The following is a 55,426-nucleotide window of genomic DNA, read 5'->3' on the forward strand; positions in this document are numbered from 1 at the left end:
TTTCCAGTTGTGAGGATTAGACATCTCTAAAGGACAGGTAGAAACTTTTGCGTTTATTAAAATGTTTAAATATAAGAATTAGAATTTTATTTAAATAATTTTAAAAGGAGGGAGTACAGGTTAAAACTAAGTCACACACCACATAATGACGTTTCAGTCAACCACAGACCACATACGTGCTAGTGGTCCTTCAATATTAGCACCATATAGCCCAGATGTATAGTAGGCTACACCATCTGGGACTGTGTAAGTGTAATCCACGACGTTCACATGACACTGAAATCACCTAGCAATGCATCTCTCAGAACGCATCCCTGTTACTGCTAGGGGACACACGACTGTACTGAGAAACCTTGACCTTGGGCTTGAAGTCAGGGTTTAAAGCTCAGCTCCACCCCTTCCTAGCCAGGTGACTTTAGGCAATTAACTTAACTTCCTTGAGCCTCAGTTTCCTCATCTGTAAGAAGGGGCTAATAATAGCACTAATTCATGAGTCTGCTCTGAGGATTGAATGAGACAATCCAAGTGAAGCATTTAACACGGAAAGCTCTCGCAAAGATGAGCAAACTCATCATCTACAACTTTGCTAACTCCTTGAAACCTCGACTCAGAATGGCCCCCACATATCTCATATATAATAAATGATTAAGTTCAGTTTCCCATTCATTCATTCATTCAAAAAATATTTACTACGTATCTTTTCTGGACCAGGTACCTTTCTGTGCCCTGGGATAAAGAAGTAAACAAAATACACATTATGTGAATTTTAATTCAGATTACTAAACTATGATAGGTCACTTTTTAAGTGTTCAGAGAAGTTACATGAATGGAGAGAGAGTCACAAGGGAGGGTATTTTTCATTTTGAAGACTGCAAGACACACTGGAATGAGGGTCTCGGGGCAAGAAAGCAAGTGAGGAGAGCAGGGCCCTAAAATGAGGTCTCTGGCACTCAGACCTGCTGTCTACTGAAGGCTGGTTCTGAATTCTACCAGGCTCTCTCTTCTGCCAAAGCCACACTTACTTGATGCTGTGTAGCTTTCTCGTGACTATCACTGGAAAGTCAACTTCAAAATATTTCCTTGGGAGAAGACCCTCATCCTGAGAAAAAACACAGTTATCTTTATAATTATTTTATTCAGTCATATATTCACTGATCATCCTCACAGACCAAGTACCAAGGCCCGAGGAGCAATGGGGTATTTAAGGATTTTAAATCAGGGGATGATATGGTCAGAAATGCATTTTCTAATTACTTTGGTCTCAGTATGAGGAACAGATGGCACAAAAAATTAGGAGGTTACTGTGGTCACCTAGGCAAGAAGTAATGGGCAGCCAGAACTGGGATGCATCCACTGGGATGGAGTGGGGAGGAGCAGGAGGCACTCTGGACGTAGGATGTAACAGTAAGCAGCTTGAGACCAATTAGAGAGAGTCAGGAAATCAGTGTAGTGGGTATGGACAAGAATCTTTGGATGAAATGAAATAAAATAGCAAATATCAGAAAGCATCACATGAGGTGAGGGTAAGTACTATTTTGTAATATATTTATTTTTTTCTCTTACAGTGGAGTATACTGGGGTGGTAAAGGACAGGGACTCTGCAGCCGGGTGGACAGGGTTCAAATCCCAGCTCCACCACTTGTTCACTCTGAGGCCTTGGAAAGTCACTAAACTCCCTGAGCCAAGGCTTCCTCATTTGAAAAGTAGAGAAATGATGCCACCTCGTGGGGTTGTGAGATTAATGAGGAAATACAGGAGTGAGAGAACAGGGCCTGCACCTAGTAAGCACCATGTGTGTGCCCTTATTATTTACATACATCAGTACATAGATGTGGGTGCTAGATTGGATATACATTTATTTTTTACTGTGAGCTGCAGTAAAAAAAAAAACTGTGAACACCTCACACATAGAGACACACACACACGGCCCTGCTTCCCCCTTCTGCTTTCCCTAGCTTGGTTGGTACTATACCCTTCTCCCCACAGTCACTCACTGGTCATCCTAGAATTCTCTCCATCTCCACCCTGTTTGATCAATCACTCAGCCCTGCCTGCTGACTATCCTAGAATGCATCCTCTCCTCTTCCGCTCTGTCCCCAACTGCACAGACTCTAACAACATCCCTTTCTGATCTCTTTCAACGACACACTTCATGTTGCCTGCAGCAGCTCTTCCCACCTCTAAGATTGAGCTAAGATGCTGGGTGCTCCACAACCTGGCCCACCTGCCACCTTCTGGCCTAGTACTCTTTTAACATCTCTGCTCCCATCTGTGCTTATATTCCAGAATGCAGAACTACTTATTTAAAAAGAAACTTGCTGATATCCAGAACCTGGTGGTGGTGTCAATAGAGGGTGGAATAAAGAAAAAGGAGGAATAAGGATGGCACCCTTGTTTCTGCCCTGAGCAACTGGCAGGAGAGAGAACCACTTATGTAGACAGTAGTAAGAGATGGAGAGCAGTATGGAGGGGCAGCAGACCCCCTGATGGGACAGCATGATGGGAATGGAAATCATGAGCAAGCATTTCCTAGTAGGAAGGTGACCCCTAAGGCAAGTGTCAGAAATGTGAGATCCAGCTCCCCCACCCTATGCAGACACTAGTCCTCAGTTAAAGTCCTAGGGGATCTGGAGGGGTGGGGGAGGAGGAAAGAAGAGAGGGAGGGAGGGAGAGAGGGAAGGATGGGGCAAGAGAAAGAGAGAGAGAAGAGAGGAAGGAAAGGAAGGTACGAGGGAGGCAGTGGCGGAGGGTGGGGGGAGGAATAAACAAGACAGTTTCCTGACATCAGAGGAGCTCCCGCCTATCAGCAGAGTAGGGCTATGTAATCTACTTGAAGATCCGTGGAGGATGTGTTTAGAGGATGTGTGGAAATCGCACCTCCCACCTGGCATGGTTCCCTGGCTGCACCAGCAGAGGCTTAGCTGCGAGTCAAGGCCTTCTGCTGCCACTGCTACGTGAACTTGATCTGTATGACCTCAGGGGCCCAGGACTGGAGCGTTGAGACTCCCATGTTCCGGCAGCGGGCAAGGAGAGCCAGCCGGTATTGTCATAAAGAATAAGGAGTGAGTGAAACCATTAAGGGGTTTCCTGACTTTCTCTAGGAAATTCTACGAGACCTTTCAAGAACTTTTACTCGCAGGGTATGGAAAGTTAAAGGATAGTCTAAAATTTCAGAAGACAAAGAGAGCAATTAAAAGCAAATGAATGACAGATAGCATAGAGTCCTACAACTCAAATGGGTCTTCTGACTTTGGAAAGAGCTTTCCTGCAGTAGCTCACTTGATCCTCCCAAGGATTCTGAATAAGAGGGCACTGTGGAAGGGAAGCTTCCAAAAGGCACACCTGGAGCTTTTAAGAAACAGACATCCTCTTTCTCGGCTTTCAGAAAAGGGCAAAATGGCTGTGGAAGTGATACTTTCACTTTTTAGTCTGTGATTCTCTAGGCCCTTCTGACACTCCACTCCCAAGTAGCTCACACGTCTCAAGGAGGCAGGGAAGACACCCAAGACTGACTATAAGTACCAGAGGGCAGCCAGGAGCAGCCAGGAGGAAGGGTACCACTTAGTCTCAAAGCAGATCCAACATGGCCGACTGTTTCACAGGCCAGCAAAATTGACAATCCTTCCCCTATGTACTTGACCTTTCAGTTTGTAGAAACAGAATTCAAGAGACACCAAACAACTGAGGCCCCTTAAGAGTTTCACTCACTCCTTATTCTTTGTGACAATACCGGCTCTCCCTTGCCCTATTCTTGCCCGCTGCCCGAAGATGGGAGTCTTCAACCCTCCAGTCCTGGGCCCCTGAGATCATACAGAGCAAACTCATATAGTAGTGACAGCAGAAAGCCTTGACTCACAGCTAAGCCTCTGCTGGGGCAGCCAGGGGACCATCCAAGGTGGGAGGTGCGTGAGACAACAAGACCAACAGACAAGATTTTCCTCACTCTTTTATAGGAGCACATATATTTCTAAAACAGGGATTAGCAAATTTTCTGTAAAGAGTCAAAAATAAGTATTTTAGCCTGTGAAGGCCAGACGGTCTGTCATAACTGCTGAACTCCGCGGTCACAGTGCTAAAGCAGCCACAGAGAATATGGAAATAAATGGGAGTGGCTGCATCCCATAAAACTTGATTTCTAAAAATAGGTGGCAGGCTGGATTTGGCCCATGCAACCTCGGCTCCAAAAGAGCAAACATAATAATTGTTTTTCAAAAAAGGAGGAACTTTAGATTTTAAAAAATCCCTTCAGACCAATATGATTATCAAACAAAACAAAAAACTTCCACAAAAGACTTTCAGACCCTGTGCTACTCTCCTTCCTCACTACTGACAGACAGCCTTTTCCTTGGAAGGAGCACGTAAGCCTCTGTGTACCTTGCTCAGAAATAAAAATCTCAGATTTATTAATTATTAACTCACTTGCAAGACGGGGAAAAAACCAAACCATGGGACCAGTCAAAAAGGTGTCAGGCCAAAGGAGGGATTTCTCCAGCGGCCCCTGTGAACACTGACACTGCACATTCGCTTACGCTGCATTCTCTTCCAGTTCCTTCTGCTACACCATGGTCCCCGTGTTACACAGGCACAATCAACCTACAGAAAAGAACCGCTGGAACACCCACAGGGCTGTGTGTAGAGGAAAGGGGAAGGAGTCTGCAGTTCGATGAGCTGGGCTCCAATGTTTGTTCCACATTCCAGTGCCACCAGATATCCAATTTGGGGAAAGACACAAGCTCTCGTAGCCCCACTTTCCCCATCTGTGTAAAGCTCTCCCCTCTCACAGAGGTCTCATGTTAATTCGTGAGGCCATGTATGTAAAAGCACCTCATAAATGTTAGTTATCTTATCCTAAATGAAGAATGCAGAGGCAAGCGTTTAATACTAAGACCATGTTGATGCCACCGACTTCTCCCTTGAGTAAGAGAAAGGCTGGGAGCTCTGATGACTAAAGGCCATCTTATCAGGTGAGCTGATTAGGGACAAAACAGATATGCAGGTCGGGTTATGCCCTCACACTCTAATTTATCTTGGTGTACATCTGGAGAAATCTGGGAAATGCACATACCCATTACTGCCACATGACTGACCTGATAGAAGACCCTAAAAAAATCTGTACAAACCTACAAAAAAGAAAATACGATCAGTGGAATCTTCGTAGGGCAAAGGTTTGAAGGCAAAATTCCACCCCAGGAGTCAAAGCCCAGTGCTTTAGTCCTGCTTCTGCCTGTAATGAGACCCAAGTTTCCTGTCCTGTGAATGCAATTACACCTGCTCTTGAATCCTAACAGAGCAGGTAAGGGATCAAATCACAGATTGGCTACAAAAGGGCTTTGTATCATATTATCATCGCCCAGAGAAATTTTACCTAAACGCTGCTATGCTGACAATAAAATCTTAGTTATTATCAAAATTACAAAGGCATGTGCTCTTTGTCTCAGCAATTCCACTGGCAGAATTTTCTCTCCTGATATATTTCCACACATGCAGGGGGAAATATATACAAAGATTTTTTTTATAACCCTGTTTGTAACAACAAAAGATGAGAAACAACCCACATATCCTTCACCAGGGCCCCGGTGAGATAAAGTACGGGGCTGATGGGGGTTGTGGGGGGGGTGTGCAAGCAGGTGGGGACAATGGTGGGAGACAGGCTGTCACTGCATCCCTTTTAATATAGTTTTAAAAGTTTTGAATATGGTGAAAATCTTCACAAAATCAAATTTAAACAACTGGGGAAAAAAGAGGGGGGATATTAACTTACCTTTAATGTCCAGAAGGCTGTATCCATCCCAGCCCCCAGGTTTATAATTTGGCACTGACATTCTGTCTTCTGTAGAAATGCCTTTATAAGCTGCCTGATGCCATGGACACGAGCAAAATATCCTAACAGAGAGAGACAGAAACAAGCTGTCACTCAGCGATGAGAAATAATCCCTGCAAAGCTCTCTGCAGCAGGAGAGCCAAACAGAGCACTTCTGCCCTTCCTCGGGGTCAGCGGATTATCCATGACTTTATAGGAGAAATAGCAAATTTTAAATTCTCTTCTTTTTTTTTTCAGCCGTTTGAACCAAAGTAAGTACAATCTATTTAATGGCAGAATTAACTATCCTAAGAAAAATAAAATGCACTATAATTCTACTTACGAAAGACAAGTATTTTACATGAAAACATCTGATCTAAATGTTCCTCTAGGAAGTGTGCCTTTTCATAGCTATAGTAAAAGCTACTTAGTTCTGTGGTAAAACTCGAAATTGCAAGGTCACATGGAAAATAATATTTTTAGGTCAGGATATTGGATGGATGAGTGTCGAAGCAAAGAAAGCCACACTTCTTATTGTGTTCCTGTCATCTCCACCCTGTATAGGTTAGAGCCTCGGTGTCTGTAACATGGCATCACAGATTGGGGGAGGAATGCTTGTCTAACAAATTGACTTGTTAAGCTCTGGGGTGGGGAGCTGGGCAAAGGAGATGAGAAATAAAGAAGAACAAAGGAAGATAAAGTCTGTCTGTGTTGTAAGGCTGGCTGCTCTAAGTGTGACTATTTTAAGAACAAAATTTGAGAGTGGCATTTAGAAACTTTTATTGTGGGGCTGGCCCTGTGGCTGAGTGGTTAAGTTCTCATGCTCTGCTTTGGCGGCCCAGGGTTTCACCGGTTTGGATCCTGGGTGTGGACATGGCACCACTCGTCAGGCCATGCTCAGGTGGCATCCCACGTAGCACAACCAGAGGCACAACTAGAATATACAACTAGGTACCGGGGGGCTTTGGGGAGAAGGAAAAAAAAAAGAAGACTGGCAACACATGTTAGCGCAAGGTGCCAATCTTTAAAAAAAAAAAGTTTTATTGCAATTTGACACAGGAATCTTATGCCTGTTGAATCTACTAGTAAATAATTTGGGCTTGTATTTTGCATGTCTTATTCATTTTATTTTGCTAGTAAATCATTTTTATTGTATTTTACAGAAATGTCATCCACAATGGATTGGATATTGGGGAAAAGAGATCCTCACCACACACTGTTTGGGAAGCACTCTCCTATTGGGCTGCAGGTCCCCAGTACAGAGGCAAACCCAGGCAGAGGAAGAAGGAAGGAAGGAGGGCTGACATGCTGCCCGAAGCACAGAGTCAGGCGCCATGGTGCGTCCCTCTGCAGCATTCCGAAGGAAATGTGCCTCAAGAGCACAGGAGGGAGGCTTAAGGCCTCTTTGCCAGGCCTCGCCCAATCTTACGGATGCCTGGATTCACCCTCAGCTCAAAGGAAATACCGTGTCCTTATTCTCAGGAACCTCCACTTCAAAATTTCTTTGTATTTCTGAAAGAACCTACCTCAGGATCCATCCTTAGGGCCAAGATTTCCAGCACACACAGGAATTACCTGGTCAGTTTCTCAGTCTGGCTGAGGCTACGCCACACTCCTGTCTCAAATTCTGTGACTTCTTTGATGGAAATTATTTGCAGAGCCTAATACTGTTACTAACACTTTAATACGGCAGCTAAATAGACCATTCACAGTAAAAGATATATGAATGGCTTTTAAACATATGAAAATGATCTTCAATCTTACCCGTAAATAGGAGGAATATAAAATAAAATTACTATAGCATTTTTCAAGTATCAGATTAACAGATTAAACAGTTCCATAATACACTGTGTTGGTGAGGATGTTGGGAAATTAGCACTCCGTAGACTAGTGGAGAGAGTGCACACCGGAACTCTCTAAGAATGAGTCCCTAAAACCTCAGGCCTCTCGGCTGATGAGGAGATCCTGGGAGGGAGATGGTCACTTGCCTCTGTTAATCTCAGGGGCCTTCCTCTCTTTAGACAGTCTCACAAAATGCTGGAGGTAAGGGTCATGCCAGTAGCCAATGCTTACTGCAAACCTGAAAGGGATGAAAAAGGAGGCAGATGAGTAGAGAACAGGTTCAGGCCAAGTTCCCAGGAGCCAGGTCAAGGATCCAGAGGAAAATTATCTCCCTCAAAAGGCCAATCAATGCACATAGAGTGCTCCTCTACAAATTTAAACATACTCATCCATGCATTTTTTATTCATATACATGCCCATCACGTTTCCCATAGTGGTCATTTCTTACCTCTCTCTTTCCTCATGTCGCTAATTCCTTTCTCAGAAGCCTAAACAGCAAATAACCTCCCCTCATACTTACAACTTACAACTATTTATTTACTTAGCAAGCTCCCTGGCCAGATCTAGTCACATAACTCCACTCAACCAAAAGTTCTGGGTCCAGAGAAGGGAGACCCAGAAGTATCTGGCAAACATCATTACTAACTCCCTAAGTACTTCTCCCAACTCTGTGCTAAGTGCCAGTCATTTCATGTCCCTTAAGGAGGTCATAGTGGGGAAACCAGGGGAAAGTAAACAAAACAGCTACAACCTGGCAAATGCTATGGTAGCCTAAACTCTCTCTCAGTGTACATTACAAGGAATTAAGGTTTTAGTGTTCCAAGCCTAGGAGCTGAAGCCCAGATTACCACTGGAAGTCTTCTGGCAACCATGAGTGGAACCAGCATCGGGACAACTGAGAAGTCATGGAAGGAACCTGGATCCCTAAGGCAATGCCACGCCACACCCCTGTGGACCTGGAGCCTGCTCTACCTCTCAACGGATAGTTTGTGAGATAATAAACGTCTTCACCATTTGAGTCAACTTGAGCCTGGCTTCTGTTACTTGCAGGCTGTAGCATCCTAAGTGATATCCCAAATAATACACCCATCTCCATGTTGCTTGATAAGTAAGCTGAAAATTAAGATATGGGTGTGCGCGCGCGCGCTCGCGCGCGTGTGTGTGTGTGTGTGTGTATGGGATCTCACCCAGCTGGATTCTGAGGCCCCAGAAGCAGATACTATATCTTTTCTTTCTATCTACTCACAAGGCTTGCTGCTGCCTTGACTGCAACAGGTGCTGACTTCCCTACAAACATGTCCCCCACAGTCTCTCCATCCATATTTGTACATCCATAGACACTCCTAAGGAAGCACATGTTCAGCTACTCGATGCAACAACTCAGCACAGAAACACACAAAGACTCACTAAAGGACACAATTTGCTATAAGCCCGGATGTCCAAGGAAAACAGCAGACCCACAAGTTTTACAGAGTAAACCTGCTCAGTTATCTAAAAGAGTGCTTTTCAAACAGTGAGCTGTTTTAATATGAAATCAGTTGAATACTATGCAAGTCTGCATTTAAAAAAACAAAGTAAAACGGAAAATATAAGCATGCATTACACATAGTAAGGGTTAAGACTGTTTCGTGAAGCTTTTGTTTCAAGCACATGTTGGGGGTCTAAGTGCAATGAAATGGGTTTTCTCACTTTTGGTGGCCATGTGATGAACACTGATTTCAAAGGAATCCTCTGGTGCCATCTGGCGGTAAAAGCCATACCTGCAGTTGAGGCAGGAGTGGTAGAGCAGTGATGAGAACACAAAACAAACAGGTTAAGGGTAGGAAGCGGACTTAGAAATGATCTAGTCAACTCCAATATCCAGCGCAAGAATGCTTTCAACAGCATTAAGCCACTGCTTGACTACTCCCCACAAAGAAGGCACTCACTCCACTGCTAAGCAACTGCTGAAAAGCTGGTCAATTTGCCTCCCTCTAAGCGCTCCTTCCTGGACTTATTATTGCCTCTTGGATAACAAGGAGCGGTTTCTATTCCTCTCAGTTCTGTATTATCAGTCAATTAAATACTATTGATTCAGTCAAGCAACATTTATTGAGTGTCTGCTAAGTGCGAGGCATTGGGGATACAGTGGTGACAAGACAGAGAAGGGACAGAGACAAACATAAATAAGAGATTATAACAAATGAAGGATTCAACAGTATGGAGGATAGAGGGACCTACTTTAGAGAAGGTGAAAGGGAAGGCCTCTCTGAAGAGGGGATGCTGAGTTGAGTCCTAGGGAATTGGACAAAGTCAGCTGTGCAAAAGGCATTCCAGACGGGAGGAACAGCAGATAGAAACGCTGCGGGGTGGGAATGGACTGGGAGCGTTCTAGTATCAGAAAGTAGGCATGGGGGCTGGAGAACAGTAGAAAACAGGAGAAACCAGAGAGGACTCTAGAGAGAGAAGCCAGCTGAGGTCACAGAGGGCCTGGCAGGAGCCTGGGACTGATCTCAACAGCACACTGGACGTGGTCAGTGATGCGCAGCACAAAAGGTGGGGAGATGCAACAGGACGGAACACAAGTACATCTGATCCTAGTTCCCACAATTCCTGCTTCCTGGTGTTTCTAACACGTGTTTCTTTCTGATCTTCAAATCAAGATGACTGACAGTGGTTCCCCTGTCTCGAGGAAAAAGGACCTTACTGATTTGCCTATGAGATTGGCCAAGATAAAAAGCTTTACAACACACTGTGGGAAAGAGTAAGGAAGAGAGTGCTGCTGGGCACTGCTCATGGGAGTTCTGAGGTGAATGAGCATGTTTCAGGACTTACAGGCCATCAAGTGGCGATTAGCTGAGCAAATCACAGTGCATCCACGCAATGAAATACTAACCAATCTTGAAAACATAAACTAAAAGAACTGGACATGGCAAGATGGTCAAGATACGCTTTTCAGAGAAAAAGGTAAGACCAAAAATACATGTAGCGTATGTGCCACAAATAGGTGTGTTACCGTGCCAGGCTCACTTTTGCCTGCCACCTGGAAAGCCAAATACAGAGATGACGAGATTGCAGCAGAGAGAGAGTTTAATCACAAGACAGCCACGTGAGGAAGCGAGAGCATGAGTCTCAAATCCACTTCCCCGAAAATAGGAACTCAAGGATGTTTATGGGATAGGGGGGCAAGGTGGTCTGAAATGTGGAGATAAGTGACTGGAGGCGAGGAGAGGTGAAGTAATTGATGATGTGTGCATGCATAGTCAGACTTCATGCCTCTTTAGAGGACACATGCTCACAAAATGGCAGTGTGAACATGATGTGAGGATGGGGTTTTTAGCCTCCTGACATCAAAAGGTCACCTATCAGATATCTGCGTGGGTCCAGCTGATGAGTTGGTGGTCTCAACTGGCCTGGAGTGGACAAAGGGGTTCTAATTCCTGAAAAACAGTTTAAACACCCATTACCATGGTGACCCAGGCTCCAGGGAGATGTTATCTATAGGAACCTAGAGGGAGTCAGATAGCATACTGCCTAAACAGCACAGTTAACAATGGGTAGGATAAACTGCTAAAAGCTATAATCAGTAATTGCAAAAAGGAAAAAGAATATTAGTTCCTAGCTACTTAATCATCAATGGCTAACTGGTTGCCAGTTTCATATGTGTATGTCTGTAAATACAGAAGTAGTGGAGGACTAATTGGTATCAAAATGTTAATGATTATCTCTGAGATTTCTGGGTTTTTTTAAATGTATCTATGTTTTTAAAATTTGTACACTAACAACCACATGCCATATCTCATTATATCTAAGATGCAATCAATTGTAAGACTGAAAAAAGAAAGAAAATACACTGCCGATTAGTTTTTCTTATCGCTTAGAATTTTAATTTTGTGGTTATTGAAAAAGCTCTTTTAGACTTCTTTAAACAGATTACCATCATCTCTCTCTCGTACACACACAAAAAGAAAAAGATGAGGGAAATAAGTTGATTAAGTTTTCACTTTCAGGATATCTGTGAGTTTCCACACAATAGCGACCTTCATACCATCGAGGGTGTTGGTGACGCCGCATTTCTTAAAAGACCATCATCATCTTTCTCTGAGATTTTCTTCCAAGCTGCTGCCCTTCACTCTGTAAGTTTTGATACCTTTTCTTGATCCCATCAGAAGGTATCAATGGATGGTTTTCAAACAGCAATCAGGATCTGTGCTCCTTCTTCAAATGGCCTTTAAATGGTATGGGGACAAAAGCATCCAGGGGCTGTGGTTGCAGAGGTCCAGCCCTGCCACCAGGAATAACGACCATGTCCACTTGCACAGGTAATGACAAATCTAACACAACCTGACAGTGACTGCAGGACACATCAAGAATAAATCACATCTGATTTCAAAAAAGTTAAAAGGCAAGAACACATGTGTCACAGAATCAATCAAACACAGCATTGCTTCACAAGAAGAAAACAGTAACAAACATAAAAGGCAAATATTAAACTAGGAAAAATATCTGTGACACACCACAAAGTATTAACATCCTTTCAGTATAAAGGACTAGTAAATTAGTAAGAAAAAAGCCCTAATATCCAAGAAGGAAAAAAAGGACAAAAGACAAAAAAAAGAACAATTCACAAAAGAAATCCAACTGATCAATGAACACACATATCAGCTCTATCAATAATTTTTTAAAAAGCACAATGAAAGCAAAAGCAGAGAGCAGTACTTCTCCTATCAAATTGGCAACAGAACTATTTTTTAACAGAAGCTGGCGCTGGAGAGGGCTGAGGAGGATGGCACTCAACACCACCGCCAGAACAATCAACTGGCACAGGCACGTCCAAGGCACCGTGGCAACAGGTACAGAAAGCCAGAAAAGCATGTGTACCCAATGACAGAACAACCCCACTTCTGGGATCTTATCCTAAGGAAACAAGAATGGACACAAAGATTTTTGTACAAGAATACTGAACCTGGAATTATCGCATCAGGCGAACAAAGCAGAATACAAAATTACATATACAGGATGTTCCCAATTTTGCTAGAATGAACATATACATATACATAAAGACTGTCCAAAGTAGATACCAAAAATCTAATACTACTTATCTCCATACCACGATCCTGTGCATCTTGTTTGCTGTCCATTCCCATTAGTCCTCTGTTCCCAAAACCCAGAGAACATCCCTTCTACTTGTATGTCCTAATTTCATGTTTGAAACCCAGATGCAAAGAATCAAATATCTCAGATTTAGACAGACCTCAAAGATTTTCTCAATTTCATTCAATCCACTACTACTCTAAAAATTTTCATGACATTCACATACCGCATGTTCAATTTAATATGTCTTGAAATCAACTACCTTTTTTTTAATACTCAGAAGAAGATATCTGGTAGCATATCAGACCTAACGCATTCTGTAATAAATACCTAGTTATTTAAATTTAAAATACCAGTCTGTGTACCGCCTAAAACTATCTCACATTCCTCCCGTGGGAAACACTGACCTGGCCCAACCTCTATCTATTCATCCAAGAAAGATTTACTGACTCTGTCCCATCTGCGTGGGTGTCAACTGCCACAATGGGAATTTCATGGCAAAGGTGTGAAAAAGCCTCCCATAGGCATCCCTTCATCAGAGGGTTCAGGGCACGAGAAGGTGCCCTCTCTGCTCGCTGGCTGATGAGGATCAAGGCTGGGTTGGTTCATTTTACTTCTAATCAACACTCATGAGTGCTCACTAGGCGCCAAGCATTATTCTAAACGCTTAACACATAGGAACACATAACCCTCCTAACAAGCCTACAAGGAAGGCACTGCTTTACAGACAGATGTTAAGGTAGTTTCCTCAAGATGTGCAACCTTGCAGAGAACTTCATTCTGCTGCTTTTCAAACCTACTTACCCACCTGATCTAGACCCCTCTTCCAACACTTCAGTTGTTTACGTCATGTGTATCTGTTTGTGAGTGTGCTTGTGTACCTGTTTGTATATACATACACATGTACAATAAAACACATACACGTATATACACGTGTGCATGTATACATCATCAAAAATGCGCAGTTTTGGAAAGACAGTTCACAAAAGAAGATACAGGAATGGCCAACAGGCACATAGAAAGATGTTTAACATCGTTAGTTGCCAGGGAAATGCAATTTAAAACCATAATGAAATGCTATTTCACACACACTGACAATACCGAATGTTAACAAGGATATGAAGCAATGGCAGTTTTGATATATTGCTGGTGTAAACTGATAAACCACTTTGGAAATTAGTCTGGCAATTAAAATACATACCCACCTTCTGACTAAGCAATTCCACTCCTAGACATTTATCCAAGAGAAATGAAAGACATATAAAATGTCCATTGCAGGCTATTCACAATGGCCAAAAACTGGATACAACTCATCCATAATCAGGTGAATGGATGAACTAATCAGAGTATATTCACACAACATAAAAAGGAGCAAACTACTTTACACTGACAAAGGTTCTCTCCCTGACCAAACTCTAGCCAGGCTCCCCTGAGCCCTCTTCTCGACAGGCCTCAAACTTGGTTTATTCTATAAAGACTTGAACAAACACTAAGATAGCTTCTAACAGCTCAAAGCCACACCCCTAGGATGACGCTAGTCCCCCTTGAAGTGCCCGCCTAAGAAAACTCAACGCTGGCAAAAGCATTTACTGTTTGTTCCAACCAACACTTAAAGATAGGGCCCCAGTCTTCCAGTTAGCAATTTCAGATGGTTTCACATGGACCGATCCCTCTTTCCCACTTTGTGTAATTTTTCTCTTCTCTGACTCTACTCATTATTCTCCTTACTCCCTCATTCTCCCTTTAAAATGCCCTCTGGACAAATCAAAGTTGGGTTTAGTTCACACTGGAGTCTTTTCTTTATTGCAGTAGTTATTAGTGATTAAAATCTGTCCTTACCACTTTAACTACTATCTGGCTTTGCTGATCTTTGACAGTGCACACAACATGGACGAATCTCAAAGAACACGTTGAGTGAAAGAAGACACAGAAAGAATACATATCATATGATTCCACTGACATGACATTCAAGAATAGGCGAATCTAATCAATCGTGGCTGAAATCAGAAAAGGACTGTTAAGTGGAGGTTAGAAGACTAACCAGAAAGAGATACAGGGGAAATTTCTGGAGTTTCAGAAATATTTTATATCTTGTTTCTGGTGGTGGTAACAGATATATACAGTTGTCAGCACTCATCAAACTGAACACTGACAACTTGAGCTTTTTATTATATACATTATCTTCCTCTCTCCCCCTCCCCCCACCTCCCTCTTCTTCCCCGCCCCCCACCTCCCACCCCCCAATTTCTCTTAAGAATACCTGGGGAAATTTGGGGGGAAAAAAGATAAGATGAGAAATGTAGTTGACCCTCCAAGTTCCCTTTTCAATATCCACTCACCCCTTTCTCCTTACGAAGAGGGACCCAATTTTGTTTGAGGTGTCAATCTACCCAAGTAGAAATTCTCACCTCCCCACGCATTCCTGCAGCCAGGGGTGGGGCCACATGTCCTAGTTCTGGCTAAGGAGAAGTTCATAGAAGCCTACAGGATAGGGTTTCCCGTAAAGCTATTGCTTTCCTGATGAAAAGGGACAGACTCAGACACATGTCTTTTGTTAGTACCCCTTCCTTTTCTTTCTTCCTGGAGCACAGCTGCTCAAACAGACTAAAAAATTCTGATATTCCCTGGTACAAACCTATTCTTACCCTGTGAAACAAGCTATGGGAGCTCTGAATCAATTCACAGCTAAGTAACTTTGTGAGTCAAAGTTTTCAGGCATCAAAATGAAAAAAAAGCAATTTCAACTGGAACTCAAGAATGACAAATGTATTGCTGTGTTAAAATATATATAAGAATTTAGTATATAATCCAAGTGATGTTTCAAATCAATGGGAAAATAGAGACCATTCAATAGATGGTGTAGGGACAACTGGCTAATAATTTGAGATAAAATTAAGTTAGACTGCTACTTTATAATATATAAAATAATAAAGATAGATGAATGTTCTAAGCATAAAAGTCAAAAACATAAAAGTGCTACAAGAAAATGTTAGAATGATTGAGAATATGGTCTTTCAAAGCATTACCTGAAATCCACAAGCCATAAAGTTAAGTTGTCAGATTCTGCACCGTAAAGATTCACAATTTCTGTATTATGAAATGTACAATACAAGCTAAACTGAAAGACAAGCATGAGTTTGAGAGAAAATACTGCAACAAATACAGAGGCAACAGATTACTATCCCTGACATAAAAAGTTCTTACAAATCAATAATAAAAACACAAATAACCAAACAAGTAAAAGACAACAGCCCACTAGGAAAATGATATGGAGAGAGGGCTCACATAGAAAATATCAATCATAGTGAGCAGATTAAAAATTCTGCCTCACTAGTGATTATAGTAATACAAATTAAAAAGAAGTATTATTTTCCAGCTGCCAGTTGATAAACAATTTAAGAAACTAAGAATATTCGGTGATTAGCATCTTATTCACTACAGATGGGAATGAAAACTAACATAACCTCTTTCAAGAACCATTTTACAGAAACTTCTCCCCTGAAATCCATCTCATAGGAAAACTCAAGCCACGTGCAAAAATCCAACAGAAGAGCAGTCAAGTAAATTACAACCACACTGCGAATACTGTGCAGCCATTAAAAAGAATGAAGTGGATCTGTGTGAAACTACATACAATAGGTTCATATTATGCTACTGAGGGGAAAAAGTATTCACTTTTGTAATTAATTAAAAAAAGTTTTTAAGAGAAAAAAATGATGTGATGCTAATATTCTAGATCTAAGATCATTATCTTTCACAGATATTTTCCAAAATTTAATTCCTCTTTTTAAAAAATGGGAAAAAATCCACAATTTATTTGACTTTCTTGATGGGCAACTTTGGCAGCTAATTTATCCTCAATAGAATGTTCTAGTTCTAAAGTGACATATCATCTCCAGGGAGGAAAGCAGCAGCCACTGTCGTCAAAATATTTCTGATGAAAATTTCAGCCCTGCTCTCTGGGGCACAGCTGTGAAGATATGATTAGTGTGCTGGAAAGGCCGAGGCCCCCAGGAAAAGTCCGCCTTTCCTGAGAGGTGACACTGTGGCCTGCCTGCATGTCAAGAGGGGCATTTTTCGATTCCATTGGAAAATCAAATTAAACTCTGTAATATTCACAATGGAATTTCAGATTTACAGCCCCTGGACTGGTTTCTAAAACATACAGATAACTGAAAACCAGTAAAACAGAAAACCAGAATTTTAAGACCTCATCAGGAAAGGTAATCTTGACCATCTACACTGAGTTCCTCTTCACTTCAGCCATCTGACAAATTATTATGCGTCTACAATGCACACGGCATTAAGGCAGACATGGTCCTTGCTCTGTACCACATTTACTCTAGTCAGAGAGAAAAACATGAAACACTATGTCTGAATTACAACTGGGCTGATGACCACAAAGGCGATGCAGAGAGTGTCATGAGGACATATAACAAGGGCAAGATCTTGACTGCGGGCATCAGAGAGGCCTCCTTGAGGGTTCCTCATCTGAGAGAAACCAAAAACCTTGCAGTCATCATTGACACTTGAGTCTCCCTCGACATCCAGTCTGTCAACGCATTCCATCAGCTCAATCTACCTTCAAAGTGGACCCAGAATCTGACCGACTCTCAGCACTTGCTCCACTACCATCCTGATCCAAGCCACGAGCATCTCTGACTTGGGATATTCCAGTACCACTAACTCATCTCCCTGTTCTATCCTTGTCCTCTACGGTCTGTTCTCCACAGAGAAGCTGAAGCGATCCTGTGGAAATTCAAGTCACGTCACCTTCTTCAGTTCAAAATCCTCCAGTGGCTTCCATCTCAGAGCACAAGTTAGGGCCTTACAAGAGCCTGCAGCATCTGTCCCCACGGCCTCCCAGATTCCATCTGCTACTCTTCTCCGTCTCACTCATGCTGGCCTGTGGCTCCTAGAACAGGGGAGGCCAGCTCCTGCCTCAGGGCCTCTCTGCTCTCTGTTCTGTCTACCTGGACACTGTTTCCCCAGATATCCACAGGGCTCACTCCTCACCCCCCACAAGTCTTTCCCCAGCATTGGCCTTGTCAGCAGGGCCTTCCCTGGCCATCCCATCTCCAGTGACAACTCCTTCCAACACTCCCACTACATCTACCTCCACCTGACATGCCAGGTATTTTGGCTTCCTTTCTGTTTGCCTCCTGGAAAAAAAATGCACCATAAGAGCTCCAGTTTTGTTCACTACTGTAACTGCACTAGAACAGTGTCTCCAGAAACTGAGCAGGCACTCAATAAAGAGTGTTGAATGGATGCCTCCATCTGAGAGATGATGTAGAACTACTGAGACAGGAAGGCTGGGAGAAAGCCTTGTGGGCAGAGGGAGCAGCGTGCTGAAAGGCCCCACAGAAGGCAGGAACAGGGCATATCTGAAGAACAAAGGAGACCCCAAAGGGAAGCACGGAGTGATGTGAAGTGAGGCTGGAGAAGTACGACGGAGCAGGCAGGGCTGTGGAGAACACGTAGGAATCCTTGGTCTTTTTCCCACAGCCACAAGAAGTCATTAAATGAGGGATTACATATGCCCTTTACAAACCTCTGGCTTCAGTGGGAGATATGGATTTGGGGGAGGGAAGAGTGACTTAGGGTCCTCAGTTAGCGGACTAGTGCCATAGCTCAGACCACAGGTGACCTCAGCTTGCAGTGAGATAGAAGCAGCAGAGGTGGAGAAAAAGAGTTGGTTCCAGAAATGTTCAGCACACATAATCAACAGGTCTGGGGGACTGATCGCATCGGGGTAAGTGAAAGGGCAGTTCCAAGCTGACTCCTACCTTTTGCACTTGGGAACTGAATGAACAGCCCATTCACTGGGTTTGGGGAGGTGACGAGGAGGAGAGCACATGAAGATGATCTTGAAGACAGTTTTGGAAATAATGAGTTTGAGATCATTCTGAGACCTCCAAATGGAGTTTTCCAGTCAGCGGTGGGTATCCAGGGCATGATCAGATCATGAAGGGTGTAGTGTCATGCAACGTCGTGTAGGTTTTTACCTTCTGGTTGATGGGACATCCAAAGGTTTTAAGTGACAAAGTGATAGGACAAGATTTGTGATTCCCCAAAATCACCCTGGCCACAGCATAAACACTGGGTTGGAGGAGGGGGTTAGACCAAAGCAGGTCCGACAACAAGGACGTGGTGCAATAGACCGGGTGAACGAGCAGACGTGAGCAAGGGCTACGGGAGTGGGGAAGGAAAAGAGCACAGACCTTCTCTTTGTCACCACCCCATCTCCTGCACGGCTGCTGGGGATTTTTCTACAACACACACCAGATCATGTCAGTTCTTCCACTTAAAACCCCTCAGGACCTTCTATTCACCTTGGGACTTCTACATTTCATTCTCTGACAACCTCTCTGGAGTTCTCTGGCCACCCACACCCCTACTGAAAGTCCACTTCTCCTAATACTCTGCATAATCTGCAGATAATCCTCTGCAAATAATCCTCTGCATCAATCTGCATTGCTGTTTAGGTCATGTTGTTTTCTCCTGCCTGACAAACACCTATCTTTTTAAGACTCACTTCCTCCACTGTGAAAAGAAGAAAAGCAGTGCTGACATCCAGGAGCTAGCCCGGTACCATTGATGAGGATTATTTTAGGCTGGTTACTTTTAAAAACTGCAGATGAGGAAGCTCTGAGGAGTGGAATTTGCTTGCCCTTTGATGAGAGACATTTGTATTTGTGAAGGAAGTCTCCATCTGTGGGGAGTGTCTCCCTCTCTGCACCAGGAGGAAGGGAGATGACCCTATCTCTGGAAACTTTTAATGGGGAGGCAAGGACTTAAGTCTTGTTTATTGCACTTGTCTGGTAACCTCATGGTTACCCACCACCACCAACATCCTCCTTTGTCTTTAGCTGAAGATAATATTTAAGGTGGTGGCTTCTGCCATTTACTTAATCCTGTTTGATTCTTATCTAAAAGTTATAAGACCACCCAATAACCAGACCCCACCAGCACTGATACCACTTTAACAACTTTTTTTTTACATATTCTTTCCTTTCTCTTGTAAAGAGATAACTCACATACCTATGGCTTAAATTTAGCCCTACTCTCAACCCATGTGTGCAGCAGCAGCAGCAGCTCTGACTGCCCATGGGTCCTGTCCCCATGCAGCAGCTCTTGACTGCCCATGGGTCCTGTCCCCATGTTATTCCACACTATTATCTAAATAAAAGAGCACTACTGCCAGACCTTGAGAGTCCAAGAAATCTTTCTTTTGACTCTTCGGCTTGCTGACCCCACTTCACCATGAGCCAGGCTTTCCTGTTGTTAGAAGCTGGCCTCGTGCTCACACAAACCATGCTGTTTACCTATTGGACATAAACTTCTCACAGACACCAGCACAAGGTCACGCTGCAACAGCGATGATGTGAGACAAAACAAGACCACTTCATCATTTTGCCTAAACAGACAAATAGAAGGCCGTCATGCCATCCAGAAAATACCAAACATCCCTCTCTCCTGGCTGAAGTGAGCAACTGTGGCTTCTTTATGAATTATATCGTTTGTCTCACTCTAGTCACAATTCCTTCTAGAATTGATTGATTGAGCTACACGATCACAGAATCGTCCCTGCCTCCTGTCAGCACCCAGTCCAGAGCAAATCCCTGCTTCCTTGAACCCTCCCCAAACTATCCACCCAAAGCCCAAATCCTGTAAGTTCTTTCTAACGCCCTCATCCTGATAGGCCACAGAGTTCCCTATGATGTGAGGCCTCCCTCATTACAAAGAGTAATTAAACCCAACTGGTTTACCTACTGATGTGTTTCTGGTGGTCTTTGCTGGAGGACATGGCAACTCTAACAGTAGGATAGGTTGGTTAAGTTTCTTGTAGGAAGTGAATGGAGTTCCAATCTGAAGGCTTCTATTTTCTATGTTAAGCATGCTCAAAACATCACCCATATTATCTTGAGAATGAAGGGTTGGGGGGAGTAAATCAGAAGTTTGTGGAAAACGTCTGCATTAAATATTCTGGAGCATGGGAGAGTGACTTGACAAGAGAATCATACTAGAATGGTCAGGCTCTGTGAGGGCACAGGTGAGGTGGGGTGACATGAATTCGAAATAGTACCCAGCTGCCCTGCTCTGTGAGTCCTATCACCAGTACTCAAGACAAAAATGGGTAGTTTGGTTTTGGGCTTACTGGGACTGAAGGGCAAGGGAGTTGAGGCATTGCCAAGAGAATTCCGGAACGATACATTATGAACCCCGAGCTCAACTGAGAGGTAAGAGCCTAGAGGAAGCGTCTAAAGGATAAAAAATACCATGGAGGTCCTATGGAAAAAGATGCTGAGGGCCTCAGAACAGAAATCCAGGCTATCATGGTGGGAATGGCGACAGGTGGATGAGAAGAGGTCAGCACTGCAGATGAGGCTTTGAAGAAAATGAGTGCCCTGGGTGTACACTGGGTCCTCCACATGCACACTGATGTGAACTAGGATAATGGCAAGAATTGAGGCAGAGAGGAAGGCTGTGGGCCAGGCACCCAAATCTTCAATGAAATAGGGGAGTAATCAGGCAGAAAAGAGTAATGAGGAGGAAGAGAGGGTACTCCAGCTGAGGACCATGGATCTCAAAGAAATGGGGCAGGGGACAAAGAGCAGAGAAGACACAAATCTCCAACCTGCTAATCCTGAGATCTGCAGTGTATGAGAAAACAGAAGCACCACTTGACAGGGCCTCAAGAAAAGGATATTCCTAGGGAAGGGCCAGGGTCAAGGCAAAGAGAGGGAGGGAAGGACTAAGGAGAGGCTGAGGAAATAGAGGTGGCTGGTGATTATGGAGTGGTAATTTCAGAGGACACTGGGAGGGTTTGGGGGGATCATGGGTAAACAAAAGATTAGAGAACTGACTAGGGGCACAGCACGACAGGGAAGATAAGGAGAGAGAATGGGGAGTGGGGAGAGTTAGCTATCATGGTAAGTGCTTGACAGATATCTGCTGAAACAAATGGAATTATTAGGTATAAACCTAGTATATCCAATCTGACGAGTCCTAACTATCAGATTGTAGGAGTGATAGCACGAGGCCATCATGACAACAATGATGGTGATGGTCTGATGACACCTACTGTGTGCCGAGCACTCCACATTTAATCCTCACAACAACCCATGAGACAGATGACCTCATTAGGATCCCCAGACGGGCTCTGTTCCAAAGGAGGGAGCAAGCAAAAACAGAAGTAACGGAAGTGTAGGAGCCTCGAGAGACTGACAGGCTTTTTTAAAGTTACTTTAGGGATTTTTATGGCTTAACTCATGGTGGCAGACACCAGCCTGACCCACAGCTACAACCTATTCAGTAACTTCAACCAAATACTATTCAGACTGGAGGAAAATCAAAACTAATATAATAATAACTTATGGAAGCCTTGACTTTGTGCCAGATCCTGCGCTACCTGCTTTGCATCGATTATCTCACTTAACCCTCACATCCAAAAGGTAGGTTACCACTATCATCCCCACTTTAAAGGTGAGGAGACTGAGGCAGAAAGTGGGTAACTTGCCCATGATTCACACAAGGAATCCTTATTTAATAACATGACTTTTTCACAAGATTTAAAGTTTTAATACATTACAGTAAAAATGCAGATCACAGTATCACAGAACCTGAAAGACACTGAATCTTGCAAAAGATCTTAAAACATTATATTATAGATTCTCACAATTTCTTTGCATGTTTTTTCAGATGAGGGAAAACCCCATGCAAAAAACCTTTGATGAAATGCCTCCGGATGACGAACGTGTGTGGTCTTTTCAGTTAGGACCTATCCCAGAAGATTCTGAGTCAGTGGGTCCAGCGCAGGCCCTGAGCATCTGTGCTCTTTTAAAAAGCCCCACAGACAACAGTGATGTGCAGTGTGAGTTGGGAACTACTGCCTTAGATTCCCCGCAGTTCCAAACCCAAACTTCCCCTACATGTTTAGACATCTGCAGACACAGAGGGCATTGGAAACTGAGGCAGAGAAGAGCTGAAATTATAAAAACCATCCAACAGAGAGTCAAGGAAAAACATACTCTAGTTAAACTATTTCTCTGTACATTTCTTTGTGTCTGAACTATTTTATAGCTAGTTTACTTTTAAATAAGTTTGCAAAAAATGTTACCAACAGATATTAAATAAACCAATAAAACCAATCAATATCAAATAAGCCTAACCCTAATGTGCTACTGAAAACTATTTTATTTCCCTTTGATAATTCTGACGGCACTTCAGATTTTCTTTGCAAATAGCAGTAGATACGAGAGATACTATTTCCAATTCAACAGTGCTACAGATGTGATCAGTAGCAACTGCGCTGGAGAAGAAATAAAGTTGGGTATAATCCATTTAAGTCCACACATTTCACCACTAACGGTCTCCAAGCCTTTAACACCTATGTACGTATTTATCCATTCATTTAATCAACCACTACTAACAACTACTAAATGCCAGACACTGCTCTAAGTACTTTACTAATAACGAAATATCATTCAATCTTTACACTCACCTATGAAGTACCGATTATGATCACCCCATTTTACAGATCAGGGAAGCGAGACACAGAACGGTTTAGTAACTCGCCCAAGTTCACACAGCTCCTAAGTGGCAGAGCTAGGGTCCGTCTGACACAGTCTGGCTCCAGAGTCATGTTCTGAAGCACTTTGCTTAGTCTCCAAGAACGTACAAAAAGTGCCAGCCTTTGTTTTCCCCACCCTATAGTCCCTATGCGGGCCCAGCTTCCAGGGCATTCTTTCAGTTCCTCTCCTTTCTTGCTCTCTCTGAATGCTCTCCTGCACTATTTATTTATTTTAGTTCTAACCTTAAACATCATCGTCTAAAATACGACCTCTAATGGTAAATGCTGTATTTCCCAGCACTCAACACAAAATTGTAATTATCTACTTCATGTACTTATTTGCTCCCTGTCTATCCTTTCCAACCAGGCTGTGAGGTCCACTACGTCATACACCACGTCAGTCTTGCTCATCATGTGTCCTGATCACTGAATACCCACCAACCAACCAGTAGAAAGGAAGGGCCTGGCACAGAGTGAACTCTCAATAATTTCTGTGGAAGGAAGGAATGGAGGGAGTACCCTTGAGCCTCATGCTTTCTTTTTCATGCTTTCAAGTGCAGGATACATACCTGTGCTCACAATGCTCCCCACACAGCCCCCTAACAGGTAGGCTCTTGTGCACACACTCAAGGGCTCTGGAAAGCTTTGGGCTCTGCACACAAATATTATGTGGTCTAGACAGGCCATTTTCCCCTGAACTGACCTGAGCTTCAGGTGCACAATGGGGATGATGACAACCCCAGTGGAATGTATCCTCTAAAAGAGGGAGACCTGCACTCCTCAGAACCCATCGAAACCAACGCTATTATTATCTACTTCACCTCTGTCTTTCCAGCAAGACTTGGTTCCAAGAAGCCAAGACCACGGGTGCCGCTTCAGCGTCCCACTCCCGGGCACCGCATCCCCAGGCTGGCCCCGTGCCCGGCACACACCGCCCGTTCCATGAACGTGTGACGCGCACGAAGAGACCCCCCTCGCTCCCCGCGCCGCACAGCTGTCTCGCGACCTGACGGGCACCTCTTGGCGCACAAGCCTGTTCCTCAGATACAGGCTCGCCTCCCACCAGCCCCCAGCCCCACGCCCCCAGGCCCCAGCCCCCAGGCACCTCTTGCAAATAGAAGCATCTTCGCAGGTGCTGCGCACTCCCTCGTCGTCTGCGTCGGGCGAGGAGGAAGGGCCGGAGCTGAAGGAGGGCCTCCTCAGGCTAGTGGCCATGGGCGTGGAGGGCCCGGGCTGCTGTGCCCACCGGGGACACGGAGCGGCGTCCACGGACGCCGGGGGAACCAACGAGTCCGGGAGAAAGCAGGGGTGAGCGGCCGGACTCCACCCGGCTCGGCTAGGCTGGCGCGGCTCAGAGACGCCTCCCACCACGGCGGCCCCGCAGCTGTCCCCTCGTCGGCGCTGCCGCCGCCGCCTAGACGCTCACCGGACCATTTCCCCGCCCCGCTCCGTCCGCAGGCGAGCTCATTGGAGAACTCTTTCGGCCCCGCCCACGTAACCCGGAAGTTCACCCGGAAGGAACGTAAACTTAAATGGACGCAAGATCACCGAAGTGCTTTCAGGGAATTGTAGTCTTAGGTGCGTAGGCAGGCCGCCGGGTTTCTTGTTGCTGGTACGAAATTTTATAACTGCAATTAACTCAGGGCGGAAGAGCTGGCAGGATACTCGGGACTAGGGCGAAGGGCAGAGAATCCAGCCTGGGGAAACAAATGTCAGCATTACAGTCAGTCGGGACTCAATCTCATTCAATAATGTAACAAATATTTATGGAGCGCCCAGTCTGCGCCAGGTACTGTGCAACGTGCTTCCCACGCGTAATCGCCTTTTTTGTGAAGGAAGGAATGTGTGGAAAAGTAATACAATGGAAAACTATGTAGCGCCGAAAATAAACCAGAGCTCCCAGTTACAAGCATCAATGGCTGAATTTCAGCAACATACTATTCAGTGAAAGAAGGAAATATAACGTTTTTGTAAAGTTCAAACCAAGCAAAACTAATATTGTTTAGAGAAATGCACATATGTGGTAAAATACTATACAGGAAGGTAAAGTAATGAAGGGAAAAACAGGAATCAGGATATTTGTGACCTTTAGTAAGAGAGGATGGTAGGACACTGGAAGACAAAGATGGGAATGGGGAAGGAGTACAGAGACGACTCAACGACTTCTCTAGTTGGGGTGCGTTCACATGTTTGTTTCATTATTATGCATATTCAAGATGTTCACAACATATATTTTATGCTGTGTTTATTATGAAACATTTTATAAGTAAATAAAAAAGATGTATGCGTGTATATTTCATTTCACTATCTGTTGGGTACCAGGGAATAGATATACTCAAACTTTAACAACCTTGGATCACACACACACACACACACACAAGCAAAACAAACAAACAACAACAGCAAAACCCAATACACATATCTTGGGTCAAGATCAGATATTAAAAGCTATTCAATGGAGAAACAAGAGCTCACTGATACCCAAAGTAGAAATGACAGTGGGGAAGGCAGAGGTTAGGGAGTTTAGCCAGGGGGAGTCGTGATAAGATGAAATCCACCACTCTCCTTGACTCATTCTCAGCCTAGAGGGTATTGCAAACCACTGAACAATCACAGTCTTCCAGCTTGACAGTGTACACAGTCCATGGGTATTAGTGGGTAGTAAGTGTCACAACACGTAGTAGAAGGTGTGGATCCCATAGCTCTGGATGGTGAGGCTGAGGGTGACTGGAAGAAAGTGGAGGCAGATGCATTGATATACCTCTATTGATTGATGAGCAAAGAATGCTTGTGTTCTTTGCCAAGACTTTGAGTCAGAAAAACCGGTGATTCAGAGATTTTGGTCAGTTTTTCGGTGAGGGGCCACCCCAAAGCCTTCCTGCAGGCAGGGCCAGCTCATTCCATTTAAGCTCCTGATCAAGGGGCTGGAACTTTACAACTTAGCAGAGGCATCTGGAAGTGGCAAGCTTAGCCATCTCGGGCTGCATGATGTCTGCAAATATGTGACTGCTCTGGGGTAGCCGAGAACAGTGTCCCAGCCTGAGAAAGTTCAGTGCCACCTAATTTGCATCCTCTGACAAAGTCAAAAAAAGAGTGACTGGAGTTTACAATCCACATGAACATTAATATTTGGAGAGAAAATCTGTGTATTAACCATGGAACTTCTCCCGGAGAGGCTAGAGAGGACATTTGTTGCATTGCCTGTCCAGGATTTCATGCTTCTATTACAAGAGCTAGAGTTTATTCTGAAGAACTAAACTCTCCTTTCGGTCTACCTGGATCAGGTGAGGCTCCATGCCTGGCACTGAGGGCAGACCTTACCAAGGCCTGTCAAGCACATACAAAGCACCCCAGATATACTTCCAGGGTATGTATGTGCTTTTGTGTGTGCAGAGCTTCACCAGGTTGGTCCAATCAGAATGAATCCCAGGAATTGAATGAAAGTTACAAAGTCTGGAAGTGCTCTCTTTCCTGCCAGACTTGAACCTGGGAGGAGGTAAATTTGAACCTACTGAGAGTCCTCTTGCCACCTTATATAGCCTGAGAATGATGCTAATGGGAAGGCTAATGGAGTCTGAGGCAGTGTATGCGTAGCTAGGGGTGACCTGAGTTTAGAGTGTGTTAACTGATGGGAAAATTACCAGAGCCTATGGAGCTCGTCTGTCAGAAACAGGAGAATTCAGAAAGATGAAATAAACTGTCACCTGGCAATTGCAACTTTACTCCTGGGCTGGGCACAGATTATCCCTCCCTTCCCATCATCACATCCTAGCACCTCATTCAAATCATTATCTTCCTTCTTTGTGGTTCCATCTTTGGCCTGATTTCCCCAACAAGCCTTAAACAGCTGTAGTCTGTTAGAAAGGTTATCTTTCTTCCATTGAGTTACTATTGCAACTTTGTCAAAAATCAGTCGGGCGTATTTGTTGGGACTATTTCTGGGTTCTCTGTTCTGTTTCATTCATCTATGTGTCTATCCCTCTGCAAATACTACACAGTCTTGGTTACTGTAGCTGTATATAAGTTGTGAAACCAGGTAGACTGATGGCTCCCACTTAGTCTTCTTTTGCAAAACTGTTTTAGCTATTTTAGTTCCTTTGTCTTTCCATGTAAATTTTAGAATTATTTTGTCTATAGCTACAAAAAAATCTTACTGGTTTTTTTTATTGCGTTAGATCTCTATATCAATGTGGGGAGAATTGACATCTTTACTGCCTTTAGTCTTCCAATCATGAACATGATCTGTCTCTCCACTGATTTAGATCTTTGATTTCTTTTCCCAGTGTTGTGTAGTTTTCAGCATACAAGTCCTGGACATGTTTTGTTAGATTTACATCTAAGTATTTTTTTATTAGTGATCCTAAGTGTATTTTTAACTTTGCTGTCCACATATTCATTGCTCGTACACAGAAATACAACTGACTTTTGTGTGTTTATCTCCTTCCTATGACATTGGTGAACTCTATTGTTACTTCTAGGAAGAATTACTTTTTTAATAACTACTTGTGGTATAAGGCATGATATTAAGATGCAATATTATGAACTGTCTTGATATCCGGTAAATCTAGGGGACCTCAAATGGCCTAACTGCAATTCCCCACTCCTCTTCGCCCTCTTCTCCCACACGTAAGGTCCCCTGGCCAAACAACCCTTCTCATCACAGGGACCAGACACAGTGCCTGCTTGTTCCCGACCTCAGGCTTCAGTTCCCTATCATGGAATTATTCCAACAAGCCCATCACACCCTCCTGTGGGAACCAGGGCTCACCTCACCCTCTTGTTACCACAGAGTCCTGTTACTACCCAAACCTCTGCTTGTTCAGTCAGCCCCCAAGTGCGATCCCCATGTGGCCCTGCATGGTGTGTGTTGTCCTCCTCCCCAGGCTGTGAGTATACATGATAAACTAACAAACTCCTGCTCATCCTGTCTGTTTGTTGCCGAGTGTCCTGTGTTCTGTGTTCAGACATCCCCATGAGTCTTGGATGGGAATCTCTCTCTCACCAATGGAGTAAAGAGGAGGTGACTAAAACAGCATCATAAACAAGATGACCCAACCTCACCTGAGGACACCCAGACATCTTTCACTAACTATTCCTCTTCTAACTAACTGGGTCATTGGCAGGAGTTACCATCTCGGGTGTGAGGGCCGATTGCCGGCCAGCTTGAGCTTTAGCTTGTGTTCTGTTCTCTCAAGTGGATGCTGCCATCTCTTCCCACCCAAATGTCTCATTCTTGCCCACAAGGCAAAACATATTCTTAATTTACTGTATACTGGACTGAGGTGCCATCAGGTGTGGCCTGTGTCTGGCAGGCAGTCTCCCAGGCTCGCACCTGAGGCCAGTGACAACACAACCTCCTAACTGGTGGGTGCTTGAGTTCCACTTCCTGAATGTTGGGCTGGTGCTCCTTGGTCACTGTGTCTAGCCCGATTACCATCAGTGGCTGCTTGGGGCAGTCACAGAGACACTGTTTGGGAAAGTACACCCCCCATACAGTCCTGGGGATGACCCCCTCTTTAGCTCGAGAAAAGGAAGGAGGCCACAAGCCCAGGAAGATTTCAGAAGGACTCCTGGTTCCCTCCTGAGTCAGTGCTGTTCAGGCAAAGGCAGTGAGCTCACCCATCTCCTGTGCTGCTGCTCATCTTGCTGCTGTCAGGGGCTCTCCAGACCCATAAGGGTTTCGAGGTGCACATGTATGGCAGCTCATGGCCCAGGCACTGATGACAAAAGACAAAAGTGTGTGTAGGGGAGCACTTCATATTCAACTTCTCTCCCAATGCAAAACCCCTAACCAGCACACTTGGGCTTTGCTTAGTGTTGTTCCTGACCAGCATGCCAAAGGACTAATCTTGTCATCAAGAGGCTTGAGGTCCCCACCTTGGCCATAGACAAAATGACCTCCCGGATGTGGACTTCAGTACTGGGGAGATTGACTGGCATTCCCTGGAGGAAAAGGATACTCATCTATGAGGTCCAACACCTGGTTCTCTTTCTCCATAACCACTCAGAAGGTCTGCCCACATGTCATTGGATGGAGAAACACAAACACTGTGACTCTCCAGGCAAAAATGTCCTGAGAGAATATGCACAGAGAGAAGGGGAGGGGGAGGGAATCAGTCCCCAGGGGGGAGAAGGTAGAGCTGCAGCAGAAGATGGCTTCCACCCCTTAACGTCTGGATGGTGGGGGGGGCCTGTGCTCCTCCATGCACCCTGCTGCCTAAGCCTGGGTGACACAAAACCCTGATCCTCAGGGTTATGAGGAAAATAACGCACAGCACCCCTGTGGCACAGTGAAGGTGTTAATTCAAACCTGACTTAAATACAACCATTGCTGTGAGAGTGGCCCTAACCCTGATGCTCCCGACCTGAGCCTCTCTGGAGGGAAAACTGATAAACAAGAGCAGGGCAGAAAGACACTCCCCAGCCTCAAGTGCATCCTTGACCATCAGACCAATCAAAAGATAAATGAAGGAGAGAAAGCTGGATACATCTGGAGGAAGCAATCACACAAAAGAACGAATTCCAGAAAGGCTCACAATTTGGCCCACTTAGAAATTGAAAATTTACTAAAATAATTTATATGGTGAAAAGATAAATGGCACTGACTGGCCTTTTGCCTCTACAACACTGGTTCTGAACTAACTTTAACATCTGCTAAAATGCACCAGTTGGCAAGCCTTCAAGGCTTTACACCAGGGCTCAAATTACAGTTATACTTAGTGTAGTAACCACGTTTTCCACTTTCTGTACTAAACGCTTTGACATCTGAGGCCTTGGTCACCTTGGAGGGACTGTCTCTGCCAGGGCTAACTAGTTGCTAGAGATAGCAGATGACTCCTCAGTGCGCTCCTTTCATAGGTAATCATCTAGAGTCAACATCCCAACCCCCTCCTCTATGAGGGTCTTCCACTCTGGGCCACTCTTCTGCCCTCATCACCTCAGGGACAGGGACCAGACAACCAGGGACACCACTGAGCCCTGAGCCCACTGAAATGAGTCAAACTAGCCAATCTAACACCTGTTTTCGTCACCTTGCTCCTCGCTTCCTGTGGAATCCACAAGAAAGGCTCTTGCCCACGTTTTCCCCTTGCTCCTTCTGCCTCCTGACTGACCCTGGCGCTGCCCTGTGTGGCCCTCCACGGTGTGCCCTGCCTTCTGTTGATCAAGATCTGTGAGGACAGAAAACTTCTTTCTTCATGACAGCTATTTCTGTATCTTTGTGTTAGACTGTACCTAGTGGAAACAAATCTTGGGTACCCTTAAAACACCTGGGATCCCACTTCATTTACACAAGGCTGAATATTTTGCTATTTTATATTTGGTTAATACATTCTGTTCAGAGCCTGTTTGAACATCCTCTCAGCCACAGTTTGCCATCACCTCTGAGAGGACATGTTTTTACCTTGTTACCCACAAGTACCTAAGCCATTCTGCTCTCACAGGCAGTCTTTGCAGACAGGATCCTCACTGAATCCCCCTTTCCCCAGGAGTACAGGTATGAAGCAACTTTTATGACCTCCTCCTTCGAGGACATTTGTTTGACACACTTGTAATGGACATACAAGTCCACAATCTTTTAGTAGTTTTTTGGTTCTGGAGGCAACATAACCCTTGTGTGCAAATTTTATTTAAGCCTATTTATGCTGTTACAAATAAATTAGCCCACCTTCAGCGGGGGTCTGCTCCAACAAAAGGCTCTGCAAACTGTCCAAATTAAAATCACCAGGCACTCCTGTCAGAGCCTCAGAGACTCCTTCAGTGAAGAGGCTTCAGCGACCTCCTCTTACGCTTCCTGGAGCCTCTGGACCACCCACCATGTGCATACACTGTCTCTGGGCTTCTGATGCAAGAAACCGCCCTCCTTGGCCCTGCATTATACTACAGTAGAGCAGCAATCACTGGTCATGCACTGGGATCTTCGGGATTCTCCCAGACCTTGAGCCTCCATACCCAGCTGCCCACTATTCCTTGGGTCATGGAAGCAGTACCCCACAAGTTCAGGAGTTAGCAAGGCCTCTTTGCTACAGGATGGAGCCAAACCTGGGCCACATGGCATGTCCTACCTGCTGGCAAGGGTGCTCTCCCCTGTCCCCACTCCATTGCCAGATGCCATGATGCTGGAGGATGTTACCCCTTCCCCAGGTTGCTTAGTACCTGGGGATTCCCTTAGGATCAACCGAGTGAATGTCAACGAGAGTTCATATACTTGAGTTTGCTGATGACCACTTCTCCTTTCTGGCCAATTGTGCCTCCAGGGAAGCATTTGTCTTCCTCCCTAAAAGTCTCAGTCATCACCAAGGTGTAATTGATGTCAAGGCATCAAAGAATCAATTCTGGTATGAGGCCTGAAACGAAGATTCAGTATTAAGTGTGGCCTTGACTTCCGGTCAAATCAGAGGGCCTTAAATGGCCTACTTGCAAGTTCCCTACCCTCTCTGCTCCCACAGTTAAGGTCCCCTCACCAAAAAGACCCCTTTATTACAGGGACCAGGCACAGTTGCTCCACAAGTAGTAGGCTCCAGTTTACTATCAGCCTGTGTAATTACTCAAAGAAGGCAATCATACCTTCCTGCAGGAACCAAGGGTCACAACCACCCTCTTGTCACTGAAAAGTGTGCTCCCATAGCCATACATATTTACTCTCTTCCAAAGAGCTCTCCCTGTTTGGCTCTGCATGGAGTGCAGTGTATTCCCCTGGGATGGGAGATTACTTGACAAATAAACTGTTGTTGAGCTCATCTGTTAAGCATGCAGACAGGCCATCACCTGAGAGGGGGTGAGAGTTGCAGCATCTAAGTGAAGAGAAGGAAAATTAAACACTTCTGGTGTGTAGTTTCTTGAAGCAAGGGCTCTGTTGTGATAAGGCAGATGGTCCTGAAGTCATTTGAGTCAGAACCTGTTTGGGGTTTGCAGAAAATTGCACGTGGCAGGAGGGTGGCCTGTATGTGGGTGAGGAGCAGGGAGGAAAGCTGCAGAGGCGAGGTCTTGGAGATTCAGCTAAAGTTCAGCTTCCAGGAAATGAGGAACCCTGAATTATTTCAAGCAGGGAAGCGATGAAACCAAACACAAACTCAGGTTTGTTTACCCGATTTTGCAGCAAAGCCAATCAGTGAAACGTTAGGATTATAGCAAGGAAAGAGGTTTATGAACAAGAGGCAGCCAGACAAGGAGGTGAGAGTAGCTACGCAAAACTCAAAGGAAAAATGCTGGGGTTTTTAGCTGCGGTTTCGGTTTCGGGTAGGGGTGGGGACCAGGAGAGCGCTGCAGGTGAAGCTTGAAGAGTCCTCTGCTCAGGTGCGACTGTCGTTTGTGTTTCTTCGTGGGTCACAAGTGCGAAGTTAGTGGGGTTCGACGTGTTGCATGCCGTGGATCCTTGTCTGTGACGCGGAAAGTTGGCGATCTGTCATTTCAGCTGGTCCAAGCGTCTGCACGATGTCCAGTCGTGCGGGGGCCGGGGGTTGCCATCAAGCTGCTCTCTGATCTGCCGTCTTCCTGTTGTTCTGCAAAACAACCTCAGAAACTTTGGTTACGTTCTTTGCCACGTCCACCCCTATGGGGGCCGGGACCGTGTCAGTAACGGCAGGGTTTTCCTCTTAGTTCACCCTCCCAGCAGTGTGAAGGATGGATCCAAGGGGGGCGAAGAGGGCAGCCAATAAGATCAGTAAGGTAGCCAAGGGTTCTCTGGGAGAGGTGACATCTGCAGCTCCATGCTTTTCGGCAATGGATGGAGGACAGGGGAGGGCACCGAATCTGACAGGTAGGACATGCCACAGGGACCATTTTTGGATCCATCCTGTTGCAAGGAGGCCTTGGTAACCTTCCCACACTTGTTGCGTGCTGCTTCCAGGACTAAAGTGATAATAGGCAGCTGGGAATGGAGGCCTCAGTGTCCAGGAAAGACTCTATTTCCAAAACAGGCCACTGATTGCTGCTCTAATACTGCCGAATGCAGGACCAATGAGGCGGGCTTCTTGCTCAGGAACCGACAGAAACTTACCCACGTTTTGGGTTTTCCAGGAAGCATGAGAGGAGGTTGCCGAAGCCTCTTCACCAGAGGAGTCTCTGAGGGCTCTAGTGGGATGGCTTGTTGATTTTAATTAGGATAGCTTCTAGAGTCTTTTGCTGGAGGGGGTCCACGAAGAAGCTGGGCTAATTTGTAGGTGACAGCATAGATGGCCTTAAGTAATATTTGTAGACAAGGACTATATCGCCTCCAGAGGGAAGGGTAGGATCAGGAGAGCGCTGGGGGTGAAGCTTGAAGAGTCCTCTGCTCAGGTGCAACGGTCGATCCCATTTCCTCATGGGTCACAAGTGCGAACTCAGTAGGGTTCGACGTGGTGCACGCCGAGGATCTCTGTCCGAGACGCAGAAAGTGGGCGATAGGTCATTTCAGCTGGTCCAAGCCTCTGCACGATGTCCAGTCAGGCGGGGGCCAGGGGGCTGCCATCAAGCTGCTCTCTGATCAACCGTCTTCCAGTTGTTCTGCAAATCATCCTCAGAACCCTTGGTTACTTTCTCGGCCACGTCCACGCCTGTGGGGCCGGGCACCGTGGTGTCAGTAACGGCAGGGTTTTCCTCTTGGGTCACCCTCCCAACAGTGTGGAGGATGGGTTCAAGCGGGGAGGGGGGGGTGCGGTGTGCCAGGAGGCCAGCCGGCAAGATCAGTAAGGAGTCTACTGGGCTGGTTGCGTGCAAGAGACAGGAAGGCATGCGGCAGAGCAGCGGGGACGGCAAAGACGGGAAGGCGCTCGGCTCCCTTTGGGAGTCGGTAGGCTGCCAAGTGGGTGAGACAGAGAGCTCAAGCGTGGCCCTGAGGCCTCTCGCTCTCGGGGGGGGGGGGGGCGGGGATGAGATGGGCAGAGGTTTTCTGAGGTGATGAAAGGAAGGTAAGAGGAGGGGGAGGGTTCTTTTGGAGGATACCGGGCTCCCTTTTGGACGTGTCGGTTTTGAGAAGCCTTTGGACATCCCGAGAGGTGCGTCCAGCAGACAGTTAGAGAAAGCAGCGTGGAGTCAGGGGCAGGGTGACGTCAGTCGTACGCACTCAGAAGCCCTGGGCATCCGGGGGGCGAGTCGAATCGTAGGAGAGCGCATGAGCTTGCTCTGAGACCCGAGGGGTTCCTGTTCCCTGAAGACCATGCCTTGCCTTCGAGAACAGAACCCTTGGAGAAGTGGTCGGGAGGAGAAGCCGCAGAGGAAAGGGAGACAGAGGGGTCTGAGGTTAGGAAGGGCACCTGGGGAGGGGGCCATCCCCCAGAGAAAGAGGGTGGAGAGAACTTGCAGAGACTGAAGGCGTGGGCAGCATTCCTCAGACACCACAGAGAGTTTAGGAAGACGAAGGAACCGAAGGGCGTGCCCTGGCCTCTTGCTAGGACGGGACGGCGACGAGATTTGGGGAGTCTTTCGAGGAGCCGGTGAGAGACGAGGCGATGACTGGATGGCTGACGAGGAGTCGAGGTCTTTTGGCAGCAGCTTAGCCGTGAAAGGTAGAGAGAGAAGGCGGTGGTGGAGGAGCGGAAAGGAGAGGTGTGGATGCTGGGAGAGACTTGGGTGTGCTCAGCGGCTTAAGGAAAGAAAGAGACGGGCCGAAGAGAAAGCAGCTGGCAAACTGAGGGAACGAGATCTTTGGGGGAGGCTGAGCAGACGGTTCCCAGGGCACCCCACGTGGAGCCAGGACCCTGGAACTGCCAAGCTGAATCCCTCTTCCTGGAAAACCAAAGGGAAAGGGGAGGGGTGGGTGGAGAGAAATAGAGGGACGTTCAAACGTGGGTGAGGGGTGGTGCGGGAAACGGAGAGTTCTTGACTAGCTGGCCTCTGATCTCTTCGGGTACCGAACGGTATGAGGACGATCCCGCTTGAGGCAGGCGATGGAGATGATTTGGAGGGGCTGTTGAGGAAACGGGGCGCGGTGGCGGGGGGGTTGCCCACGGCCCTCTGATGGGCTTGGGGGCGGAAGCGGCTTCCATGCCCATCGCGAGGCGCCGGTTCAGTCAGTCGGTGTCCATCCGGACCACAGACCACAGACCCCTGCTTTGGAAAACAACAAGATGCAGTTCGTAAACCCTTGCAAAGATCTCTGAGGTCTGGTGACTGGCATTGCAACCAAAAGCGAGTCAGGGAATAAGACCCTCCCGTGCTTAGGAGTTTTCCTGTCTGTCCCAGAGGCCGCAGAGCACCCGAGGGCGGTTTCCCAGGCAGTGGAAAGAGGAGGAGGACCGAGCCGGGGGAAAGCAAGCTTTCCTCGTGAAGTTTGGATGCCCGCTGCACGTTGGTGCCCTTCCCCTTTCTTCCTACTGTCCCGGGAGGGGGCGCCCTCGCGCGCTTTCTGATGCTGCAGCACTAAGGCAAGTGAGGTTCCCGCTCCCCGAGGGAAAGCTCAATAAACGCCCCCCTCCCCCCGCCCCCACCCTTCCCACCCCCCCACTCTTCCCACACCCCCACCCCCCACCCGCCCGCAACGCCCCCACCTCCCAGACCCAACCCCCACCCCCCCACCCCACGCCCCCCAGCTCCTCCCAGACGGTGACAGCGTGACAAACAGAATCGGAAGCGTCCTTGGCCCACAGCCTGCGATCCCACCCGTGCCGCGCCTGCTCTCCAGAGAAGTGACGTCCGTCCGCTTTAAGGTGGGTGGCTACCTGCAGCGACACCCTTTTGAAAGCGCGAACCATAGCTATTTCTTTGAAAGCTCCAGTGAAGCCGCAGAGAAACCTGTGAGCTTTAGCACAAGGCCACTTTGTGCTAAGGAACCCGCAGCGAGGGACCGGCTTTCCTGAAAGCGCCGTCGTCTCCTCTGCGGCTTGGGGAGCCTCTAGGGCTTGGACAGGCCTTGGAGCAGCCCGGCAGCACTCTTGGCGGGTGGCAGCAGCCAAGGTGTGCCGGTGGGCACGACGTCGGTCACGGCGTCTAAGAGAAGGTGCCCAGACCCGCCGGTTCCGGGGCCGGGTGGGTCGATGAGAGACACGGCTGGGGAGCAGGGATTCCCGTCCGATCTTCTGGGGGTGGCTGCGAGGGCGGTTCTCAGAAGAGCTGGCACGTTCTTAGGCAGTGTCTTCCTGGCGGGTGCTCCGGGACGCTTCCTGGGCTGAGCGGGGAGCTGTCGTGGTGGAGAAGCTCCCTGAGACTCAGCTTCTAGAAAGTTCACGAAAAGCTCCGAGAAGGAACTCTTGAGCTCGGGTTGCTGGTTGGGTCTCCGAGGAGGAGGCGTGTCGGGGGCACTGCGGGATCCGAGCCGCCCGGTCACCCATCCGGTAAGGCCGCCCTGCTCTTCCTGCAGCAACTGCTCCATGGCCTCCCTTTCCACACCCAGGGTGCTTCCCATCCGTCGGAACGCTTCCCGGCGTTCGTGTCTGGCGCTTTGCAAGGCGTCCGTGAAGAGCTTTCTCAGGAGGGCCTTGTCTGCTTTTCCTTCCAGGGTGCTCACTAAGTCGGTCCACTTCTTTTGGACGTCCTCCAGCACTTCCCGTCGGGCCTCGTCTTGTCGCTGCAGTCCTCCGATCTGCTCCTCCTGCAGGCGCGAGGCGGCTTGCGCTCTCTCCAGCCGTCCCTGCAGCGACCTCAGCTTCCCTTCCAGGCCGTCTGCCTTTTGCATCCATTCGGCCAGGACCACCTTCAGGTTGGCCAGGGCTCCGGCCTGCTGCTTCTCTGCTTCCCGGGAGGCGGACAGCTGGAGGGCAGTCTCCTCTTTCTGCTGGGTGACCGCAGTCAGTTGTTCCTGCAGGGACCCGACCCGGGCAGCGGCCCGCTGGCTCGCCTTCTGCATGGCGTGGGAAGATGACAGGAGCCTCTCCTCTAGCGCCGTGACTTTCCTCCTGAGTTGAGCCGCTCTGTCTTCTGCCAGCCGCGCTGCCCGGAGATGCCAGTCTTCGCATTCTGAAGCCTGCGTCCGAGACCTCCCCAGCTCCTGGCCTAAGCGCGCTCCCTTGTCGCGCAAAAGGCGAACCTCCTCCCGCAGGGCGCACTTTTCCACTCGTTCCTGTCTCAGCGCCAGCGCCGCCTCATCTCTCTCGTGCTGAAAGACAATGCTCTTTTCCTGCATGGAGGTCACTGCATTGAGAAGCTGGCTCAATTCCCCAGCCCGGCCCTCTTCTTTTTCTCTCAGGAGGCACTCAAAAGCCAGAGCCTTCTTCTTCACGGAGACGCATTCGAATTCCTTCTCCCTCAGCATCGTAGAGAGGCGCCTGTTCGTCTCTTGTAAGGCTTGGTTTTCGGTGTCCTTCTCCCTGGACCTTTCCAGCAGTTTTGCATTCTCCCGTTTGACTTGGCACGCATCCGCTTCCAGATGGACTATCCTCTCCTTCAGGTTTGTCACCGCCTGCCTCAACAGTTCGTTTTCGCTCGCTTGGGTCGTGAGGGTTTCCCTCAGAGAAAGGAATTCCTCCCTCTGCGCCTCGATTAAGAGCTCTCTGTCCTCCAGCGTGTTCTGTAAAGCCTCCTGTTTCTCCTTGAGCCGCTGAATTTCGGAATCCGTCTGTGCGTGCCGTTCTCTCTCCCGTTCCGAGGTGGCGGCCATCGCCTCGGACAGTCTCTGAGTCTCCTCCTGGAGGCTTCTGATGGCTGCGTCTTTTTCCTCCGTGGCTCGCCTTAAGGCTTCCACCTCTGCTGGCGGCCCTTTCGAAGACTCGCCCGGCGCCTCGGACTTAATTGCCTCCTGAGAGCCGGCCGCCTCGCAAGTCCGCGACGATGCGGCGGGCGGCTGTGGTGACGTGAGGGCGGGTGGACCCAAGAGAACCTCCTTGGCATTGCAGAGCTGCTCTAGGCCGAGCTGCATCTGTGCCAGTCTCTTCCCCAAGAGCCGGAGTTGGGTCGCATCCCCTCGAGGACGCGGGAACGGGGCGGCAGAGTGCATCTGTCGCCGACACTTCTCCTCGCTGTCCACTGAGGCCCGTGCCTCGAGTGGTGGGAGTTCTTTCTGAAGTTGGGATGACTCCCGCTGCAGATGGTGCACCTCGGTGAGCACCAGCCGCTGCCACTCCTCCAGCACGTTGACCCGCTGCTTCAACGTGCCCCGTTCCCGGAGAAGCTCCTCCAACTGATTCGCGTCCACGCCCCGAACCTCATGGCCAGCGTCGGACGTTTGCCAGATGGTCAGTAAAGTCTGACATTTCTGGCTCAAGGCACCGATTTCAATGTCTTTGGCTCGGACGAGGCGTGATAAGTGCCGGATCGCTTCTCGAAACATGTCCTCACCGCCGCTGTCAGATCGAGGGCGCCGTGTCTGACTTTCGCCTCGCAGCTTCGCGAGCTCTGCTTCTTTGGCCACCAGCAGGTCCATCATTGTGTGATACGCCCTTTTCAGGTGGCTGTTTTCCCTCAGCTTCTCGTCGAAAACGGCCAACACTCGTTCCCTTTCCAAAGCAGAGGCTTGCAGTTGCTGCTGGAGGCCCCCCGCATCCTGGACCGAGGCAGCCGAAGCTAGGCGAGCGGGAAGGCCCTGGCTCTGCCAGTCTTGCGGCTGGATCGTCTGAGTTCGTGGCCCGGTCTCATCGTCGTCCGGCTCATCAAGCCGCTCGGTCAGAGGGATCGTCTTTTCGGCCCCAAGTTTCAGCGCCTTCCTCTGCTTTTGCTCTTCAGTGGTCCTTGGAGGATGCTGGGTTTCCTCCTCCAGGTGACCTTCGATCCCTTTCAGTTGAGACCCCTCAGATTCTAGTTGTGTCCCGGCGTCGAGGGTGTTCGGGTCAACCACTGGAGCGGCTCGAGCCCGTTGTCTCTGTGGCTCCAGTGCTTCCCTCAGGTGACTGCCTTCTTCTTGCAGGGAGGCGAGCCTCGTGTCTCCTTCCTCGAGGCTTTCCCGCAGAGTTGCGGTGTCTCTCCGAGCTGGAGTTGCCGGTCTCTCCTTCTCGGGTGGTCCGGTCGCCCGAATGGCTTCCGTCTCCGTTCTCCCCGAGTCGGGTAAGTCTGGCAGCTTTTGCGTCCCCTTCCTCAGCACACCTCTGGTGAAGTCAGAGAGGTGTGCGGGGAGGGAAGCCACGCTGCCGCCCACTCGCCCCAGGGAATGGCCTAAGCCGGAGCCGAGGCCGGGGCGGCCAAACCAGGAGGCCATCGCTGCGGGTCACAGCACTGACCTGGTGCGCTCCGCGAAGAGCGTCCAGCCCAGCCGGACAGCCCCGCCAAGTGTCAGGGCCCCGGCGGCTGCGCGAGGCTAAGGGTCAAATCACAGCCAGGCGCTGCTAGGCAACGGCGGGCTGGCGGCCTGGGGGCGGGGCCTGGGCGGGGCCTGGGCGGGGCCTGGGCGGGGCGCGGGCTCCAACCGTTGGGCTCGGGGCTCCCGGAGGGGAGGGGAGGGGCTGCCCGCAACCGCGAGGCCTGCCGCCTGGCCCTCACCCATGGCCACCTCCTGACACGCGTGCCCCGCTCCGCCCCCCTCCACCCCCCACCGCCAGCCCCGTGGGCCTCCGCTCATCCCCAGGGCTTCCCACCACGGCGGTGGGCCCCCCTCTCCCTCTGCTTCAGTGCCGCCCCCGGGGGCCAGGCGGCCCTCCTGCCCCCTGGGGCCGCCCGCCAGGAACGCCGCGCTGAAGGCCGCCATCCCCACACCACCGCCACCTGTGCGCGTGGCAGCGCGTGTGGGCAGAAAGGACCCCAGGGCTCTGACTGCCGCCAAGCGCCTCCCACGCTCCCTCCTGTCCTGCGGCCGGGAATCTTCCCAGCCGGCTTGGAGAACACTCGGAGGGCCAAGGTAGGTGGGGACCCGCCTCCACCTGCAGAGTTCCGACGAGTGTGTTTGGACACACGTCGGCCCCCTGCGCAGAAGCACGACCCTCCTGAGCACCCTGACCGTGGCCATCCCCCACACAGTCGCCGGGGTCCTTGCCCCGCCGCCTCGCCGCCCTCTTCCTGCGGCCCTGCCTGGAGAAGCGGTCCCCGGGAGGAGCCTGGGGGCTCTCGGGCGCCACAGGCGGGGTGTGGCACACCGCGTGCACGCTGTGCGCCCGCTTCTGTCAGCGCGGGGCGGGCTGTGGTCGGCGAAGGGAGTCTTCCCCATGCGTCGAGCGGGCGGTGGAGCGGGGAAAGGACCCAGAGGTGCTCGTGCAGCGCGCGGCCCCCAGCCCCGCTGAGCCCGGCGGAACGTCGTCCTCGGGGCCCGACTCGGGGCCGGCGGCCGAGGCCCGGCTGCGCGCCGCCCCCTGGGCCTGCCGTGCGCTCCTGCCCCGGCGCGGGGCGCGGGGGCGGCGCGGCTGGCCCCGCGGGCCTGGGGACCCGCCGCCGCAGCGACCAGAAAGTCCCGGTCAGCCTGCCCCGAGCTCCGCGGGCCTGGGAGCCCGGCGCCGCCGCCGCCGCCGCCGCAGCCGCCGCCGCGGCCGCCGCCGCCGGCGGCTCGGCAGCGTGGCGCGGGAGCAGCCGCCAGGCCGTCCCGATGCGCGCGCCAGGAGCCCCGCAGGCTGGGGAGCCGCCGCCGCCGCCGCCGCCGCCAGGTAGTGGCCGTTGCACTGCGGGAGGCCGCGGGCCCACCAGAGCATGGGCAGGTGAGGGCCCCGGGCGGCCGCCTCCCTCCGTGCACCCGTCGGGGTCTCCACCGCCCGGGCCCCGCCCCCGGGAGCAGGGACCTGCGCCTTCTCCTGTCCTGCCGGCGACCCTGGCGCCCGTGCTGGCTGCCTGGGGCCACCACTCCCATCCCTGGGGCGCGTGCCTTTGCACAGGCGCTGACGGCGGCGCTGGGGTGGGGGGCGCGGGGCGGGGCGCGGCGGGCTGGCGGGTGCTGGGACCGGATTCTCAGCCTTGGGCTCCAGCGGGGCGGGGTGGGGGGGGCGATTAAGGAGTGACGCGGGGTGGTCGTGGGGGCAGGGCGCGCCGCGCAGACCCTTGAGGTCCAAGTGCAGACAGCGGAAATCTGTAAAGGGGCTTCCAGCCGGTGGGATCCCCTCGGTGCGTGCGTTTCCCTTGGGCCTTCAGGGAAGCGGGAGGCGGTGCTGCCTCCAGCCCAGGGCGAGGAGGAAGGAGCGGTGCCAGTTGTTGACCGCGTGAAATTTGGAATCGGGAGCAGGATGCAGGCGCCGGGCGCCAGTGAAAGGAAAAAGGGTTCTCCGGATCCTCTTCCTCCCTTTGGCTTTGGCAGCAGCTGCTTCTCCGTGTTGCTTTGGTCCTGCTGCCGTGCTCTTCCGGCGGGCGCTGAGTGTGAAATGCCCCAGGAAGCGGGGCGGGGAAGAGGTTGAGGATGGAAGAAGGCGAGCCGGCATGGGTGGGGGGAGCAGGCGCTGCAGGAAAGGTGATCCACCTTTCCTTGCTCTCCGCTTGCTGCCTTTCCCTGAGCCTTGGACTTCCACCCCTTCCGCCTCCGCCCGTCCTCCCGTCCTCCCGTCCAACCTCTCTCTCCTCTGAGTCCTGCCAAGAAGAGGCAGGTCGAACACTTGCGGTGTGCACTGGATCGAAGGGATTACCCTGCTAGGATTAGGCTCGCTCGATGAGCTTGAAGTCCTTTGAGTCAGAACCTGTTTGGGGTCTGCAGAGAGTCGCACGTGGCGGGAGGGTGGCCCGCGTGTGGGTGAGGAGCAGGGAGGAAGGCTGCAGGGGCGAGGCCTTGGAGATTCTGCTCCAGTTTGGCCTGCAGGCAGTGGAGAACCCTGGATTCCTTTCAAGCAGGGAAGCGATGGGACCACACACAAACTCAGGTCCGGGTACCCGATTTCGCAGCCAAGCCAATCAGTGAGAAGTCAGGGTTGCAGCAAGGAAAGAGGTTTATGATCAAGAGGCGGCCAGACAAGGAGGTGGGCGTAAAACTCAAACCCGCCTCCTCAAAGGGAAAACAAAACGTTGGGGCGTTTTTATCTGGGGTTGGGGTAGGGGTGGGACCAGGAGAGCGCTGGGGGTGAAGCTTGAAGAGTCCTCTGCTCAGGTGCGACTGTCACTCGTATTTCTTCGTGGGTCACAAGTGCGAAGTCAGTGGGGTTCGACGCGTTGCACGCCGAGGATCTCTGTCCGTGACGCGGAAAGTGGGCGATCCGTCATTTCGGCTGGTCCAAGCCTCTGCACGATGTCCGCTCGGGCGGGGTCCGGGGGGGCTGCCATCAAGCTGCTCTCTGATCTGCCGTCTTCCTGTTGTTCTGCAAAACAACCTCAGAAACTTTGGTTACTTTCTCGCCCACGTCCACCCCTGTGGGGGCCGGGCACCGTGGTGTCAGTAACGGCAGGGTTTTCCTCTTGGGTCACCCTCCCAACAGTGTGGAGGATGGGTTCAAGCGGGGAGGGGGGGGTGCGGTGTGCCAGGAGGCCAGCCGGCAAGATCAGTAAGGAGTCTACTGGGCTGGTTGCGTGCAAGAGACAGGAAGGCATGCGGCAGAGCAGCGGGGACGGCAAAGACGGGAAGGCGCTCGGCTCCCTTTGGGAGTCGGTAGGCTGCCAAGTGGGTGAGACAGAGAGCTCAAGCGTGGCCCTGAGGCCTCTCGCTCTCGGGGGGGGGGGGGGGGGCGGGGATGAGATGGGCAGAGGTTTTCTGAGGTGATGAAAGGAAGGTAAGAGGAGGGGGAGGGTTCTTTTGGAGGATACCGGGCTCCCTTTTGGACGTGTCGGTTTTGAGAAGCCTTTGGACATCCCGAGAGGTGCGTCCAGCAGACAGTTAGAGAAAGCAGCGTGGAGTCAGGGGCAGGGTGACGTCAGTCGTACGCACTCAGAAGCCCTGGGCATCCGGGGGGCGAGTCGAATCGTAGGAGAGCGCATGAGCTTGCTCTGAGACCCGAGGGGTTCCTGTTCCCTGAAGACCATGCCTTGCCTTCGAGAACAGAACCCTTGGAGAAGTGGTCGGGAGGAGAAGCCGCAGAGGAAAGGGAGACAGAGGGGTCTGAGGTTAGGAAGGGCACCTGGGGAGGGGGCCATCCCCCAGAGAAAGAGGGTGGAGAGAACTTGCAGAGACTGAAGGCGTGGGCAGCATTCCTCAGACACCACAGAGAGTTTAGGAAGACGAAGGAACCGAAGGGCGTGCCCTGGCCTCTTGCTAGGACGGGACGGCGACGAGATTTGGGGAGTCTTTCGAGGAGCCGGTGAGAGACGAGGCGATGACTGGATGGCTGACGAGGAGTCGAGGTCTTTTGGCAGCAGCTTAGCCGTGAAAGGTAGAGAGAGAAGGCGGTGGTGGAGGAGCGGAAAGGAGAGGTGTGGATGCTGGGAGAGACTTGGGTGTGCTCAGCGGCTTAAGGAAAGAAAGAGACGGGCCGAAGAGAAAGCAGCTGGCAAACTGAGGGAACGAGATCTTTGGGGGAGGCTGAGCAGACGGTTCCCAGGGCACCCCACGTGGAGCCAGGACCCTGGAACTGCCAAGCTGAATCCCTCTTCCTGGAAAACCAAAGGGAAAGGGGAGGGGTGGGTGGAGAGAAATAGAGGGACGTTCAAACGGGGGTGGGGGGTGGTGCGGGGAAACGGAGAGTTCTTGACTAGCTGGCCTCTGATCTCTTCGGGTACCGAACGGGTATGAGGACGATCCCGCTTGAGGCAGGCGATGGAGATGATTTGGAGGGGCTGTTGAGGAAACGGGGCGGGGTGGGGGTGGGGGGTTGACCACGGCCCTCTGATGGGCTTGGGGGCGGAAGCGGCTTCCATGCCCATCGCGAGGCGCCGGTTCAGTCAGTCGGTGTCCATCCGGACCACAGACCACAGACCCCTGCTTTGGAAAACAACAAGAAGCAGTTCGTAAACCCTTGCAAAGATCTCTGAGGTCTGGTGACTGGCTTTGCAACCCAAAGCGAGTCAGGGAATAAGATCCTCCCGTGCTTAGGAGTTTTCCTCTCTGTCCCAGAGGCCGCAGAGCACCCGAGGGCGGTTTCCCAGGCAGTGGAAAGAGGAGGAGGACCGAGCCGGGGGAAAGCAAGCTTTCCTCGTGAAGTTTGGATGCCCGCTGCACGTTGGTGCCCTTCCCCTTTCTTCCTACTGTCCCGGGAGGGGGCGCCCTCGCGCGCTTTCTGATGCTGCAGCACTAAGGCAAGTGAGGTTCCCGCTCCCCGAGGGAAAGCTCAATAAACGCCCCCCTCCCCCCGCCCCCACCCTTCCCACCCCCCCACTCTTCCCACACCCCCACCCCCCACCCGCCCGCAACGCCCCCACCTCCCAGACCCAACCCCCACCCCCCCACCCCACGCCCCCCAGCTCCTCCCAGACGGTGACAGCGTGACAAACAGAATCGGAAGCGTCCTTGGCCCACAGCCTGCGATCCCACCCGTGCCGCGCCTGCTCTCCAGAGAAGTGACGTCCGTCCGCTTTAAGGTGGGTGGCTACCTGCAGCGACACCCTTTTGAAAGCGCGAACCATAGCTATTTCTTTGAAAGCTCCAGTGAAGCCGCAGAGAAACCTGTGAGCTTTAGCACAAGGCCACTTTGTGCTAAGGAACCCGCAGCGAGGGACCGGCTTTCCTGAAAGCGCCGTCGTCTCCTCTGCGGCTTGGGGAGCCTCTAGGGCTTGGACAGGCCTTGGAGCAGCCCGGCAGCACTCTTGGCGGGTGGCAGCAGCCAAGGTGTGCCGGTGGGCACGACGTCGGTCACGGCGTCTAAGAGAAGGTGCCCAGACCCGCCGGTTCCGGGGCCGGGTGGGTCGATGAGAGACACGGCTGGGGAGCAGGGATTCCCGTCCGATCTTCTGGGGGTGGCTGCGAGGGCGGTTCTCAGAAGAGCTGGCACGTTCTTAGGCAGTGTCTTCCTGGCGGGTGCTCCGGGACGCTTCCTGGGCTGAGCGGGGAGCTGTCGTGGTGGAGAAGCTCCCTGAGACTCAGCTTCTAGAAAGTTCACGAAAAGCTCCGAGAAGGAACTCTTGAGCTCGGGTTGCTGGTTGGGTCTCCGAGGAGGAGGCGTGTCGGGGGCACTGCGGGATCCGAGCCGCCCGGTCACCCATCCGGTAAGGCCGCCCTGCTCTTCCTGCAGCAACTGCTCCATGGCCTCCCTTTCCACACCCAGGGTGCTTCCCATCCGTCGGAACGCTTCCCGGCGTTCGTGTCTGGCGCTTTGCAAGGCGTCCGTGAAGAGCTTTCTCAGGAGGGCCTTGTCTGCTTTTCCTTCCAGGGTGCTCACTAAGTCGGTCCACTTCTTTTGGACGTCCTCCAGCACTTCCCGTCGGGCCTCGTCTTGTCGCTGCAGTCCTCCGATCTGCTCCTCCTGCAGGCGCGAGGCGGCTTGCGCTCTCTCCAGCCGTCCCTGCAGCGACCTCAGCTTCCCTTCCAGGCCGTCTGCCTTTTGCATCCATTCGGCCAGGACCACCTTCAGGTTGGCCAGGGCTCCGGCCTGCTGCTTCTCTGCTTCCCGGGAGGCGGACAGCTGGAGGGCAGTCTCCTCTTTCTGCTGGGTGACCGCAGTCAGTTGTTCCTGCAGGGACCCGACCCGGGCAGCGGCCCGCTGGCTCGCCTTCTGCATGGCGTGGGAAGATGACAGGAGCCTCTCCTCTAGCGCCGTGACTTTCCTCCTGAGTTGAGCCGCTCTGTCTTCTGCCAGCCGCGCTGCCCGGAGATGCCAGTCTTCGCATTCTGAAGCCTGCGTCCGAGACCTCCCCAGCTCCTGGCCTAAGCGCGCTCCCTTGTCGCGCAAAAGGCGAACCTCCTCCCGCAGGGCGCACTTTTCCACTCGTTCCTGTCTCAGCGCCAGCGCCGCCTCATCTCTCTCGTGCTGAAAGACAATGCTCTTTTCCTGCATGGAGGTCACTGCATTGAGAAGCTGGCTCAATTCCCCAGCCCGGCCCTCTTCTTTTTCTCTCAGGAGGCACTCAAAAGCCAGAGCCTTCTTCTTCACGGAGACGCATTCGAATTCCTTCTCCCTCAGCATCGTAGAGAGGCGCCTGTTCGTCTCTTGTAAGGCTTGGTTTTCGGTGTCCTTCTCCCTGGACCTTTCCAGCAGTTTTGCATTCTCCCGTTTGACTTGGCACGCATCCGCTTCCAGATGGACTATCCTCTCCTTCAGGTTTGTCACCGCCTGCCTCAACAGTTCGTTTTCGCTCGCTTGGGTCGTGAGGGTTTCCCTCAGAGAAAGGAATTCCTCCCTCTGCGCCTCGATTAAGAGCTCTCTGTCCTCCAGCGTGTTCTGTAAAGCCTCCTGTTTCTCCTTGAGCCGCTGAATTTCGGAATCCGTCTGTGCGTGCCGTTCTCTCTCCCGTTCCGAGGTGGCGGCCATCGCCTCGGACAGTCTCTGAGTCTCCTCCTGGAGGCTTCTGATGGCTGCGTCTTTTTCCTCCGTGGCTCGCCTTAAGGCTTCCACCTCTGCTGGCGGCCCTTTCGAAGACTCGCCCGGCGCCTCGGACTTAATTGCCTCCTGAGAGCCGGCCGCCTCGCAAGTCCGCGACGATGCGGCGGGCGGCTGTGGTGACGTGAGGGCGGGTGGACCCAAGAGAACCTCCTTGGCATTGCAGAGCTGCTCTAGGCCGAGCTGCATCTGTGCCAGTCTCTTCCCCAAGAGCCGGAGTTGGGTCGCATCCCCTCGAGGACGCGGGAACGGGGCGGCAGAGTGCATCTGTCGCCGACACTTCTCCTCGCTGTCCACTGAGGCCCGTGCCTCGAGTGGTGGGAGTTCTTTCTGAAGTTGGGATGACTCCCGCTGCAGATGGTGCACCTCGGTGAGCACCAGCCGCTGCCACTCCTCCAGCACGTTGACCCGCTGCTTCAACGTGCCCCGTTCCCGGAGAAGCTCCTCCAACTGATTCGCGTCCACGCCCCGAACCTCATGGCCAGCGTCGGACGTTTGCCAGATGGTCAGTAAAGTCTGACATTTCTGGCTCAAGGCACCGATTTCAATGTCTTTGGCTCGGACGAGGCGTGATAAGTGCCGGATCGCTTCTCGAAACATGTCCTCACCGCCGCTGTCAGATCGAGGGCGCCGTGTCTGACTTTCGCCTCGCAGCTTCGCGAGCTCTGCTTCTTTGGCCACCAGCAGGTCCATCATTGTGTGATACGCCCTTTTCAGGTGGCTGTTTTCCCTCAGCTTCTCGTCGAAAACGGCCAACACTCGTTCCCTTTCCAAAGCAGAGGCTTGCAGTTGCTGCTGGAGGCCCCCCGCATCCTGGACGGAGGCAGCCGAAGCTAGGCGAGCGGGAAGGCCCTGGCTCTGCCAGTCTTGCGGCTGGATCGTCTGAGTTCGTGGCCCGGTCTCATCGTCGTCCGGCTCATCAAGCCGCTCGGTCAGAGGGATCGTCTTTTCGGCCCCAAGTTTCAGCGCCTTCCTCTGCTTTTGCTCTTCAGTGGTCCTTGGAGGATGCTGGGTTTCCTCCTCCAGGTGACCTTCGATCCCTTTCAGTTGAGACCCCTCAGATTCTAGTTGTGTCCCGGCGTCGAGGGTGTTCGGGTCAACCACTGGAGCGGCTCGAGCCCGTTGTCTCTGTGGCTCCAGTGCTTCCCTCAGGTGACTGCCTTCTTCTTGCAGGGAGGCGAGCCTCGTGTCTCCTTCCTCGAGGCTTTCCCGCAGAGTTGCGGTGTCTCTCCGAGCTGGAGTTGCCGGTCTCTCCTTCTCGGGTGGTCCGGTCGCCCGAATGGCTTCCGTCTCCGTTCTCCCCGAGTCGGGTAAGTCTGGCAGCTTTTGCGTCCCCTTCCTCAGCACACCTCTGGTGAAGTCAGAGAGGTGTGCGGGGAGGGAAGCCACGCTGCCGCCCACTCGCCCCAGGGAATGGCCTAAGCCGGAGCCGAGGCCGGGGCGGCCAAACCAGGAGGCCATCGCTGCGGGTCACAGCACTGACCTGGTGCGCTCCGCGAAGAGCGTCCAGCCCAGCCGGACAGCCCCGCCAAGTGTCAGGGCCCCGGCGGCTGCGCGAGGCTAAGGGTCAAATCACAGCCAGGCGCTGCTAGGCAACGGCGGGCTGGCGGCCTGGGGGCGGGGCCTGGGCGGGGCCTGGGCGGGGCGCGGGCTCCAACCGTTGGGCTCGGGGCTCCCGGAGGGGAGGGGAGGGGCTGCCCGCAACCGCGAGGCCTGCCGCCTGGCCCTCACCCATGGCCACCTCCTGACACGCGTGCCCCGCTCCGCCCCCCTCCACCCCCCACCGCCAGCCCCGTGGGCCTCCGCTCATCCCCAGGGCTTCCCACCACGGCGGTGGGCCCCCCTCTCCCTCTGCTTCAGTGCCGCCCCCGGGGGCCAGGCGGCCCTCCTGCCCCCTGGGGCCGCCCGCCAGGAACGCCGCGCTGAAGGCCGCCATCCCCACACCACCGCCACCTGTGCGCGTGGCAGCGCGTGTGGGCAGAAAGGACCCCAGGGCTCTGACTGCCGCCAAGCGCCTCCCACGCTCCCTCCTGTCCTGCGGCCGGGAATCTTCCCAGCCGGCTTGGAGAACACTCGGAGGGCCAAGGTAGGTGGGGACCCGCCTCCACCTGCAGAGTTCCGACGAGTGTGTTTGGACACACGTCGGCCCCCTGCGCAGAAGCACGACCCTCCTGAGCACCCTGACCGTGGCCATCCCCCACACAGTCGCCGGGGTCCTTGCCCCGCCGCCTCGCCGCCCTCTTCCTGCGGCCCTGCCTGGAGAAGCGGTCCCCGGGAGGAGCCTGGGGGCTCTCGGGCGCCACAGGCGGGGTGTGGCACACCGCGTGCACGCTGTGCGCCCGCTTCTGTCAGCGCGGGGCGGGCTGTGGTCGGCGAAGGGAGTCTTCCCCATGCGTCGAGCGGGCGGTGGAGCGGGGAAAGGACCCAGAGGTGCTCGTGCAGCGCGCGGCCCCCAGCCCCGCTGAGCCCGGCGGAACGTCGTCCTCGGGGCCCGACTCGGGGCCGGCGGCCGAGGCCCGGCTGCGCGCCGCCCCCTGGGCCTGCCGTGCGCTCCTGCCCCGGCGCGGGGCGCGGGGGCGGCGCGGCTGGCCCCGCGGGCCTGGGGACCCGCCGCCGCAGCGACCAGAAAGTCCCGGTCAGCCTGCCCCGAGCTCCGCGGGCCTGGGAGCCCGGCGCCGCCGCCGCCGCCGCCGCAGCCGCCGCCGCGGCCGCCGCCGCCGGCGGCTCGGCAGCGTGGCGCGGGAGCAGCCGCCAGGCCGTCCCGATGCGCGCGCCAGGAGCCCCGCAGGCTGGGGAGCCGCCGCCGCCGCCGCCGCCGCCAGGTAGTGGCCGTTGCACTGCGGGAGGCCGCGGGCCCACCAGAGCATGGGCAGGTGAGGGCCCCGGGCGGCCGCCTCCCTCCGTGCACCCGTCGGGGTCTCCACCGCCCGGGCCCCGCCCCCGGGAGCAGGGACCTGCGCCTTCTCCTGTCCTGCCGGCGACCCTGGCGCCCGTGCTGGCTGCCTGGGGCCACCACTCCCATCCCTGGGGCGCGTGCCTTTGCACAGGCGCTGACGGCGGCGCTGGGGTGGGGGGCGCGGGGCGGGGCGCGGCGGGCTGGCGGGTGCTGGGACCGGATTCTCAGCCTTGGGCTCCAGCGGGGCGGGGTGGGGGGGGCGATTAAGGAGTGACGCGGGGTGGTCGTGGGGGCAGGGCGCGCCGCGCAGACCCTTGAGGTCCAAGTGCAGACAGCGGAAATCTGTAAAGGGGCTTCCAGCCGGTGGGATCCCCTCGGTGCGTGCGTTTCCCTTGGGCCTTCAGGGAAGCGGGAGGCGGTGCTGCCTCCAGCCAGGGCGAGGAGGAAGGAGCGGTGCCAGTTGTTGACCGCGTGAAATTTGGAATCGGGAGCAGGATGCAGGCGCCGGGCGCCAGTGAAAGGAAAAAGGGTTCTCCGGATCCTCTTCCTCCCTTTGGCTTTGGCAGCAGCTGCTTCTCCGTGTTGCTTTGGTCCTGCTGCCGTGCTCTTCCGGCGGGCGCTGAGTGTGAAATGCCCCAGGAAGCGGGGCGGGGAAGAGGTTGAGGATGGAAGAAGGCGAGCCGGCATGGGTGGGGGGAGCAGGCGCTGCAGGAAAGGTGATCCACCTTTCCTTGCTCTCCGCTTGCTGCCTTTCCCTGAGCCTTGGACTTCCACCCCTTCCGCCTCCGCCCGTCCTCCCGTCCTCCCGTCCAACCTCTCTCTCCTCTGAGTCCTGCCAAGAAGAGGCAGGTCGAACACTTGCGGTGTGCACTGGATCGAAGGGATTACCCTGCTAGGATTAGGCTCGCTCGATGAGCTTGAAGTCCTTTGAGTCAGAACCTGTTTGGGGTCTGCAGAGAGTCGCACGTGGCGGGAGGGTGGCCCGCGTGTGGGTGAGGAGCAGGGAGGAAGGCTGCAGGGGCGAGGCCTTGGAGATTCTGCTCCAGTTTGGCCTGCAGGCAGTGGAGAACCCTGGATTCCTTTCAAGCAGGGAAGCGATGGGACCACACACAAACTCAGGTCCGGGTACCCGATTTCGCAGCCAAGCCAATCAGTGAGAAGTCAGGGTTGCAGCAAGGAAAGAGGTTTATGATCAAGAGGCGGCCAGACAAGGAGGTGGGCGTAAAACTCAAACCCGCCTCCTCAAAGGGAAAACAAAACGTTGGGGCGTTTTTATCTGGGGTTGGGGTAGGGGTGGGACCAGGAGAGCGCTGGGGGTGAAGCTTGAAGAGTCCTCTGCTCAGGTGCGACTGTCACTCGTATTTCTTCGTGGGTCACAAGTGCGAAGTCAGTGGGGTTCGACGCGTTGCACGCCGAGGATCTCTGTCCGTGACGCGGAAAGTGGGCGATCCGTCATTTCGGCTGGTCCAAGCCTCTGCACGATGTCCGCTCGGGCGGGGTCCGGGGGGGCTGCCATCAAGCTGCTCTCTGATCTGCCGTCTTCCTGTTGTTCTGCAAAACAACCTCAGAAACTTTGGTTACTTTCTCGCCCACGTCCACCCCTGTGGGGGCCGGGCACCGTGGTGTCAGTAACGGCAGGGTTTTCCTCTTGGGTCACCCTCCCAACAGTGTGGAGGATGGGTTCAAGCGGGGAGGGGGGGGTGCGGTGTGCCAGGAGGCCAGCCGGCAAGATCAGTAAGGAGTCTACTGGGCTGGTTGCGTGCAAGAGACAGGAAGGCATGCGGCAGAGCAGCGGGGACGGCAAAGACGGGAAGGCGCTCGGCTCCCTTTGGGAGTCGGTAGGCTGCCAAGTGGGTGAGACAGAGAGCTCAAGCGTGGCCCTGAGGCCTCTCGCTCTCGGGGGGGGGGGGGCGGGGATGAGATGGGCAGAGGTTTTCTGAGGTGATGAAAGGAAGGTAAGAGGAGGGGGAGGGTTCTTTTGGAGGATACCGGGCTCCCTTTTGGACGTGTCGGTTTTGAGAAGCCTTTGGACATCCCGAGAGGTGCGTCCAGCAGACAGTTAGAGAAAGCAGCGTGGAGTCAGGGGCAGGGTGACGTCAGTCGTACGCACTCAGAAGCCCTGGGCATCCGGGGGGCGAGTCGAATCGTAGGAGAGCGCATGAGCTTGCTCTGAGACCCGAGGGGTTCCTGTTCCCTGAAGACCTTGCCTTGCCTTCGAGAACAGAACCCTTGGAGAAGTGGTCGGGAGGAGAAGCCGCAGAGGAAAGGGAGACAGAGGGGTCTGAGGTTAGGAAGGGCACCTGGGGAGGGGGCCATCCCCCAGAGAAAGAGGGTGGAGAGAACTTGCAGAGACTGAAGGCGTGGGCAGCATTCCTCAGACACCACAGAGAGTTTAGGAAGACGAAGGAACCGAAGGGCGTGCCCTGGCCTCTTGCTAGGACGGGACGGCGACGAGATTTGGGGAGTCTTTCGAGGAGCCGGTGAGAGACGAGGCGATGACTGGATGGCTGACGAGGAGTCGAGGTCTTTTGGCAGCAGCTTAGCCGTGAAAGGTAGAGAGAGAAGGCGGTGGTGGAGGAGCGGAAAGGAGAGGTGTGGATGCTGGAGAGACTTGGGTGTGCTCAGCGGCTTAAGGAAAGAAAGAGACGGGCCGAAGAGAAAGCAGCTGGCAAACTGAGGGAACGAGATCTTTGGGGGAGGCTGAGCAGACGGTTCCCAGGGCACCCCACGTGGAGCCAGGACCCTGGAACTGCCAAGCTGAATCCCTCTTCCTGGAAAACCAAAGGGAAAGGGGAGGGGTGGGTGGAGAGAAATAGAGGGACGTTCAAACGGGGGTGGGGGGTGGTGCGGGGAAACGGAGAGTTCTTGACTAGCTGGCCTCTGATCTCTTCGGGTACCGAACGGGTATGAGGACGATCCCGCTTGAGGCAGGCGATGGAGATGATTTGGAGGGGCTGTTGAGGAAACGGGGCGGGGTGGGGGTGGGGGGTTGACCACGGCCCTCTGATGGGCTTGGGGGCGGAAGCGGCTTCCATGCCCATCGCGAGGCGCCGGTTCAGTCAGTCGGTGTCCATCCGGACCACAGACCACAGACCCCTGCTTTGGAAAACAACAAGAAGCAGTTCGGAGTGGATTCCAAGATGGCGCCGTGAGTAGTCCTCTTTGTCTCTCGCCCTTCGAGTCTACAATTATTTGGACACTTATCGCTTGACAAAGGATATCCAGACAGCATCTCAGGACGTCTGAGACACCCACGCGACTATACATCGGAAGGCGGACGGACTTTCCTCGGGAGGATGTGGAAATAGATGAAAACTCTCCGACCCCGACGGGCAGCCTAGTACCCGCAAGCGGCTTTCTTCCAACGGACGCCCCCAGAGGATCCACACACATCTAGGGCAGGAGCGAGAACACAACAGAGGAGCGACGGTGGAAACAGGTGACCAGAACCCTACTTAAACCCCCTGCAATTACTCCTAAACGCAGAGGGAAACTTTGGAGTTGCACACCTGAGCCCGCGGGGAGAGTCTCTCCCCGCCATTGGCGGGGAGACCCAGCCTGGTGCTCGGGGCGCCCGGAGGTCCCAGAGAGACGCCCGCCCCGGGGACTAGGGATTGCCGGAGATCTCGGAGAGGACCGGGGCGGGGGAACTTTCAAAGGCGCATCCGGCGACCCGGTGGGGAAGCGCCGGAGCTCCGCCAGGCAGCAGACAAAACTCTCTGTCTGCCGGTAGCAGAGGGGCCACGCTGAGCACTCAGGGCTCCGGCAGAGGCCCGGAGAGAAGCCCAGAGGGCGGGGCGACCCCCAGCTGCCATTGCCCGCCCCGGGGGACTAGGGATTGCCGGAGATCTCGGAGAGGACCGGGGCGGGGGAATTTTCAAAGGCGGGTCCGGCGACCCGGTGGAGAAGCGCCGGAGCTCCGCCAGGCAGCAGACAAAACTCTCTGTCTGCCGGTAGCAGAGGGGCCACGCTGAGCACTCAGGGCTCCCGGCAGAGGCCCGGAGAGAAGCCCAGAGGGCGGGCGACCCCCAGCTGCCGTTGCCCGCCCCGCGGGACTAGGGATTGCCGGAGATCTCGGAGAGGACCGGGGCGGGGGAACTTTCAAAGGCGGGTCCGGCGACCCGGAGGGGAAGCGCCGGAGCTCCGCCAGGCAGCAGACAAAACTCTCTGTCTGCCATTAGCAGAGGGGCCACGCCCAGCATTCAGGGCTCCCGGCAGAGGCTCGGACAGAAGCCCAGAGGGCGGGGCGACCCCAGCTGCTGTTGCCCGCCCCGTGGGACTAGGGATTGCCGGAGATCTCGGAGAGGACCGGGGCGGGGGAACTTTCAAAGGCGGGTCCGGCGACCCGGAGGGGAAGCGCCGGAGCTCCGCCAGGCAGCAGACAAAACTCTCTGTCTGCCGGTAGCAGAGGGGCCACGCTGAGCATTCAGAGCTCCCGGCAGAGGCCCGGAGAGAAGCCCAGAGGACGGGGCGACCCCCAGCTGCCGTTGCCCACCCGGTGAGGCTAGGGATTGCCGGAGATCTCGGAGAGGACTGGGGCTGGAGAGAGTTCCAGAGACCCAGCTTAGTAGCCTAGGGGGAAACCCTACAGGCTCACAGAAGCCTTAGGGAAAGCCTCTGCACAGCACCAGTAGAAGGCACCCAGCCGCCAGCCACAAGGCTGAAGACCCCAGGGCAAAAGCAGCATAGAGGTGTACTAACCACAGACTGTAGAAGATGCCAATAGCTCTCCTGCGACCCATAGAGGACAAGTGAGATTTGGTGGGTGCCGACAGCAACGGAGCGACAAATATAAGTGATCCCACCCCTGGCCGCTGGAAAAGCCCATAACACCGTTGCAGACCCCAAGGAGAGAGCGCATCTAGGTGGGCAACAACAGTAGGCCCCTGCAGCCTGAAGCCCCCCGTGACGGCCCCCACGGCAGAGGAGGGAATCCAAAGGGCCACTGTGGCTACGAAGAGGGGCCCAGGCCCAGTTAGCAACTACGGACAGGGTTCCTGGTTGGTGAAGTATAAACAGCTGCTCCCCCCACCGCAGCAGCTGAAACAAGTGAAAGGAGCAACTAAACTCTATCTCCATGCGGGAGGCACAAATCAACATCATCAAGCAATATGAAAAAATACATTAAATCTCCAGAACAGAAGAAAGTAACAAATACACAGAAAACAATCCCAAAGAAAATGAGATATATAACCTAAATGATGATGACTTCAAAACAGCCATCATTAAAATACTCACTGAGTTTAAGAGAGAATTCTGACCGACAACTCAACGAGTTCAGGAGCTATGTCACAAAAGAGTTTGATACGATAAAGAAGAACCAAACAGAAATATTGGAAATGAAGAACACAATAGAGGAGATTAAGAAAATCTAGATGCTCTGAACAGTAGGGCCGATAATATGGAGGAAAGAATTAGCAATGTGGAAGATGGCAATATAGAATTGTTGCAGGCAGAGGAGGAGAGAGAAGCAAGACTTAAAGAAATGAAGAAACTCTCCGAGAATTATCAGACACAATTAGGAGATGCAACGTAAGGATTATAGGTATACCAGAGGGAGAAGAGAAGGAGAAAGGGGCAGAAAACCTATTCAAAGAAATAATGGCTGAGAACTTCCCAAATCTGGTGAGGAGATGGATCTTCAGGTGACAGAAGCCAATAGATCTCCAAACTTTATCAATGCAAGAAGACCAACTCCACGGCATATAGTAGTGAAGCTAGCAAAAGTCAACGACAAGGAGAAAATATTAAGGACAGCCAGGCAAAAGAAACTAACCTACAAAGGAACCCCCATCAGGCTATCAGCAGATTTCTCAGCAGAAACTTTACAGGCTAGAAGAGAGTGGAATGATATATTCAAAAATCTGAAGGACAAAAACCTACAGCCGAGAATCTCTACCCAGCGAAAAATATCCTTCAAATACGATGGAGAAATAAAAACTTTCCCAGATAAACAAAAATTAAGGGAGTTCATTGCCACAAAACCTCCTCTTCAGGAAATCCTCAGGAAAACCCTCATCCTGAAAAAATCCAAAAAAGGAAGGGGCTACAAAACCAAGAGCAGAGGAGATAAGTAGAAGGACCAACAACAGAGAGTA

The 55,426-nt window shown here is 52.0% G+C and overlaps 2 long non-coding RNA genes across 3 annotated transcripts; one reads left to right on the plus strand and one right to left on the minus strand.

The window, feature by feature from the left end:
* Nucleotides 1–557: 557 nt before the first annotated feature.
* On the minus strand, nt 558–24,739 carry LOC138922595 (uncharacterized). Of its 2 annotated transcripts, none has more exons than XR_011435718.1 (4): nt 24,397–24,738; nt 7,789–7,880; nt 5,762–5,883; nt 558–1,099 (listed from the first exon to the last, which is right to left on the minus strand). It is a non-coding gene; the product is annotated as an uncharacterized lncRNA (long non-coding RNA). The 2 variants fall into 2 exon arrangements; XR_011435719.1 differs by lacking the exon at nt 558–1,099 and adding an exon at nt 3,251–5,120 and having other exon boundaries at nt 24,397–24,739.
* LOC138922596 (uncharacterized) lies at nt 5,879–13,931 on the plus strand. The gene is made up of 2 exons (XR_011435720.1): nt 5,879–10,588; nt 11,632–13,931. It is a non-coding gene; the product is annotated as an uncharacterized lncRNA (long non-coding RNA).
* Nucleotides 24,740–55,426: the final 30,687 nt, after the last annotated feature.

This window comes from Equus caballus, unplaced genomic scaffold (genome assembly GCF_041296265.1).
Source record: "Equus caballus isolate H_3958 breed thoroughbred unplaced genomic scaffold, TB-T2T unassigned-0001561, whole genome shotgun sequence".
Lineage (NCBI taxonomy): Eukaryota > Metazoa > Chordata > Mammalia > Perissodactyla > Equidae > Equus > Equus caballus.